This window comes from Gymnodraco acuticeps, unplaced genomic scaffold (assembly GCF_902827175.1).
Source record: "Gymnodraco acuticeps unplaced genomic scaffold, fGymAcu1.1, whole genome shotgun sequence".
Taxonomy (NCBI): Eukaryota; Metazoa; Chordata; class Actinopteri; order Perciformes; family Bathydraconidae; genus Gymnodraco; species Gymnodraco acuticeps.
In genome coordinates this window covers 38,897-110,625 of record NW_022991064.1, presented here as the reverse complement: position 1 = coordinate 110,625, position 71,729 = coordinate 38,897, and the positions used below count along the sequence as shown (strand labels likewise).

Sequence of the window (71,729 nt, the reverse complement as noted above, 5' to 3'; positions counted from 1 at the left end):
CTTTGAATTGGAATAGATACAAAAATAATCATCCTCCCACTCGGAGTGAAAATTATATATTTTGGGCTTTTTTGCTTCTGCCATAATTGCGGTCTTGTGTGTGTGCGGACTGTCACTCCTAGCGAAATAGTGCCCACTGCTCACCAGCCACGCTCCGACACATGGGGTCACGCTGGCCAATCACAAAGCTTTGATGCGTTCAAGTGCATTATTCTGGCACGGGAAGATTATGTTATAGGACATTAACGATAAAACAGAATGTTGTTGTTCTATTTTTAGACACATCTCGCGATCGACTGGGAATCTCCTCGCGATCGACCGGTCGATCGCGATCGACTGGTTGGGCACCGCTGGTCTAGAAAAAGGTAAATGTGTGCATTGTATTATAAAGTTGTGTATATTTACAGACTGTTGCAAAAACAAAGAAGCTTGTACTAAAAGAGCTTTACAACACAATTAAAGATGTTTGGAGTTTTATTTTAGTTCTTAATTTTATTTTTTTGTCTAAGAGATGCTGATCTGAAACCGTTGTTACATACAGTTACGGCATTTCCTGTTTCTGCCGGAGAGGGGAGGCCGTCCCAAAGCTTGCCGCTGTATTTACTCCCTCCATCTGACAGGAGGGAGCCTCGTTGAGCTGCGAGTGTCACTCCACTGAGTTCGCTCCGTCACGGAGGGGGAGTGTGTAGGGCGTGGTTTGGGATTGGTCCGAAGCCTCGCTGCCCGTCGATACCACGTGATGTTTGCTTCAGATAGCTAAAGATTGGTTGAACCACTGACACTTCACAGTTTTACAACACTCGAGCTCAGACCCTCACTTATATAAAGGACGGAACATGACATATGTATAAATAAATGTATGAATAAAAACATTAATACAATAAATAGGGAGGCTGTGGCGCAGTGGACTGTGCGTTGGAGTTCGGATCAGGGGAGCACAGGTGCAAACCCCACTGCAGTCAGCATGTCGTTTTGTCCATGGGCAAGACACTTCACCCCAAATTGCTCCTGTGGGGATTGTCCACAGTATTGAGTATGTAGGCCTACGTCGCTTTGGATAAAAGCGTCTAACAACAAGTAACATCATAGGCGGCGCGTGAGGCTCAGGTTTGGGAAGGCTAAATAACTTTTTTTTTCATCTTACGCTGCCCGCCTCCGGCGTCGATAGAAAAGAGATCAACTCAGTGAAAGCACCGCCTGCTGACCGATCAGAGCTCAGTGTGCGGAGTTTAAATCTATCAAGTCATATTACAGGAGAAAGGAAATGCAGTTTAAACTGCCGTATGCAGAGAAGACGCCGACGTGTCGCACTTATCATTCATATCACACTGACATCACATCATCGCTCAGATAATCGATCTCACATCGATATCACAATATTTCCTTATCTGAGTCAGCTTCTCGAGCCGTATCTGGCCGTGCAACACTTAGTTACATTGTCACATATACTGTATGCAGACGTATTATTTTAAGCAACACATTAAGTTGACGAAACACTCAACTCAAATGTAATAAAGTCAGATCCCCTCGTGTTTTAGATGGGGCAGTATCATAAAACTGTTGTACGCTTTCAAACACTCGGTAGTTTATTTTGTAACGAGTTGTTCTGTATTCTCCTTGCAGGTGCAACTAGTGGCTTGCATCCTGGATTATATGTTTAAGTCATCATGGATGTTTAAAGTTCATATTTGTCTAATATTAGTTTACTTTTCATTAATGAAGTATGATGTTGCGCTGTCAGTACACTTGTCCCTGTTTGTGATTGGTCAAATGTAGCTAACCCCGCCCCTTTCACGTGAACGCGCTCTCAGCTGGAGAGAGAAACCCTGGCTTGATTTACCGAGTTGATAACCAGCGCCGTAGGACCGTTTAGTGAGATCGCGTTTGTTAGGGTTAGTTAAGATAACTCAAGCATATCCAGGGTCTGTTGAACTGGCTTCGTGGTACAGGGCACAGGTGGCAGCATAGCAGCGCTAATGTCAAAGACATTATATTTGTATTTTACCAGGATGCAGTAACACAAATATTTGGGAAGGCTTAGCCTTCCCTAGCCTACAGCACCCGCCGCCCCTGAGTAACATGTAATGTAAATAAACAAGGCAATACATAAATAGATACATACATAAATGTAAAGATACATGTGGAAATAAATACATGAATAAATAAGATAGTAAATAAATACAGAAAATACAGACATTTTGTATATATATTTCATGTTTTTTATTGTATTCTTTATCGTAATTTCTGTATAATTATTTTTAATGTATTTACTTAACAACATTTTGTGTTATTTTTTATGTAATTATTACAATTTTGTATTTCTTTTTTTTATTATAATATTATAATTTTGTATTATTATATATTTGTTAATTTTGTATCTAAATCAACTCAACAGTGATCGACACATTGAACACCACTTTTGATAAACTTAATTTAATTTTCTCTTCAAAATATTTTACAATGACAAGAGCAGAAAGTCGTACAAAAGTGAGAGAGGTCTTCTTCTGACCCGGGACACATGTTTAATTTGCAGCTCTGATCCAGGACTATTTCATTAGTTTAGCAGCTTATGAAATTCATCACAGGAAGAATCAGATCTCAGTGAAGGGGAGCAGATCTTATTACTGAGTGACAAGTAGGAAAAACGAATTTACTGGATAAAAGAGCAAGCTGTGTCTCAAGTCCAAACTGCTTATTTATCGGTGAAGAAATCTAGAAATTAACTTTATTCCTAAATCCATACTTCAGGTGTATTTTAAGCAGAACATCTGAGTTTCAGGAGATAGTGAAAGCAGTACGGTGTCGTGGATCAGAGCTGTTCAAATGTTGAGGTTTACTTTTTGTCCCAAAAGAAGACCGTTTCATTTCCTAAAAATGTGTTAACCATTTGATTAATTTGATTTGTTAACCAGCTACACACATTCACAAACAGTTGGCAAACGAAAGACAGTTAGCACGAGCACACCAACAGTATTAACCTGTAAATATAAATTACATCTTCCCATGGATGATGTGAACCAAACCAGGAAGTCAAATTAAATCCATCACAGCAAATTTAAACAGAGTCAAATGTACCCCCTAAGCCCCGCCCCCCCCCCCCCCCCCCCCCCCCCACACACGCTGTACAGTATTTACACATGTGCAAAGGAATTTAATACAACCAAACATCTCTTAAAACCCAAGATCGACCTCTTGTTTGGCAAAAAAAAAGAAGCTACTTTGCAGGAAGCTTAGTCTCTTAATGTGGCAGGAAAAGACTCCATTACCCATCATCCTTTGCTTTGCTTTGAGCAGCAAAACACATTCTTGAATTGTCCAAAGCATCATGGATGTCCTGCAGGAAAAATAATTTGATTTTAAATACTGATCCATGACAAACACAACTTCTGCGTTTGCAAAATCAACGAGGTCGAGTTTCAGGAAATAAGGCAAATCTCAACCGCAATCACGACAGGAAGTGAAACAAAAAAAGGCGGGAGAATTGTAGGCGCTGTAGCAGATACATATTGGCAATAGTCAACGTTTACGAGTAATCAGTCAGCTGTTTTTCATCCTGGGGGATACATGTATTTGATAGGTTGCGCCCATGTGTAAAATGTGTTGTAATAACAGTGTAATATGGTGGTACTATTAATGTTGCATGGGTCTTATAACGGTGTAACATGGGTGTCATACGGGTTCAATGACTATGTGTAATAGGGGTGTAATAAGGGTTTTTAACAGTGTAGCATGGGTGTGATAACAGTGTAATTACAATGTAATATGGTGGTAATATTGGTGTTGCATGGGTCTTATAACGGTGTAACATGGGTGTAATACGGTTGTATTATGGTGTAACATGGGTTCAATGACAATATGTCATAGGGGTGTAATAAGGGTCTGTAACAGTGTAGCATGGGTGTAATACAGTCCAAAGTAAATGAGATAATATCAATATATTGAATGCCCATTTAAGGGTTAAGTTATCCTAAGTAATCCTCCAAAGATGTCCGAGTTGCTGCTCATTCACAGTCCCTTTAAGTCCATTTTGTTCTCCATCAGTTTGGGATCAGAGACTAGTTTTTGAAAAGGCGGCTGTAAAATGTGTTAAAAAGTGCACTCATTATTTATGACCTGAAAGCCCCAAAAAAAATGCTGCAACAACTTAATAGGCTTAAAAAAAGAGCCTGTGGAAGCATGCAGAAAGGGATTACTGTGAGAGCCAGTGACACAGTGAGAGGAGATCAAGTTCAACACAACAGTATTATGTTCCCGATATAAGAGAGCGTCTGGCTCATGGAGGATTGTTGCTGGTGTCGTCTCCCTGAAGGGGAGGCACTGCATGCATAAGTAGACCGTTGGCTGACGTTCGTAACCAAAAAGCCATTATCACGCTGCCTCACATCTTCTGAGTGATATATAACGCAGCAGGAAGTTCACAAGGAATACATATAAACGTGAAAAGTGCTTTCCGTGACATTCACTCCATCTTTTTGTCCAGCTCTAAATGGCTGTGAATATTCATGTCACAACTTCAGATCATTACATCTTCATGCATGGATTTGTTTGCCATGAGTTTTGAACAGAGGCTCTATAGTAGTGTTCTTGGTTTTGACTTAAAGAAAGGATCATTCTGGTTCATTACAACTTTGGTTTTCTTTAGGGGACATTTTTTCTATTGCATTCGGGGGAAAGGCGATGAGTATTGTTGTTAACGAGCCAAAAGACGACTTAAAACAAGCCTTTTTTTGTAAGGAAAATTGACTTCAAAGCTACATTTAGTAGGCTGTGGTGGTACTGCATATCATTTAAATTAGATTATTATTTATCTATTTTTCAGACTGTTTTATTTTTATTCTGACTTTCCTGTAAATTCTTCAGGGGAAAATAACATCTCAATACACAGAATATAAATCAGGCATTACTACATAGCTAAAGCTAAGCAAATCTGCAGTTGTCATTTCATCAAGCAAAATTGACAAGAACCTACTGAAAGAGGCAATTTTAGTTTACAATCGAGGTTAAAAAGTTAAATATATTTAAGTCGTAAATCTGCCACCGCTATCACTGAACTACATTCATGTCATAGGAAACATTTGTTATAATAACAGGCACAGCAATAATACCTAAAAGCGGGCAGTAACACCGTCAGAGGGACAATGGCCTGGACTTTTAAAGTTGTAATAAACCATCATTACTTCCTCATTAACTGGGTCTAATTCAAATGAAGGGTTTAAGACTCCGTATAAATAAAGGTGACGGTTGTTTTACATTCTTGTGTGGGCGTTATCTGCGAACTGTTGACTTATCTAGAAGTCTGTAATGAGCAGAGAGGAGGAATGCAACCATAAGCATGCTGCTGCTCAATAACTGATAGACCGTGCCCCACCTAAAAGAAAAGAACAAAGCAGCACGATTAAAAAGGTAAGAAATCAACTTCAACCACTAAATATCAGTATTTTTCCCTCCTAAGATGTTCGTCTACAAATACCATCATGCAGTTAGTTATTGTTACCTGAGCATTTGATGCCAAACACAGAATAGGATCGGATGTTTGTATGTATGTATGTATGCTGGTGGTCATGTACCAGTTCTGTCAAAGCCTTTCATTAAACACATGAGGTGATTGTGTTTTAATAAAAAGCGGTGCAGGGATGATGGATTTTTGTAAGCTGACCCTGAAGGCATCATCTCCCTGGTTCTCTCAACAAAAAGCCAATAGGATTTCTCCATTGGATTTTAGGTTATTGCAGAAAGTAAGCTCTGTATAAACTCTACAGCCGACATAAGATATGGTTTCTGAAGTGCTATAAAGGAAGTACAGCACGGTCACATGACTTCACGTCAACACCGCTAAGCTAAAAGTGGCTAACGTTAGGCTATAAAGGAAGTACAGCACGGTCACATGACTTCACGTCAACACCGCTAAGCTAAAAGTGGCTAACGTTAGGCTATAAAGGAAGTACAGCACGGTCACATGACTTCACGTCACCACCGCTAAGCTAAAAGTGGCTAACGTTAGGCTATAAAGGAAGTACAGCACGGTCACATGACTTCACGTCAACACCGCTAAGCTAAAAGTGGCTAACGTTAGGCTATAAAGGAAGTAAAGCATGGTCACATGACTTCACGTCACCACCGCTAAGCTAAAGGTGGCCTTTGGATGAATGTACGCTGTAATGATCACAGGATAATGTCTCATATTGCATTTAGTCACAATTAGCACCGAGGGGCAGGATGGTATTTGTAGACTGTCTTCTCTAATTGAGTTTCGGGACTTCTTGCTCATTTCGCTCTTCCAGCAGCTCGAGGAGGAAGTGGAAGCTGTGATGTGATTAGCCTGAGACTCAGCCGCCATTAGAAGCAGAAGCAGCGAACCCGAATATAAAGTCACAGCGAGAGGAGGACCGCATGTGCTCAGACAGTGGAGGAAGCCATGAAACAAATATGGAGGTAGATTTGTCTCAATATTATGATGAAGTGTGAACAGAGCAGCAATCTGTGAGGACAACCCCTTCCACAAACGCTAAATTAAGCTTGTAAACTATTTGGCAAATTTACAAACAAATTCCACAAATCTGTGAATGGATCAAATGTACAGGTTTTTTTGAATTTTTATAACACTTTTTGGGCATTTGTGAATATTTTAACGCATCTTAAGTCTTTAAAAATGTTAGTTTTTTCCGTATTTTTGATATTTCACGAGTTCATATTGTGATTTTGATCAAATGTCCGATATTGTGCAGGTTTTCCAAGTTTTCCTAAGAAATATAGGAAGTCTTCTTTACACTAAGGCTCCAAATAGATATATCTTTTGTAACTGTCATCCAAATGTCAACACCTTTTAGTTCAAAGAGAGTATCCTTAAAAAAGACTGGACTTAAAACTAGAAGTGTCGTTTTTTGTCTTCTACATTTCAAAATGAGCTCATGTACGTTTTTAGGTCAGTTTCGTATTTTCTATTTCTTTGAGTTAAAGAATATTCTTTCGCATTTGTGGAAGCTGTTTTACATTTACAGTTTACCCATTACACCCAGATTGTCGATCTGTTCCCTCAACAGACAAATCCACCTCCATACCCAAACAACTAATTATTGTTCCCTTGTTCCAATAAAACCAATAATCCCCGGGTTTGAGATCCAGATTTTTCTCCCGTGCATCGTCACGTGTCCCAGTCCAGCTCTCTGCAGGCGATGCGCACCAGCCGGAGCTCCAGCTCGAAGGCGTCCGGTCGCTCCTGAGGATTCGCCGACAGCATGTCCCTGATCAGCTGCTTCATGTGTGTGTTCATGCTCTTCTTCCTGGCCGGGATCAGCAGCTCCATCTTGGGGTTCTCCAGCAGCGCCTCGCCAAGCGGAATGATCTCCGACCCCTGCTGAACGTAAGTCCCTAACAGCTCCTTCTGCGTCTCCACGTCCACGAAGGTGATACGCTCCACCATCGCCCAGATGATGATGCCCAGAGCGAAGATATCCGCTTTCGCCGTGTAGTGTCCCTCCCACACCTCGGGCGCCATGTAGAAGTCCGTGCCGCACGCCGTGGACAGGAAGCACTTGTTGACGCTGGCCGGCTCCTCGGGGTTCAACCCGGACGTGGAGCACACTTTGCTCAGCCCGAAGTCGGCCACTTTGAGCGTGGGTTCGCTGTTCCCAGCCGGCGTACAGGCCTGCGAGATGAGGATGTTGTCGGGCTTGAGGTCGCGGTGGATGATCTGGTTTCGGTGCAGGAAGGCGAGCGCGCTGCCCAGCTGCAGCATGAAGCTGGTGTTGGTCTTGCGGCTGGGTTTGCGCGACAGCAGGTAGGCGTTCATGTCGCCGCCGTCGCAGAAGTCCATGACGAACCACAGGTAGTAGGCGCAGCACGGGTCGTAGGTGATCTCGCCCTTCAGAGACGTCTCCACCAGCTGCAGGAGGAAGAGGAGCATTAGTGAGGGGCTAAAATAGAATGGTGAACGGTATTATCACGACGTTTTTCAAGCTTTCCTGAGATTTACATTTTACATTCTGTACATAGTTGACTTACTTCTGCATTTTTACATCCACCATTGTGTGTTTCGCGCTATTTTATGTCTTTTTTCATTTACGTCTTAAAGGTAGGGTAGGTAAGAATGGAGAAACCAGCTCGAGTGCGCTAGAATTTGAAAGTACGCAGCCGAAAAAAATCTGCCCCTTCCTTCAGACTTCCTTACAGAGCCCCTCCTCCAACACACACGAACTGGATGATTGGTCGTGCTTTTTACAGCGCCACGGCTTCCACAGATGACATGCACATTATGTATTTATTGTCAAAGCATTTCATGTATTCATTGCTATCGGGATGTTCAGAGCATTCCATGGAATATAACAAGTGTTTCTGAAGTGAATTACCTACCCCACCGTTAAGCATCATGCATGTTGCATCTGGGAATTTAGATTTGTATTGCCCAGCATAGGAGAGTAAAGCCTTTTCAAAAACACTGAATTTGAAATAAAGGAAATGTATTTTACACTTGGGCTGCACAATTGCAATGACAACCTATAATGCAATCAGGGGAACTTCACTTAAAAATGCAAATATCCAAATATTTCCTTTCCTTGTTTTACATTAATCAAGCCGCAACCACACACTGCAAAAAGATTGTACTTTACAGAAACTAACCACCATCGCTGTAAATTACATTTGTGCTGTCCTGATATATTAGGTTTCCCAGGTATCGCACGATAAATAAAGGAGGCATTGTTTAGATCAGGCTTGAAAACACAGCCATAGAAACAATGAACAATTTAAATGTGGAGTATATTAAAAGGTTGAAGTGGCAGAGTAAATAAAATAAGTAAAAATGCTTAAATGGAAAATAAAATAGAAGTGCTTTAAAGGCGGGGTAGGTAATTCACTTCAGAAACACTTGTTATATTCCATGGAATGCTCTTAACATCCCGATAGCAATGAATACATGAAATGCTTTGACAATAAATACATTAAAACATGTCATCAGTTGAAGCCGTGGCGCTGTAAAAAGCACGACCAATCATCTGAGCCGGCTAAAGTAACTGGATGGCCTACCTGCCTGTCAGCCTTCCATCTGTGCACAGACTTATCTCGTGCCCTCATTGGTCATGTGCGCGTTCGTGTGTGTTGGAGGAGGGGCTCTGTGAGGAAGTGGCAGATTTTTTCCGATTGTGTATTTTCAAATTCTAGCGCACTCGAGCTGGTTTCTCCATTCTTACCTACCCTACCTTTAAGTAGTTGAAATGTCAGTATAACAATATGAGACATACGGTAATGAGAGCAAGGCAGTAGCGAAGTTGAAATGTCAGTAAATGAAGAAGTGCCAGAGAAGGTGTGAGAACAGTAAATAGTTGAAGTCTCTGCAACAGAATTTAAAATATCAGCTCAAGAGTAAAAATGTCTTCAAGTGTCATTTTGGCTTCACCACACATTCAGTCCTTTGTTCTAAAGTGTTTACAGGCAACACAAACGCTCCGAGTGTGTGTAGTAGAATATTCCTTGCTGTAAACAAATGGCTGTGGGTTGTTTGACAAGCCAGAGAACCAACAAAAAGAAAAGCCCCACAGCCGGTGCGCTCAGATAATTATTCCCCATTATCATTTGTTCTTCTGGTACATAACAGAGCAATACAAAAAAGAGAGAGAGCTGGAATAAAAGGAGGATTCTGGGAAAGTGTCCAATGCTAGCGCTGCAGAAAAACCCAAAGAGTGGCCGGACAATAGCTCCCCCCCCCCCTCCCTGAAAACCTGCTAACATAGTCATGTGACTGAGGGGGCACTGAGGCCAGAGACAACACAGCTCCAACCAGAAAATAATCTCAACGTTCATGGTACTTACACGTTTTGTCCAGCTGGATAATCTCCACATATTGACACCACTTTATGATTTCTGAAGTAAAAAGCTAACGTTGGGCTATAAAGGAACTACAGCACGGTCACATGACTTCACCTCACCACCGCTAAGCTAAGGTGGCTAATGTAACTCTATTTTAAGACAGATTTTCGTGTTAACCACAGACCGGATTGCCTCCTAACTCATCTACACCCCGAACCCAAACCCAGCCTCCTCACCTCCAGGTAGAGCGGGGAGCTGTTCCCGTGGTTCATCCTCTGGGCGAGCTGGTCCCTCTGCAGGATGCACTCCTCCAGGTGGATGACGTTGGGGTGCTGGCTCTGGATGCTGCTCAGCGCCCAGAACTCACGCAGGGCCAGCTCCACATTCTCCGGAGAGTGGCAGCGGATCTTCTTCACCGCCACCCGGAACCCCGAGCGCTTCACCACCGCCTCATAAACCACGCCGTAGCTGCCACGCCCCACCTCCTGGATCAACTCGTACTTCGGCTGGCTGCTGACCATCCTAGTCCTCACTGTGTGGACGGAAAACACATGAGGCATAGGCTTCCAAATTCCTCTTGAAGCCATATTTTTGTTATTGTTGCATACTGTATGTTTTCATGTTCCCGCCCATTTAAAGGTCCCCTATTATACTGTTTTTCATCAATATATAATAGGTCTCAGATATATACAGAACCTGTCTCTGATTGGCTGAAACACCAAAAAAATCATTGCAGCATTACCCATAATCCCCTCTGTTTCAGCCCTGTTTCCAAAGTGCTGATTCTCTGTCTGTTACTTTAGATGAAAATAAGGAGCCCCTCCCCACGCCCCTCTGAGAGACATTTGGTTAGAAAGAACTCAATGGTGCTCTAGGAGGAGATTCAGGTGATAAGGGGGGGGGGGGGGGTTACCTTGGTTGGTGATTGGCTAATGGTTACACAAGACAAAACATCGTTATGACATCATAAAGTGGCCAAAATCTGATCAGCTCATTTTCAGACAGGTTTTTATTAGGGCTGTCAAGTTAACGCGTTAATAACGCGTTAACGCAAAAAAAAAATAACGCCACTAATTATTTTAACGCGATTAACGCATGTGTATTTTTTTTCCTCGGTCGCCCCGTAGTTTCAGAGCGCATCGAGTTTAAAATACCATCTACAAGCTGATGCTGACAGCCCCGCTCCTGCCGCCCGCTTGCGGCAGACCACACTTCCACGCTCACCGGCAGGCACCGACTGGCCATCGGGAGGACCGGGAGGGTGTGTGTATGTGTGGCTCGAGCGAGCGAGAGAGAGACCTTACGTGCATTGTTGTTAGCATCTGGTGCTAGCTAGCTGCGCTAACGGATATGGAGCTGTTTAAATGAAAACAGAGGAGCGACATTTCGCCGCAACTGCGCCGAGCACTTGACTTTATGCAGGAAGCCAGACAGTGGGACATTGTACGAGAAGTCAGCACACACACACACACACACACACACACACACACACACACACACACACACACACACACACACACACACACACACACACACACACACACACACACACACACACACACACACACACACACACACACACACACACACACACACACACACACACACACACCTCTAAGGTACATTTAGAACAGATAAAAAAATGTGCGATTAACTATTTTAATCGACAGACAGCCCTAGTTTTTATAGAAATGGATCAGGACAAAAAGAGAGAGAATCTTTGTTCCTGAAACTTTCAGAGTCTCTTTCCACAGAGGGGACACATGTTGATGTAGAAGAGACATGAAGAAGAGGGGACACATGTTGATGTAGAAGAGACATGAGGAAGAGGGGACACATGTTGATGTAGAAGAGACATGAAGAAGAGGGGACACATGTTGATGTAGAAGAGACATGAAGAAGAGGGGACACATGTTGATGAAGAAGAGACATGAGGAAGAGGGGACACATGTTGATGTAGAAGAGACATGAAGAAGAGGGGACACATGTTGATGTAGAAGAGACATGAAGAAGAGGGGACACATGTTGATGTAGAAGAGACATGAAGAAGAGGGGACACATGTTGATGGAGAAGAGACATGAAGAAGAGGGGACACATGTTGATGTAGAAGAGACATGAAGAAGAGGGGACACATGTTGATGTAGAAGAGACATGAAGAAGAGGGGACACATGTTGATGTAGAAGAGACATGAAGAAGAGGGGACACATGTTGATGTAGAAGAGACATGAAGAAGAGGGGACACATGTTGATGTAGAAGAGACAAGAAGAAGAGGGGACACATGTTGATGTAGAAGAGACATGAAGAAGAGGGGACACATGTTGATGTAGAAGAGACATGAAGAAGTCGATTTTGCATAATAGGTGACCTTTAAGATGATAAATCCAAATTATTCTGTGTTTCTCTCACAGATTTAATGGTTTGTAAACAAAGACATTGGGATGAAAGTGATTTACGTCAAATTATTTCTTGTTACATTTTCTGTATGGTTTGCTAGACTCATTTCCCTGGGGACACTAACTGGTATGACATTAATTACTCCCTTATGGATGCGTTGATGCGGCAACATTCAATGTAATAAAAGTAAAATGTTTATTTTAGAAGAGTAAGCAAAAAATGAAGTTTAGCTTTTTTCAAAACACTGCCAGAGTTCAAGCTCTCTCCAACACCTGTACCTGCTATTCACTGAACACATGTATCATTAAACTCGATTTTTAATGTGATAAACTTGACACTGACTTTATTTACAAAAAAAATCAGAAGTATAAAATAAAAAATCAGAAAAATAATTTTAGCTAACATGCTAACGAGCTAATTAGACATGCACCTTGCTAATTGGCTAACAGGCCTGTCTGCTAACGTCCTGTTGTTAATTAGCCTCACGTTAGCAGCTAACAAAGAGTCCATCTCCCAAGAGCAACACCAGACAAAGACACAGCCACACAATCAAACACCAAAACAAGCCCATTATTACATTAAATGTACAAACATGATTATTGTCCAGTGTGTGTGTGTGTGTATGTGTATGTGTGTGTGTGTAAACACAACTGCAACTGGAACACACACACACACACACACACGGGACAACAGTGTGAATTTAGAGGAGAAAGCAGCTGATAGTTGTGATTTTTTAGGGTCTCGAGACTCTCTTACCTTTGCCTCTGGTCTCAGGTTCATTTGTTGTGCTCTTCTCTCTCCCTGGAAGCCATTACCGCTGCACACGTTCCGCTGCTGAGAAATGCAGCGGTTGAGAGCCTAGAGGAGACTTCCGGTTACACATTCCAAAATAAAGGTTGGGGAAGAAAGAAGAACAAAACATTCTGAGGTGCAGAATTTAAAGACATATTGACATATTGATATTTGTATATATTGCCAAATCTATGTTACTAATGTCATATTCCAATAATACTTGCACTATTTTATTTATACTCTGTTCCTTATTCCATTATTTTTATTGTTCGTTTTTATTTGTTTTATTGTTTTAACTATTTTTTATAGTTATGTTGCATTGTTGAAGGAGCAGGTACTTAAGGTAGATGCTGTGCATATGACAATAAAACCTTTGAATCTTGATCTTGGTTGGGATATAAATCAGAATCAGAATTCCTTTATCGTCCCGCATAGGGGAAATTAAACACTAGGGCATGCACATAATATTTCAAATAGAAACCATAAAAAGTTATTATGTTAGAAAAGTCTCCCTTGTCACCGGTTTGAGCTTCAATCTCAGGATCCATGTATTTATTATCCTCTCAAGAATAGAAGTAGTCATCATCACATACAGAGCATTTGGTACAACTAGTTCCTGAACAGTGTCCTTCACATGCTACCACTACAATTACTTATACTACTACCACCACTACAACCACCACCACTACTACTACTACTACTACTACTACTCCAACTTATACCATACACCACTACTACTCATACAACTATTACTACTATTAGTAATACAACTACTACTACTGTTGGAAACATATCACTCGTCACCGGCTTGAGCTTCAATCTCAGGATCCATGTATTTGTGATCCTCTCCAGAATGGAAGTAGTCATCACATACAGAGCATCAAGTAGTTCCTGAACAGTGTCCTCCACATGCTGATATCCAAGAGAGGGAGTTACTCAGTCACAAGATGGAGGAATAGAAAGAAGTATTCAATGTTTACTTCAGATTAGCTCCACGTCAGAAATGAGCATGCTTGTCATATGTCTATCTCCATAGAGGCTGAATCATCATGTTAATCACATAGCTATCATATGCCTAAAACAGTCCTGATGCTCTTCGAGGTAATCACACATCCTGTCATGTTCACAGCTACAGTTGGGATACCTTTGTTATCATGTTACTCTGATGTTGGAAGAGCACATTCAGTATTGTCCAATGCTTCAGTCATTTTTCAGTTGTGGTAATTAGGTTTGAAATATGAGAGTTTTAGACCATACGTTGATAACAGTCCTCTTTCTACCCGAATGATATTCTATAAACTCAAAATATTATTCTATGCATGCTAGTTATTCAAACAGACACATATCTATAATGTTTACACTTTCATTGATGATTTATTTCCCCCAAAGGTTAAGGTTATTGGTCTTTTATGTTGAAGGGAAAGTAACAACACTTCCGGTTAAGTCTAATTATGGCTAGCTTTACGACGTTTTCAACAAAAAGGCAGTCAGCACAATGCGGACGCCCACTGTCACTAACAGGAGTGGACAGAAAAATAAGAACACCTGCACATATCTAATCATCTAAACATGCCATTGTTGAATACAAATGAAGTTGACATTTCTGTTGAGATAGTAGACAGTATCCAAACAATTTATTGAACGATAGCAATCACAGTATCATACAAAACCAATATAATATTATTTATCTGATTATCTGTGTGTCCATTTTTCTGAAAACGACACAAAGACGTCATTGAATGCAGCAATTTGGCCTGAAACTCCTCCATTGGACTCCTTTGTTTACTCCGGGAACACAGACATCATTATGTAAAACTTGTGCTCCTATTGGCTAGTGCTCCAAAACATTGTTCGTGATAGGCTAAGGGTCGGTACTCTAAGCTGGTTGACTAATCACAACAGAGCCGGCCAGCTAACCAATCAGAGCAGACTGGGCTCTGGTTTCAGACAGAGGGTGAAAAGAGGTGCTTTTTGAACATTAAAGCATGGAGACATGTCACAGACACTAAATACTGATATGAACCGGAGTATCAGCAGGAGAGGTACTTTGCAATATGAAGTTCTCTTATAGGTTCTTCAAAGACACACATATATTATTTTTACGAGTTGTCTTTACTCTTCTCAGTGAAGTGTCTTGCTTTATGTAAATGTATATGTCTTGCCTGTATATGTGACTGTGTGATTGTCTTGGCTGAACCCCCACAGAGATTGACTGTTTCCCTCAGAAGAAATACTCATTCTGAATTATTGAAGTGTTGGAGTGATAATTGTGATAATTGTGTGTGTATGTTGTCTTTTTCATTGTGTTGTCACAAATATGAATTCCCTAAATGTAATTAGCTCAATTACTAACTTTTCCCTTATTAACAGAGCACTACACATTTTAAGATTATAATTCAGTTTTTTGTTAATTCTGCCTTTCTGAGCATTGCACTCTCTTTTCCCTCTGCGTTCACAACACTGTCGTCACCTCAATGACTCGAAGCTCTCGAGAACAGAGAGCAGCGATCCCCTCCTAATGCAGAAAGGTCATTTTCGATGATTCCTAATGTGTTCTTTCTTTTTTTATTCTTGAATCACAGTTGCAGTGGATGAATGGAGAACTGTAAGGATTACATTAGTTGTCACTGTACTTAAACATGGTTACATTTTTTAACACTCCTCGATCAATACTTAATTTGAAATATGGACTTTCTTTATTAATTCATGCTGATAAAAACAAGGTAAATCACATTTGCTGCTTTCACATATTAAAGCGGATACAAGCGGCCGAGATGGGTTTTCTCCGCAGGGTGGCTGGCGTCTCCCTTAGGGATAAGATGAGAAGTGCAGTCATCCGGGAGGGACTCGGAGTTGAACCGCTCCTCCTTCGCGTCGAAAGGAGCCAGTTGAGGTGGTTCGGGCACCTAGTTAGGATGCCACCTGGGCGCCTCCCTATGGAGGTGTTCCAGGCACGTCCAGCTGGGAAGAGACCAAGGGGTAGACCTAGGACCAGGTGGAGGGATTATATCTCTTCGCTGGCCTGGGAGCGCCTTGGGATCCCCCATTCAGAGCTGGTTGATGTGGCCAGGGAAAGGAATGTTTGGGGCTCTCTGCTGGAACTGCTACCTCCGCGACCCGACCACGGATAAGTGGGAGACGATGGCTGTATATATTAAAGCAGAGCAGTATGTTTTACACAGCAGTCTTTCACATTCTCACAGATGTTCATATTGGCATCAATGTAATTCTTTTTTTAAATACGTCAATGTAATATCATTCTTATGTGGTTGAAGGTGGTACTCAATGTGAGCTCTCACCAACACTACAATGACTGCTTGAGCAGCATCGAGCGAAGTGTGCTGGGCGTTCATGAATATGTGCAGCAGGCAAAGGTCAACATCCCAAAATGCAAAAAGTTCAAAAAGACTGGCAAACGGGTGAGATTGAAAATGCATATTCAACGAACTGACTAATTATTTCCTTTCTCTCTTTATGCTTCCCCTTCTCTCTACTTCTCATTCTCACCCACTATTCCTCCCTCCCCTCCATCTGTATCCATTCCTCTTCCTCTTCCTGCCTCCTCATCTGGCTCTCTCTTTCTTCTTCCTATCTGCATGTCTTCCACACCTCTTAACTAACCTCTCTTAGGGGGAAATGATAGACCGCATAGAGTACAATGTGGAGCACTTATGGCGCGTTTCCACTGCAGCGGGTAGCTCGCTTTAAGCGTGCCGAGCCGTGCGGGGCCCGTTTTTGGTTGCGTTTCCACTTGGCCTAGTTTTGGCCCGGGGCTACTTTTTCACCTTTTTTCTGCCCCGACTAAATCGTGGTTCTAGGGCCAGGAACAACCAGGCTGAGTCGGGCTGAGTATGCTAAACTAGAGAGAGAATCGCTGGCAAGGGGGCTACAACTACAACAAGATGAACATATTTGACCGTGATTTAATTGTAATACACGTTTCAAAATGATGCCGAAGTAACAATATACTGATACCGGTTAGTAAAAACCATGAATTAATGCTTTGACAAGTCTGCAGACAGACGGCAGGTGAAAAACCCTTTAAAATGCGTGTTTTCTAAATGGAGCTTGGCTAAACTAACGCAGTATATGCTCCGACCGTCTACACTCACAACAACGGCCTATACAGACATAAATAAACCAGCGACTGTATTCGCCATGACACAGGCAGTCTGTGGTTTGTACTTGTTTAACTTTTGTCTAGTTTCTGAACAGATATGAGGAGCAGTGAGCTCTGAGTGCTAAGATTTAACGGCTGTGTTGTTTTTCTGGGGCTCTCATTGAAGATGACGTCACGGCTCCGCCTACACTGCGTTACTATAGTAACTACCCCAGTTCCTAAACTGTGGAAGCGCAGCATTAAAGTGAGCCGGGCCTGATAAGGCCTAACCAAACCGAGCGAGGCCGAGCGAGGCCTGCAGTGGAAATGCGCCATTAGTAGACTATGTGGAGAGGGCAGTAGCCTATCAGACACTAAGAAGGTGGTTAAATACCAGAGTAACGCCTGGAGGGTGAGTCTCATATACTACGAAACATTGCATGTGCACAGACATGCTATCACACGAATAAATCACTTCTGATCGTTCCTTGTTGGCAGAGTGTAACTGTGGACCGAGTTTGCGCGTGTGTTCTGCATGGTGAGCATTGGTGTCGTGAGTGTATTGTAGACTTTCTACAGCAGTGATTTCAAACCAGGGATATGTGTTCCTCAGGGGATGTAGCTGCAGTTTCCAAGGTGTAACCTATATCTAAAAACAAACAAACACAACTGAAAAACCACTTTCTGCTGAGAGTGTGTGAAATCTGATAAGCAGCAGGATGAGCTAAATAAATAGCTTAAAGAAGGGATGCCGTTTTTGAATGTCCAACATGAACCTCCTTGCCATGTGTTGTGCTCTTAATACATACAAAAAAACTAAAAACACATTAATACATTTTTCACTTTGGTTTTGCAAGGATATTACATTTATTCTACTGTGTTTCAGAGGTGCCGATAAGTGGATATAGTGAAGCTTGGATAGAGGCAGGGTAGCTGTTGATCACAGGGTGTAGATGAAGGGATATCAAGCTCCTCTCAATGTGCTGTAGGGACAGCAGACAAAAACGACTTTGAACGACTTGGCCACTTTTCATAAAAAGGGTTATTTACTCCTGACTTCATTTCAACAACCTGCACCACAGTGGAACAACTCTGCCACCTCTTGGTTTGTATCTACAACAGCGCTCATAAGTAGAGGCATTTCATACATAGCATCAACCTTATTTACAAAAGGGTCATCTAATAATGACATCCCCACTCATAGTTAACAACTATATTTTTCTTTCTTTGCCTACTATATACATATAGTAGGCAAAGAGTAGTATATTTGGTGTTGTACAGGCAAAAAGATGGACCACTAATCTGCAGTGTTTTCAGAGCCACGTTATCTATATTGATTTGTATTTGACCCTCTCTCTCTGATGTCCTCTACCTCCCTTAAACAGCTCTGCATGGTTTAGTTCACTGTAAAGTAGAGTTTATTTTCTATTGCAAAGGGGAAGGACGACGTGTTCAATATTTTGCTTGTAGAATTGTCACACTGCCAAGTATCTCTTATGAAAGTAATGTTAACTTCACTCATCTGGCCTAACCAGTTTTGTTACCACATGCTCTATTTTTGTGTGTGAGTGCGTGCATTGGAAAGAGGACATGTTCATTCGTAGTTTCATGTTGGAAAGTAGTGTGAGTTGTGGGAACAGGAGCGTTTGATATTAACCACCTGTGTCTTTGGTTTGTATCAGTGTAAACAGATTCTCTAACACTGCCAGTATGTTCAAATAAACTGTTCAAAGTCCGATTTGGATTGGTAATTCTGTTCTGTAAGTGGCAAACCCTTTCTTTTTATAAACCACAAGCTTATACAGAACATATCCTTCTGTCAAGCTACTTTCTTTTTACGAGTGAACATGGTGCGTCAGTGAAAGCATGAACTTAAAGTAGCCCTGTTAAAGACTCTCATGACAAGCACAGACATGTTGCCTACTCAACGTGTTGCCTTTGTGGTATTGTAATGACATCATTTTGTTTAATATGACTTTCTTTTTCATTTTAAGGTAAAGTTTGTCTGAAAAATCCCATACAGAGTTTGTGCATTGATTTTACAAAGACATGATGTTCAGGTATTTAAAATGGAAATTATTGTATTTTTAAAAACCGTTTCATAACTGTGGCATTTCTGATCAGTCATAAGTCGCGGTTTCAGATTTATGAAATGTTTCATAGCTGTTGTGTTTATCTGGTGTAAACTATAATGTGTGGACGTTTGGTGGGCCTGTAAGTGTAGATTAAATAATCATCATGATCAGAGTCAATGTTGTCACATGTTATTCATCTGGTTTCTCATTTTAGCCGAACCCAAACACAGCCTGCAGGCTTTATAATTCTGAGGTTTGTTACTGGATGTTGTCTTTAGGGAGGAAGGCTCTTGTGTTGTCTGTTTAAGGGATGGTGTGAAACCATCTGTGGTATGCGTTGATGTTAAACAGCCAGGTCCATCTACAACTGGTGAGGAAATCAATCAATCAATCAATCAATCAATCAATGTTTATTTATATAGCCCAATATCACAAATGTTACATTTGTCTCAGTGGACTTTACAGTTTGTACAAAATATCAGTATGACAATACGACACCCTCTGTCCTTAGACCCTCACATCGTACAAGGAAAAACTTCCGGAGAAAACCCACAGTTTAAAGGGAAAAATGGGAGAAACCTCAAGGAGAGCAACAGAGGAGGGATCCCTCTCCCAGGACGGACAGACGTGCAATAGATGCCGTGTGTAAATTGAAAAGATAATACATTTGCAACATAGGTAGTCCAAATGTTTGGAAATGCATGTGTGTATAATAGGAAGATGAATCCACGAGGATATCCATCCAGGACCTATGATCCAGGACCACAGCCACGACTCAAGATCCAGGGCTCGCGATCCAGGACAGAGGAGCGCAGGATCATCCATGACTCCGGATCCCGGCGTATATAGACACCAAAAAGAAAGACATTTGGGGAAGCTGGGTTAATCGGAACATGAGAGTACACAGGTATAGACAGAGAGAGAAGGAAGAAGTAAGATGTCCCCCGACAAACTAAGCCTATATCAGCAAAACTAGGGGCTGGATCTAATCAGCCCTAACTATAAGCTTTATCAAAAAGGAAGGTCTTAAGCGCACTCTTAAAAACGGATAGGGTGTCTGCCGCCCGAACACAAACTGGAAGCTGATTCCACAAATGTGGAGCTTGATAAGAAAAGGAAACATTGATTGATGCTATAAAACACCTGAAAACTCACAGAGACAATAAAGGAAATTAAAACATAGAAAGTCCTGTACCTTTGTGTGTGATTCTTTCAGCAAACAGAAATCTTGGTCCCCATTTAAAAAAGAGAAAAGATTGTAACTTTTTTTTGAATTATTTTCGTTGCAATTTTTTTGGGATTATTCCTTTTTTTTAAGTTTCAAATATTATTGTATTATTATTTAAATAAGTAAAAATCGTGGCTGTGCGTGTCGCTGTGTTCCTGCCTAATGCTCACCTTATTACTTCTTTGATGGCACCCAGAGGGTTGTTCACATCCACCTGGATTCACGATGCATTTTCCAATATGTGGACTATCTATATTATACATTAAGCATACAGACAGACCACTTTGTAATTATGGTGCAGTTTCCATGTTTTGATTTTAGTCTCAAAATTATCCAACTAACTGAATAAGAAGCAATAAGATATGAACACAAGAGTTCTTAAGAAAATACTGAAAAACTAATAAGGACTTCAAATGTGGTGATCCAGATAAAATATAAATTCTGTTTAAATTGCCATGTTATATCTGAATTAAATGGGGTGAGTTTGTATGAAGAATAAGTAGATTGCTCCCTCTAGTGGTGCACTTGAATACAGTCACCATCATCACTACACGACACAACTCTTTGGACAGAGTAGATATTGAAAAGCTTTACATGCTCGTTTATTGTATTGTTTTTTATTTCAAGTGACGCTACCAGTGTATTTTACGGAGATGTCAACTTTGTGTATATTAAAAACTGACAATTTAACATTAAATGAAGAAACAAGCATTACAAATATTTTATTAAAACTTAATTTTCATTTACAAAATCACTGAATACGATCCGTTATCAAAAATGTTTACCTTTGAATATGTGAAAGATGAGTTTGTCACTGGAGCGAGATGCTTGTTGTAACCCTTCATACCACTGTAGCAGGAACACATTTTGTATCCAATGACATGATTTAAATATTGGTTTACTCACACAGAATCAAAAAACAGCTACAATTAAAAATAACTAAATACAAAAATAAAACAAATAAATAAAATACAACAAAGGCGGAACTTGTTATCTGGATTTTGTGAACATTGTTTTATCCTCTCAACCTGCTGTCGCAGCCTCTGTACCCGGCTCTCACCTGATGTATGACTACAGAAAAGATAAATCCTCTCATGAAAATCTGTGATACAAAAAGTGGTGGTCAACGTCCCAGTGACTTCCTCAAAGAGGGCCACCGATCCGTGGTCATAGTCTACAAACACCACGACTTTCCCATGTGTCGTTATCCAAAAGACTTGGACTGGCACTCGCTGTAGACTCGTAAAGTCTTTCAGAGATCCCACCCTTATGACCCAGTTTCCATCCTTGGGGTTGAACACCTTTACCCCTTGCATCGACTCTCCCTCCACCGCTGGGTCCTCGCTGGAGCCCCCTTCAGCCTGAACCTCACAGTAGCATCTCCATTCAGGAAGGACCCCAACTCTGCCAAAACTGTTGACTTGGTGGTCTTGAATCCACCAAGTCTGAGGATCTTGAGTCTGATGTATCACTATATTGTTTTCCATAGCCTCAGCTTTGCCTTGACTCTTGTTCTTGTTCTTCTGAGCTCTCTTTCCACGCTTATGCTTCATTTGCTGTACTTCCGCCTTCTTCTTCCTCCCTATCTGCGCCCTCTTCTCTACATATGCTTCCTCCAAAGGTACTGTATCGTGAGCGCTGTGTTCTGTACACAGGACGCACACACATGTCTGGTCATTCCTGCAGAAGCGCTCAAGCATCCTGTTGTGTTTCTTGCATATTTGGTCCTCCAGGTTATGCACAGGATTAGTCAGCGTGTGCCTCTTTAAAGCTGCAACTCTTAGATGAGGCTCGAGGTGTGTCTCACAGAAAGATGTTAAGCAAACCAAACAGGTCTTAGAGGCTTTTGACTGGTTGTCTTCAGGGCAGCAGTCACATGGCACCTCTCCTTGCTTCACAGGGCAAGCATTTTCCGCTTTTGCTTGAAGTTTCTTGAAATGTTCCACAACCTCCCTGAATCCAGTGTTGACCCGAAGTTTGAGATCTTTGGGGAACTTCTCGTTGCACAGTGGACACTTACACGGATCTCTGCCCTCCCAGTGCCTGGTGATACAGGCCTTGCAGAAGTTGTGTCCACATGGAATAGAGACAGGCTGGGTGAAAAACTCCAGACAGATGGAGCACTGGAACTGATCCGCAGTAAGGAATGTGCTGGCCGTGGCCATATCTAATGGAGAAGAGACAGTTACAAGTTGAGAAACACCCTTTGTTTCGACTCCCAAGTTGAACTGGTGTGAGCCATTTAATGAGCAACAGGTGCAATGTTCACTGTTGATAGCAATGAATGCTCAGAAAATGATTATACTTCACCTTCTTGCAAGCTCTGCTCTGCTGTCTGTCTTTGGACGAGCTGAACTGTGTTTACCAGTTGTTGAGTTTCTACTTCTCAATAAATGATGCATTGGAACTCCTCCTCCTCCTCCTCTGACTCACACTCCACCTATCTGCTCTTCGTGCATGACATTAACCCCGTAATGGCATGACATGAGATATGATTTTGAGCTTTTTTCTGATTAAGCTCATAAGAAACACTATTACTACCTCATGGTCTCACTTCAGTCCACAAGTGACAAGTGTGTAAGTATAACAGTGATTATACTTAATAACACGATAACAACTCAAAACCCAATGATCACTAATGGTAAACTCAAACACTAAAAATTGTTGTTTTATCTTGATCAACTTACTTAGTGAGAAATTGTTTGCAAAGATTTCACTCTTCAAGGGTTAACATGAGGAATTGTAATTCCTGGGCACTGAATTCATATGAATCACTACACAAATATCCTCTCCTGCTGAAACTGCTGTTAACTTTCTGTTGCCTTTTAAATAGAGTGGAAAGAACTAACTCTAACTCTCACTTGTTGTTTTTTGTTGTTGTTTTGTTTCTTTCCGTTAACCATCAAGTGGGAAATAAGTATTTTTTGTGTTTCTCTTAGTATCCTAAGATATTGTTGTTGGCTGTGAACAAAAAAAATATTATGAAGGGCAGACCATCTATTTCTATTTATTTAGTTTTTTTAGAAAGAGGCAGGTCATATAAGATTTGTTTCTTCTCCCTGCTCCTTTTCGCTCAATGGTGTGTTTGTAGAGACATGTTTTGTAGGCAATTATTGTACATTGGGTTTTGCGGAACAAATCAAAATGAAATGAAATAAATCAACAACTTCATCTGATTACCTTTGTGCCTGTCTTAAATGTATTAAAAAAGTATATATTCTAAGATTTAACTTGTTTTATTTTAACAGGAATATGTCATGTACGTTTTTTTGTTGTTACAATGTGATAATGTAAAGTGTGAATCCAGCATAGGACGTAAGTAGCTTTCCTGTGCCCCGATATTTTCTTCAAGGCCTGTTTTCACTTAATGTGCATACTGTCTCTAAGACCTCATAGCTTTCTCAGAAAACGAAACTCATTTCAGGACGTCTCACGATGCCAGCAGCAGCATGACCCGGTCGCTGCCAAACCTGCAGAGTCCGGAAGTCCTAGTATTGGGTTTCCTAATGTGAGACTCAAATCTACACATGGTTTACAGGAAGTGTTGTGGGGCATTCCTCTTTCTGTCTGATCTATTCAATTGTGTTATGTCTCATGTTCATTCCACCAAAACATTGTGGGCGTCATTGGTGAATTGCTTTATTTACACTAACTTTAATAAAAGAAAAAAACCGCCTTGTTTTGATTGATATAATTCATCTTCAGTGTAATGGCTTTGTATATTTCAGGAATGTTTTTCAGCCAGTAAGGAAGGTGGAATTGATAATGGAACTGCCTTTCATTCAAAGAGCTCTTTGATTCAAGGCTCACTATGAAAATATAAGAGGGTGTTGAGAATATGTACTTAAGTAGTGTACTTGAGTACAATTTGAATGTATATTGTTGACAGTTCTGCTGTGTAAGTAGGACGGATGGCGCAGTGGTCTGTGCGTTTGATCATCAGATCAAGGGGGCGTTGGGGAACTGCAGTTCGAAACCCGCTCCCGCCCCACTGCGTCAGGCCGTTGTGTCCTTGGGCAAGACACTTCACCCAAATTTGCTCCTGTGGGTATTGTCCACAGTAGATGACCATTACATATATGTTCTGTATGTGTAATGTGTATTTGTAAAGCGCTTTGAGAGTCTTTGGTAAAGCGCTATAATAAATATACCTGACCTTTGCCTCACCTACCTCTATTAAGCTTACCATTGATACAAATATGCTAAATTAGCTGTGAATGGAAAGGATGTATGTTTCCTTCTTTGATGTTTCAGGCATATGAAACCAGGCATGTGAAACTAGATAGAACAAAACACTAAAACATTTTAGATAAATAAAAGCGTAAAAGTTCCAGCTATCATTCTAGAAAGGCGCTTGTGGATTTTGACACCTTGAGAACGGTTACAGCGGGTATGAAGACAATGAGGCACAGGATGCAGGCGGCCTACGCACAGATTCAAATCAACTTCCTGGGCCAGCGAATCGTAGCGACAAGCTGCCCTTATTTGTCTCTGTTCATTCTAAAGTCATGACATTGACAATGTGTTCTGCTTTCATGACAAATGTTCATATTCCCACTCTTTAAAATTACATATCATTACTATAAGTTTGTATTTGTTTAATTTTTAAACCTTACATTTTTTAATATTCAATCATTAAAAGTTGAACAGTTGTGACCTCCTTCTGACTCAAAGAGAGAAAGGGGGATGACCCATGATGAAGAGAGGGAGGAGGAAGAAGACTATAAAGAAGAATGGAGAAGAAGAAACGGGAGGTCTTGGGCTTGGGGGAGCTTGGAGGTCTTGGGCTTGGGGGAGCTTGGAGGTCTTGGGCTTGGGGGAGCTTGGAGGTCTTGGGCTTGGGGGAGCTTGGAGGTCTTGAGCTTGGGGGAGCTTGGAGGTCTTGGGGGCTCTTGGAGGTCTTGAGCTTGGGGGCTCTTGGAGGTCTTGAGCTTGGGGGAGCTTGGAGGTCTTGGGGGCTCTTGGAGGTCTTGAGCTTGGGGGAGCTTGGAGGTCTTGAGCTTGGGAGAGCTTGGAGGTCTTGGGCTTGGGGGAGCTTGGAGGTCTTGGGGGCTCTTGGAGGTCTTGAGCTTGGGGGCTCTTGGATGTCTTGGGGGCTCTTGGAGGCTTCTTGGGGGAAGTTTTCTGAGGCCCAAGCCCTGGGCCCTGGGCTTGGGCTCTTTTAGACGGCTGGAGAAGATTTGACTTGAGAACCTGTTGCCATTGTATTTTGACTTGGTGTCTTTATTATTTTTAAGGATTCTTTTTAATCCTCAATTTTTGTTAAAACCTTAATAAATCCGGTTTGTACTTTGTACACTTCGACCCAAACTCCTGGTCTCTCTCTCGTGGTATCTGAAGATATCTGCTTGGTCTTAGAGTGAGGTAAGAATACCCTTCCTTGGAAAAGGCTGACATTAGTTGATAATTTGGATTTAAATTGTTTAAGGGGAATATGACATATGCTCTGCTGATGTGGTAATATCACTGCTGTGACATTGATGCTTGACTCTGGCTGTGTTTGATATTACATTTGCATTGTTTTGATTGATATATTTGGGGATCAAGAGAGGGTGGGGTTAGGGACTGTGGGTTCAGAATCTGCCCTAATTACCAGGGAGTCTCCCATTAACAGAGGGATTCTCCTCCAGGGGCAGTTTTGATACTGCTCTGGGGTTCTACCAGCCCACCAACACCTACTACACCACACACACTGTTTTGCTATCCTAAAGCGGTCGGACATTCGAGGCCAGAGTGCCTAAAATAGGGATACGACGGGCAGCGTGGTGTTAGAGGCCACGTTGTTTAAACTCCCCCCTAAACAGATTACGTTGATCTTGCGTGTAGATTCTGGGGGGTTTTGAATTCCTAAAAAGATTGGACGGCCGTTGACCGGAGCCTTATCAGCACCGGAGTTCGGTATCGGAGACGGCCTATGTATTAACAATTTTGTTGTATCGAAGTTAGATTCCTTTTCAATATATAAATAGAGGGTGAGAGGAGAGAGGAAGGAATTAATGGAGTGCAACTGCAAACAAGTAAACATTGTGGTAAATAATGCAGACATAATAAGCTTTGCAAGTAATCCTTATGAAGAAGGAAAGTCGCTCAATGTTTCAAACTAAAATGTTCGAGAGAAACCATCCATCCATCCATCTTCTCCCGCTTATCCGTGGTCGGGTCGCGGGGGTAGCAGTTCCAGCAGAGAGCCCCAAGCGTTCCTTTCCCTGGCGACATCAACCAGCTCTGACTGGGGGATCCCAAGGCGCTCCCAGGCCAGCGAAGAGATATAATCCCTCCACCTGGTCCTAGGACTACCCCTTGGTCTCCTCCCAGCTGGACGTGCCTGGAACACCTCCGGCGCCCAGGTGGCATCCTAACTAGGTGCCCAAACCACCTCAACTGGCTCCTTTCGACGCGAAGGAGGAGCGGCTCAACTCCGAGTCCCTCCCTGATGACTGAACTTCTCACCTTATCCCTAAGGGAGACGCCAGCCACCCTGCGGAGAAAACCCATCTCGGCCGCTTCTATCCGCGAGAGAAAACATAGAATGTAAACAGAACATTTTATGTTAGATTTCTCTTCAGGGCACCTTTACATTTGAAACGGTGTAATAATATGGAGGTGTATAAATTGAGAAATTCCACCTCACCTCTGAAAACTGACATCTCCTGTAGGTTGCAGTGCTATTGAGCAAATCACCATTTTAATTGCTCCATAGCCGGTCCATAGACTGACATCACAAACCCCATGTGTGGTTCTGTGTTTGTGTGTAACCATGAGTCTCTGCAGCTGCTCCCTGTTGTATTGAACACAGAGTCACTGCCTGAGGAATACAGAAAGATTCATTAACAATCATTTAAATACCATCACCTTTAATTAGATTTGCATTCTTTGTTTGTTTGGTTGTTTGCTTTGAAGGTCATTACCACAACAAAAAATGTATATGTTATCCGATAGCTAATTTCCATATAAAAGTACAAATCAATTGTAGTTTCTACACCTCATTAAGCCAGCGTATTCTTATGTTTCAGTCAGTCTTTCTCAAAATAAATCCTCTTTTTGGTGCAGCTCAGTAGGCCTAATGATTGTAGTATAAAGGGTGGGCAATACAGACGCTTATATAATGCACAGCATTCGTGGCTGCTATATATTCCAGTGATTATACAACTTGAATAATTGCACACACACATCCGAATAGAAACGATGAGTTCTTTAGAAAGAAAAAATCTAATCGGTAAAAAGAGGTGATTCAGAGGTTTTGTCATGAAGTTTTGCTGTACATAATATATATTTTTAACACAGCCTATTTCAATCCTTATGCTGTCTTGAAATGATATAATAACTATACGCTCTGGTTTTTTGTATCGGAACCAGGCTTCATGATATCTTCCACAACAGATAAACACTACAAAACTGATTTTGAAAATGTTTGCCAAGTCTGAAGGTCTCTAAAAAAAAATTGTATAATTTGGTGTTGGGGTCTGAGGAGACCCAGCAGAATTGTTTTGGGTGACTCGAGGTCAAATTTGGCCCAATCAAGATTCATCTTTGACTTTAGACACCCCTCCCCCCTTCATTATCTGTTACAATAATTTTTCGCACCATGGTCTCTACCCTCCCTCTGCCCCCCTCCCCCCACGGGAACTCAACCTTTCTCAAAGAACATGTGCACTAACACTTGAACCTGAACTCACACATGCACGAGTGCAATATGTGGTGTAATGTGTTTGGGGCCATAACATTAAATTACAACAGGATTGTACGGTTTGAATGCATTATAAGTTAGTTATAATGTAGTTAAAACAATATGGGATGATAGTCATTTTTTCTGTGTGTTTTGGACTGAGATAAATCATGGGTCAAAATGTAACCGCGTAACAGCTTTTAAACACAACATAAAAAAAAACTAAAATGCTTTTAAATAACTTATAAAGTGTGTTGGGCAGTTACGTAAAGACAGTCAGTTTTGTTAGTATAATTTCCAAATATCAAGACATATTTGGGTTATGGTTGCAGAGTTAAATAGAATGATATTTTTTTCTTTGTATGACGAATATAACAATACTCACAGCGACATTAATCGAAATAATAAAAGTGACGCACATTACTGATCCTCATCAGTGTAGATTAGAACTATGTGTGCAAAAGTAAATAACACTAAATAAATATCTCAGAGCATTTATATATTTGTATGTGGTTGTCCTTATTGTAATTGGTACAAATGAGCCTTGTATCTTTGAGTTGACCATTGGAGCTTTGTTTAAGTTTGACAGTTGTCCCAGGACAGCATCACAGAGTGCCACCAGTAGGTGTCGTAGGTACATTGATAATAGCTCAAAGTGACACGGCTGGTTACTTAAAGCAGCCGAAGACCATGCTGTTTTAATGGATATGTTATGGATCTAAGTGCTGTTACATTCAAAAGCTGTAACTTCTATGTACTTGAAGTTTTCATTGAACCCCCCAGCAGCATGATCTACAGATCCGTAGCTTTTGTCTCCATCTCCTATAAACCTGTCAGTCACTCACAGATCTTGAACCAGAGTCATCGCCACTCAGCGTCTGCAGGCATTGTGGTGTTGTAAATGTATTATCTTTTAATTTAAACACAACATCTATTGCATGTCTGTCCGTCCTGCAGGGATCCTCCTCTGTTGATCTCACTGAGGTTTCTTACATTTCCCCCATTAACTGGGGGGTTTCTTTTGGGGTGTTTCCTTGTCTGATGTGAGGGTCCAAGGACAGAGGGTGTCGTATTCATATTCTGCACAAACTGTAAAGTCCACTGAGACTAATTTAAAATGTGTGATATTGGGCTTTTTTTACTCATGCATCATTTAATAAATGTTTTGTATAATTTAGTTTCATTAACAAAAGAAGCAATACAAACTGGGGAAATGTTGAGAAAGCGACCTTTTTGCTAAAAATAATCAAATAATTAAAATCAATTTCTAATCTAAACAATCTTCCTTGTGGGCTTCCGATGACGTCATGACGCACGACGTCAACAAAGGGGACGACGCAGCCGTGTCGTGCAAAGGGGAGGGCCCTCAGCGTTCAGTGTTTTTATTTATTTCTTTGTTTCATGTGTGCATAAAACAACAACAATGGTGGATAATTGAATACGTGGAGATTCACGAGGATGAGCGAATGACATTTCCACTTCCAGTTTACCACACCGATAGAGAATCAACAGGGGGAGGATGAAGCGGCGCAATGCGGACTGCAGCAAACTCCGACGGCCGGTAAAACGGAACCGAATCACCGAGGGTATTTATAGCAGGTACAAAAAAAGGGACTGGAGGGACCTTATTGTGTAACAATGGTGCCTCTGTGCATATGTAAAGACGGGGCTATGCTACATGCAGATTGAAGAAGCAGGGGTCTGTTGGAGCTGCACACCGAGCTATAGGGACATGCAGCCGCTTATTGTTAGAATTACAGGCCTTGTGTGCTATTTCGTACATGATGTGTCTCTGGTGTGCAGGTTAAATTCAAACGTAAGGTGGACGTAGGGTTTAAATAATGCATTGTGACAAATTCTGCTCAATGGAAATAAGTGCAGCTAAATAAAGATAGCATGCACTTGTGATTAAAAAAAAAACCAGCTTGAGATGACAGCAGCTCTCATCTGGGCTTTGTCTGGCAGATGTGAACACGTCAAGGCATTATTAACCACCAAAAATAATGAAGTCTAACTGGAATATGCACATGTAATTTAAGGTATATGTTGCATTAAAATAGCATGTGTCTTTTTCTATGGATTGATTGATGGCAAGCCAGAGATAGAAACCAGCTGTGGTCTCAGCAACATGTCCAGACATGACACTGTACTCTATCCATACATCTCAACCCTTGTCGTTTTGACTTGTTAAGCTCTATTTACCAGTCTTGTTCACTGTTGCTCTGTTGAAACGACATTACTTGCTTTTAATCTAGTAGGAACTCGAGGAAACACTATCTGCAATCACCCTTGTAGATCTTATAAACATAGCGCTGTTGTATAAACCTGATGATACAATCTAAATCCACAGTACATCCTGTTTAGTCTCCCCTCTTTATCCTCTCTCTTGTGTCCTTGGTTTCAACATTTCCCTCCATCTTTCCTTGTCTCCTGTCCACAGTACGTTCCTGTACCTGAAGTTCCTGGTGGTGTGGGTGTTAGTTCTGCTGGCTGACTTTGTGCTGGAGTTCAGGTTTGAGTACCTGTGGCCTTTCTGGCTTTTTATCCGAAGTGTCTACGACTCCTTCAGATATCAGGGACTGGTAAGAGCTTGTTTATGTGACCCTGACCCCCCTCTATAAGTGGCATTAACCTGTTATTATCCAAGCTGGAGGTAGAATGGAGCACATTTAGGTAGATTGAAAACAGAGGTTGAATACAATGCACCTTTTGAAATGATCTTGTTTCTTTCTCCCACACCTAGGCGTTCTCTGTGTTCTTTGTATGTGTGGCGTTTACGTCAGACATCATCTGCCTCCTCTTCATCCCCGTCCAATGGCTGTTTTTCGCTGCCAGCACCTACGTATGGGTCCAGTATGTCTGGCACACAGGTGAGTCTTACATTTTCTGTGGGCTCTGTATACCTCTGCCAGCCAAACGGCAACGTTCACCTCACATGAACCTCACAGCTGCCAAATGTCTTGAGACTGAAGTGACTCTGGTTTCTTACTTTTCTGCAGAAAGAGGAGTCTGTCTACCCACGGTATCGCTGTGGATCCTGTTTGTGTACATTGAAGCTGCCATTCGCTTCAAAGATCTGAAGAACTTCCACGTAGACCTGTGTCGACCCTTTGCTGCTCACTGGTAAACCTCATATTAGAGTTGGTTGTCAAATTTCTATATGTTTTTTTATAATGCCCATGATAAATATAAGGGTTATTGTAGGTATGCATACGAAGGCCATTGTAGGTTAAAAATGATTAATGCGTGGCAGGGGAATCATGTATTTTGAGAGAAGAACAAGACATTTGGGCTTTAAAGCAATAAAACTTACAAATGGTGTTGAGAAGAATGATGGAAATTGTGATACAATAGCAGATGCTTCAATATGTAATTCCTACACATATAACAATGTGCTTATATTAATATTCATCTTTGTATTTCTCCTCACCTCCCAGTATCGGCTACCCAGTGGTGACGCTGGGCTTCGGCTTCAAAAGCTACGTCAGCTACAAGATGCGACTGAGGAAACAGAAGGAGGTTCAGAAAGAGAACGAGTTCTACATGCAGCTCCTCCTGCAGGCTCTACCGCCGGAGCAACAGATGCTCCAGAGACAGGAGAGGGAGGCAGAGGAGGGTGAGAGACACACACACACACACACACACACACACACACACACATACATACACATACACATACACACACACACATACCATGTATACATCACTTCAGGGGAAATTACATTTACTTACATGCATTTCCTGGAGACTTATCCTAACCTTAACCAACACATGCCTAACCCTTACCCTAAACCTAACCAAGTCTTCACCCTAAAATTAATGATTCCCCTCATGGGGACCTCCATTATGTCCCCATAATGGATGCGAGTCCCCACACGTGACTGTAAACTGATTTAGGTCCCCACAAGTATAGTATGCTAGACCACACACACACACACACACACACGCACACACACAACTTATCACAATACAGACAGTAGAAATGGTCCATGGATGTTGTGCTGTCAGAAGTAAACCTCATGCATATGGAGCAAGGATTTCAGGGGTTATCTGTCGGCACGTAATACGGTGGTTGGTCTGCTTTGCTTCCAAACAACAAACACATAAATCCAGACCTAGACTTACCTTCTCAGGCAGTCTTAGAGTAGATATTTTCTCTGGACTAGAGAGCTTTTTGTAAAATGTTTTAGTTTATGTAAAGCCGGTAAGTATTGCTGTAACATCCTGCTGGAATACAAATGTCTGTAAGGATGTTCTCACCCTGAAACAGGCCATCATTCAATCAAGTTTATGTTCAAATATGCTCCCAATGTCAATGAAATGATATTGATATTGTTACAGCAAAGTGTATATATAAGTGTAGCTATGTAGAATGAAGTGTGCTATATAACAGTAGTACAATTATTATTGCACATAGTGACGTAAAGATTCTTGCAAAAGCAATGGATGGACTCACTAGAAGTAGCAGCCAGTAGGAGCGTTAACGTTTTGATGTGTCTTCTAACACTCCCTTTATCTGCTCTCCTCCAGCTGCGTTAGCTAAAGGGATCACAGAGGTAGAACCAGCAGTCGTTTCCCAAAACGGATCGGCTCCAGCAAAGAAAAGCCCCTCAGTGCCGTTACCAGAACTGGAGTACCGGGAAAAAGGAAAAGACAGTACAGCGAAAGAGGGTAAAAAACAAAACTCAGTGGGAATCAATAACAACAGTATTGTACACGCACTGGACTCCAAAGTACAGGAGACAGAGTACATAGAGAACTACGCCGGGGCAAAGAGACTGAATAACGACCTGGCGGGAGACAGCACACACACCGAAACCAACACACACTCTGCTTCTAAAGAGGAAATGGGAAGCACGGGGAAGAACTGCAAAAACGCCAGCGGAGGCGGGGGAAACATTTCCAACTCGTCGCCACGGAATCACAGTTCTTCAAATGGCAGCGTGCCGTCAGGTTCCTCGGCCAATAAGAACGAGAAGAAGCAGAAGGGGGCGGGGAAAGGGCAGAAGGACCTGGTGGAGAACTGCATCCCCAACAACCAGCTGGGCAAGCCCGACGCCCTCGTACGGTAAGACACAGAATAGCAATATATGAGACTAAATCATATATTTTCCTGGTTTAAAAAGCTCCATTACAGTCACAGGTGGAATGTAACAAATGCACAAGATACCTGTACTTGAGTATTTCCATTTTATACAACTAAATACTTCTACTACACTAGAATTTGGAAGCCAATGTTGTATTTTTTACTCTCCTACATGTATCTGACAACTTAGTTGCTGGTAACTTTGCAGACTCAGAATATTAAATATTAAATCTAATATCCAGAGGTAGTATACAAAGTCATTAAGATTAGCTCCACATTACCAGCTGTGATAGACACATTAATGCATTAATACTAATGAGTACTTTTTTACCATTGATAACAGTAATGCCTTTTTATTTAATTACCAGAGCTTGTTTAATATTTGCCTTCATCCACTTAGTCAATAACTCCACATTGCTGAGGGTTATTTATCAAATGCTCATTGCGTAAATATATTTGGGAAGGCAACCCAATTTTTCTTCACATCGCCTAGCCTTAAAATGTCTCTTGTACCATTTCAAGTAGCCATTCTTCTTTTCATTTACATCTTGTTGCAGGTGTTTGAAGATATGTTGTCATCAAAAATCTGTTTAACTGTCTGTAACACTTTCTCTATCACTTGTCCTCATGATTGATAAGATACAAGCCAATACACCTTACTTACAGAACTGTAATATTCATCCTATACTTGTCGAGGTATCTTTGCCTTTTCATGACCTTGTGACCCTTCTCCTTCCTGAAAGGCTGGAGCAGGATGTGAAGCGTCTGAAGGCGGATCTTCAGGCCAACAGGCAGCTGGAGTCGGACCTGCGCAGTCAGGTGTCCTCTCTGAGCAGTCAGGACCGCGGCCTGCGCTCCGAACTGGGCCAGCTGCGGCAGGACAACGAGCTGCTGCAGAACAAGTGGGTGCACGTCGGTTTACTCACCTCCATCTGACAACAAGATTCAAGGCTCCTCCAACAGTGCAACACAATAAATAGATACAATAGTGCAAGTAAATACAATAAAACAGAAGTAGTGCCATAAGAGTCAAGTGATAAATAATTTGTAAGTTGCAAACAGGTGAATGTTATGGATGTTCTTAGTTCAGGTGTTTAACAGCCTTAAGGCCTGTGGGATGAAACTGTCCCTGAGTCTGAGCCCCCCTCAGTTCTTCTACAATTAATACCATCTTATGACAGCGCATTGAGATAAGCAGCGGGTTAGTTGAAGGGATAGTTTAGGTCAGTGATTCTCAAATGGGGGTACGCGGACCCCTGGGGGTACGTTGGGGTACTGCAGGGGGTACGTGAGATTAAAAAAAAAAAAAAAAAGTTCATTAAAAAAATAATCTTAGTAAAATAAGTTAAATAGAAAACACAATTTTACATAAAACATTCCTAGAACCACCAAGGGGGTCCTCATATAAACATGTCAAATGTGTGTATTGTATTTTATAGTTTTTCACAATAACATATTACTTAAATTGAAAAACTCCTTGGAAAAATATGTTTTATAAAAGTGTCATGTTATTTCTTCTCATGCATAAAGTGAAAATATCCTTAGTTTGTTGTAATGCATACCACGAAGGAGTTAATACATCACACACTGAGGGAACATCACTATATTGTAATTATTTATATAGGCTTTTTCGATCAAAAATGTTCGGGATCGGTCAGGGGGTACTTGGCTGAGAAAATGTTTCAAAGGGGGTACATTACTGAAAAAACTTTGAGAAGCGCTGGTTTAGGTTATCGAAGGGGACTTTCCATGAGGTACTCAGTCAGTGGAAGCCCTCAAGTTAATAGAAACAGACCGTTTGGAGCCACCAGACCCCATTAACAAAAACTGAAATGTTACTTCAGAGAACACGGGAGAAAGCTGGTCTTCTTCTGCCTGAACCGTTTAGTGAGTTATTGTGTGACTTTACTTGGTGTTTTACGGGGTGAGTCTGGGTTCATTAACCCTTGTGTTGTGTTCAAAAGCTGTTACCGTTCATGGTGTTCGCGGGTCAATTTTGACCCATGATTTATCTCAGTCCAAAACACTCACAAAAAATGACTATCATCCAAAATTGTTTTAAGTACATCATAACTAACTTATAATGCATTCAAACCGTACAATCCTGTTGTTATTTAATGTTATGGCCCCAAAACACATTACACCACATATTGCACTCGTGCTTGTGTGAGTTCAGGTTCAAGTGTTAGCGCACATGTTCTTTGAGAAAGGTGGAGTTCCCGTGGGGGGAGGGGGGCAGAGGGAGGGGAGACCAGGTGCATGTTGCGAAACAATTATTGTAACAGTTAATGAAGGGGGAGGGGCGTCTAAAGTCAAAGATGAATCTTGATTGGGCCAAATTTGACCTCGAGTCACCCAAAACAATTCTACCGGGTCTCCCCAGACCCCAACACCAAATGATACACTTTTTTTTTTAGAGACCTTCAGACTTGGCAAAAATTGTCAACCAGTTTTGTAGTGTTTATATATCTGCTGTGGAGGATATCATGAAGCCTTGTTCCGAAACAAAAAACTAGTTATTATATAATTTTAACTTGAAACGGATCACGGGAGACCCCAACACAACATAAGGGTTAAAGAAAGTGGTAGACTGGAAAATCCTAGGTAAAATGACAGTGTTTGTCAAAGGAGTCTTGTGCGTTTTGCAAGTGGATAGATCATCCTCCCACAGCTAATTCTGGCAATAGTTGTATTTGAAAACAAGTGAAACAGTAGGAATGTCTTTTGAGGAAAGGCTGTTCAGGTTTTCAGAACATAACTATATGAACTTACTACTGAACTGAAGACTGGGATTTAAATGGTATTGACTCATTGATCTTTATCTCAGTGACAAGCCTCGGTACACAAACATTGCTTTCTCAAAGGTGTTACTTATCAGTGAACAAACATGAAGGTTAAACCCTTTAAATCTTAGGTGTATTTACAAAAAGACGGATACAGTTCCATCAATTATAAGAGTGTTATATTGTCTAAAGAAACGACCAAAATACTTCATATTTGACTGTTTCTCTCCGTTCTTCAGGCTCCACAGTGCCGTCCAGGCCAAGCAGAAGGACAAGCAGACCATCTCTCAGCTGGAGAAGAGGCTGAAGGCGGAGCAGGAGGCTCGCGCCCTCGCCGAGAAACAGCTGGCCGAGGAGAGGAAGAGGAAGAAGATGGAGGACGCCACAGCTGCCAGAGCCGTAGCTCTAGCTGCTGCCACCAGGTACTCTCAGTCAAAAGAGTCGATCTGTTAATGTCAAGACAGGACGTGAAAGATCAGCTGGCTCTGGTGCTGTGTCTCAATTCGATGTACTAACATTTTATATTTTGAGTGCAAAAGTGCGTCCCATGGCAAGTATGTCACTAGGAGAACATGGATACTGATGTTGATGTTGCTACGAAACGAAACATTCGCGATAATCCGATGAGGTTATCAGAGCATTAGACAATTAAAAGTTAGCCCGCTTTTTGAAGTACAACTACACTTTTGTCTAAAAGAAGCCACTGTTGATTTAATAGGGTTGATTGAGCAGTCTGTCATTTCCACCTCAAACTATACCATTGCCTCTGTAGCTAACAGCAGAGATCGTCAGTTCCTGTGAGAGCACAGCAGCCTTGTGAGATTTGCTACAGGTCGAAAATCATGCTCTGCATTAGTCTTCCCAGTGCCCGACATGGCAGTGTGCTAAGCAGAGTATTCAAATTGAGACACAGCATTTTAAAAACCTTGCCTTTCCCACTATCAAAGTGCTGTTGTTCTCCACTGGCCAACAGAGTGGAGTCCACTGATTCTCTGCGAGGCCACATCAGAGAGCTGGAGATGGAGTGCAAGAAGCTCAGCATGGACCTGAAGCTGAAGGAGGAGCAGATCCGGGACCTGGAGGGCAAGTGTCAGGTGAGAGGAAAAACACCACTCTGGTATCTGGTTCTGATAAGATGAAGCTCAGGGTTAATGAGGGGCTGCTTCCTAGGTCCTTGAGAAGATTGTATAATACATGATCTGAATTCTGGGACTCTAACTGGGAATAAGCTCTCTGACCAAGCTGTTCTAGGATTTGTAATCAATGACTGTGGTCACTTTACTCAAATGATATGCCATTTGAGTAAAGTGATCACATATACAGACCCTGTGGCTTCTGATTGCTTCAACCATTTACCGCAGCTTTGTTTGGAAATAAGACACTTGTTTAGTCGCTTATAATAATTTTTGCATGACTGTAAAATACACACAGAACATGTTTTGTCCTCCCAATGCAAATTCTCTTTCCTCTCCTGTTATTATTACAAGGACCATGCATACAAATACATTACTCTCAGAAAAGAGAAGCGATGAATTATGCCAGATTTGAGCTAATAGCTCATTTCCATCCGTCACATGCAGGAGCTGAGGAAGTATAAAGAGAACGAGAAGGACACGGAGGTCTTGATGTCGGCGCTGTCAGCCATGCAGGACAAGACGCAGCACCTGGAGAACAGTCTGAGCGCTGAGACCAGGATCAAGCTGGACCTGTTCTCTGCCCTGGGGGACGCCAAGAGGCAGCTGGAGATCGCACAAGGTAGGTGTTAGCAGAGGGAATCCTTCCTGGCATTTGGGAAACGAAGAGTGGAACAGGCGAGCAAGTGTGCAGGTGTGCGTCATACGAGAGGCCCTGCCTTACATTTTCCATCACAGATTTGGGGAAATTGGTCCGTGCGCAAAGCATTGTCGGGATTTTAAGACCGCGGAGTCTACACATGTGCAGCCTCGAAATTTCTCGCTACGAAGTACGCCGGGCTCGGTAGAATTCCAAGTATGCCGGACATTGGAACAGTCCTTCGGCGGCACTCGATGACGTAGCATGCTTGAAATAGTGGCTCTGGAGCAGCTTTACTCGACATTGAGAAACACCCATGGAGTGTGGACTACTCCTTGGAGAGGTCCCAGTTCACCTCCTGCCCTGCCGTGGTGCCCTTGAGCAAGGCACCGAACACCCCCCCACTCCCATAGCTCCCCGGGCGCTGTGCAATAGCTGCCCACTGCTCCTAGTACTAGACTCCTGGCACTATGGGTGTGCTCTGCATGTGTGACCATTAAAGAGGGTTTCATCCCTCCCAATATTATTATTAATATTAACAGGTTCAGGAGGGGTAGTTAATCGATCGCAGGTGGCGTGGTGCTCGCGGACGGATACAAAAAGATTAAACCTAAATGGGTCTCGAAATATACTTTGGCGGACGTTAATGTACCTGGGCAGGCCCCGCCCAAGTAAAGTCTATGTGTATTGATGTTATGTAGAAGTCATATTTGTCAGTGTAGGAAAACCTCACTTTTTAGGCAAGGTATGTGATCTTAAATCAGGGGTGTCCAAACTTTTTTTTACAGAGGGCCACATACAGAAAAATATGCGAAGGGCTGGGCCGCTCACTAGAGGTATACTGCCTCATAAGTTCAGTTATAAGTTAGCAAAATCAATCAAATGTAGGTAAATGATGTTTAATCAGCCTAAATCACAGCTAAAGTGTTTCAATTATTTTGTGAGCAGCACTTTCCTTAAAACAGAAGCCTTAGATTGCTTATCATAAGTAAACATTTAGGGTTTATTTCAAGCTTGTTATGAAAATAAGTTATGGGCTTTTTTTCTTATCAACTTAGATTTGTTAGAAAACGTTTCAACTTTAATTGACTCTATTTGAAAAGTGGGCTTATTAACACGTGATTTTTACTGTGTAATATCTGTTTTCATCTATATTTAAGAAGTACAATACAAGAGGGCCATACTCCATTATACTTTTTTAACTCCGACACCCCTGTCTTAAAGCTTTTGGGGATTAGATTTCTAGAGCAACGGTCCCCTTGCTCTTCTCTCAACGCTGTGATACAAACGTCCTTGTCTCCTTTGTCCTCCAGGCCAGATCCACAAGAGGGAGCAGGAGATCGCCGAGCTGAAGCAGAAGATAGCGGAGGTGATGGCGGTGATGCCGAGCCTCTCCTACTCCTCGGACAGCAACAACATGAGCCCCGTCACCCCCCACTACTCCTCCAAGTTCATGGACAATAGTCCCTCCTCCCTGGACCCCAACGCCTCAGTCTACCAGCCCCTCAAGAAGTGACTCTGACAGAACTTTGTCCTCTTTTGGGTTTATTTCTGAGTTGACCAGCCCCTGACAGTTTTTGCACTCTGATGTTACCACACGGCGCACACAAGCCCTCCAGACATCCTTTGTTTTTTGTTGGATTATTATTTCGAGAGGGTTGTGAACGATATTTTCTGTGGTGAGTTTGGGGATTTAACCATTTAGACTGTTATCTGTTTTGAAGGGGGAGAAAGGAACACTATTGTTAGCCAAATGTTTACTGATGGGCCGTCGTTTCATCTTCTTTTGGTGTCAGAATATCCCCCCCCCCATACATATCTTCTTTAATATTAAACTGACACACAGGGGTTTTCATTTTAAAAAACAATTGGATTTTCCTAAAGTGTTGCCCAGCGAGAGATACATGAATGTAAAGCTATTCATGTTTGTCCACCACCGTTATCTAAAATCAGTGATTGTATTGTTTTAGTTACGGCAATGTACATTTTCTTCTAAAAATTGTGATATTGAAACGTTTGCTGTGTTCTTCAGGTATTCCAATACAATTTATCCTCTGGAATAGTACCAGGATGATCAGTTAGTGGACGAAGCAGATGATATCATGTCCTCAAAATGAAATAAATCAGGCTACCGTAGATTCGACCTGGCACTGCCAAAATATCCACCCGTTTGCTGCAGACAACCTTTCCTTTCCTTCTGGACCAAATTAGACCCCGTTAGGCCATATCGTTCTCACACGTCAATGATGTCGAAGGTAACTGCTTTTACCGTTATTTGCAGATTTTTACAGTGCCTTCTCTTTTTTAAGATGCAAAAACGACATAATCCTGGGATCTAAAAGCATCATTTCTCTATCTAGCTCTGATTCGCCTGGTTTCCATTCAAGATTTCTGATCCTGTCAATTCAGTATTCAAAGGTTAAAACAATGAGACACAGTTTCTTTCCAACACAGACTTAAAAGGGAAAACAAAACGTTGGATATGGCACATGTAATTTCAGTGACGCAGTCTTGGTACGCCAAACAACCACCAAACTGATTGTCTATGCCGAGAGTTGGCATTTAGTTGTTTACAACGATGTACATTACTTATTAAATGAGGAATGTTTGTTTCATTTCAAGTGCCAAGTGTTGATGTTCAGTTTCCATCCATACTCGATGTAGCTAGCATAATGTTTGCAGAACGGTGCTGTTATTTCTTTGTCATTATTGGGATGGTGTTGTGTTTACGAAGCTCTGGGCTGAAGTGTTCAGTCGGACTGATTGTGTTTTCCACATGTTTATTTATTTGTTCCAGATTTTTCTTCACCTCCTTGATATTTCCCATCATTCAGTTGAGTTCCTATATTTTTCTACCAGGAAGGATTCTGTGAATGTGTTGTGTTGGGAAAAGGTTTCCCCCCCCGAACCATTTGACCATGTTGTGCTGTCATGTTGCCTACCTGGGGGAAAAAAAAGTATTATTTGTGGATCGCTCTGGTGTTGTGAATTCAGTTCTCGAAGTTGCTTTTATAGGTTTGTGGAATGAAAAGAAGGTTTGAAGAAAAAAAAAAAGTGCTTTGTTTTATCTTTTTTGTCATTGTTCCACCATGTTTGTTTTCTTTACTCAAAGTGATGGTGGCTGTGTCACTCTGTTCACTTTGACCATCACTATTAAAGAAAGTCTTGCTGGTGGCAATGCAAGCTGTTCAGTATGTGAACGTGTGTCTTATTTCACTTTTTATAACATTTGCAAGATTCAGAGGTGGAAGTAGTACTCAGATCTTGTTGAGTAAAAGTATAAGTACTCAGATCTTGTTGAGTAAAAGTAGAAGTACCAGAGTGTAGGAATTCAAAATGTTACTCAAGTAAGAGTACAGAAGTATTATCATCAAAATATAGTGAAAGTAGCGACAGTAAAAGTAGTCGTTGTGCAGTTTGGTCCATTTCAGAATAATATATATATGTTTTATAATGATTGATCATGAAAGTGTTCTCAAAGCTGGTGAAGGTGCAGCTAGTCTGAATGACTTTGTATACTGCTTGTGAATTTACTCCAGGTGGAACTAAAGTCTGATTTAACACTTGGTTATATTTCACATCATTCATCCACATCTGTGAAGTAACTAAAGGTATTAAATACATGTAGTGGAGTAAAAGTACACCATTTACCTCTGAACTGTAGTGGAGTAGAAGTACAAAGAAGCATACATTGAAATACTCAAGTAAAGCACAAGTACTTCAGAATGGTACTTGAGTAAATGTACTTTGTTACATTACACCACTGGCAAGATACGATGCTTTTAATCAAGAGTTAACTACGAGAAAATAACATTTGGGTAAGGGTTGTCAAACAAAGACACAATAAAATGACCTTGTGAGACAGTTAGATATTAATTATAATTCACCACATTGCATCAATTCAGAATGTGTTTGTACTTTAATATAGCCAACATTTCCAGTATTCATTTCATCTCGTTGTAGCAAGGAAGTTAGATAACTACTGTTGACATCATTTATCTAAAACCATGTTGTTGCTCCAGCAGTGTTTCAAATCAGAAAAACATGTGGTTTCATGACGCCTTCAAGTGCTCCCTGTAAATACCATTACTTCGTAAGAAATACACAAACATGTGGCTTTAGGGTACATATTTTCAGCTGCTCAGTGCCAACAAAATAACGCAATACAAGCCCTATTCAGAAAAAATGGCATCTGAAGCTTTAAGACAGAACATAGAAACACATTTAAACAAATAAATAACAGGAAATGTTTTTATTTATTTATTAATGATGTAGCTGTACTGGCTGCCAACAACTAAAAATACAAAATCTCAAAAAGTATGCTGCATTCAGGTGCAATAAAAAACAGATTCCTGATATAATTGTCAACAAATTGGATGCAATAGCAAGTTGCCCAAACGCTTAAACACACTATGAAGGAACTAAGCCAGTATATTTGAAGTTTTCAAGACTTATCCGAGCAGCGTTATTCCACAAACACATGTAATATGACTATACATTTTGTCTTCTTAGTAAGTGTTAATGTTGATGTAAAGCACTTCGAATTGCCTCTCTCTGTGTCTAAAAATGTGCTATATAAATAAACGTACCTTACCTTACGTATAACAAACTGATAGAAAGGTATACAAATAAATAAATGAAAAAACAGATAATTACATAAGTAGATGAAAATGAATGTTTCCTGGTATTTCTTTGAAGCCGATGTCACTTTTTGTACGCGCTGAGTTCAACAATTTACCTAATGTCCCATTGAACCCAAACGCATCAGGAGTCTTCTTGTCGGGTGGGCTGGTAAACATCGGTATTTCTGACAGCACTGGAAGGCACCACAAGTCCATCCTTGCCATCAGCAATCTGCTTAAAAAGCATTTATCCTGTGAGGCTCCAGCAGCAAACTTCACCGACTCTCTGCACAACAACACGCCGACATGGATGCCCTAAAGTCGGCCGGGAGAGCCATCATCCGGAGCCCGAGTATGGCGAAACAGTCCTGGACTGCTGGCAGACACAGAAGTAAGAATTGTTGGTTGACTTCAGAGGCAAACGCAGAAATTATACACTTTTTGCTACATTTCCTCGTCTCACCGTGCTTAAATTGACTTGTGCTCGCTGCGTTGTACTTCAATTAACACAATAAGGGAAGTTCAACGTTACATTTGAGTGAACACTTTACCAAAGTTAAGCGTTTTGTGTCAAAAGTTGTGTTTTCAGTGTCTGGATGTAGCAGAAACGTTACAAAATGACGTGTTTTTAATTTGCGCTAAAACAATAGTATTTTAATTTTAGCGTTGTATTTTTCTTCTGTTTAAATTCAAATCTGTTCATTTAGGAGATTGAGTAAGCCTGTTTGTTTGCAATGCGGTTAAGCCTGTGACAGGAATTTCCACAAAATAAATGTTATTTTGAAATTAGGCAAACAAAGTAGACCACAAAATGACATACAATCCAAATATCGTGATTTTTTTAAAATTGTAAATATTCGATGTTATCTCACTCTCAATAGGATAAGTGCCTAGTGCTGCATTCATTGCCATCTTATTTAGCTGACTAAAGCACTTTTTTGGATTTGTGGATAATCCAAATCTCCCAGAATTCCTTATTTTTTCCCATCCATAGTCCCAGAGAAAGTGCAGAGGTCAAGGTCATTACTCAAACCTACAGTGAATTTGCTCAAGAGCCCTTCAGCAGGTCAGGAGCTCGCTCACTGCAACAGAACATGAAACTCTGGTGCCCATTGTAGGACTCAAGGGCCACTTTGTGAACTAAATCTCACTTGATCCTGGCTGTAAAGTTCTGTTGGTGGGGGGGACTGGGGGGCTTAAGGAGCTCCCATGCCTGTAACCAAGAGGAAAAGCCAAGAATGCTGAGAGTCAGTCAGTGCAAGGCTCCTGTTGGCTGGAGATCAAGCTGGTCTGTTTTAAATTCCATCGGGGAGGCCAATATAAAGCATATATGATCATTAGAGAGTTCAGGGGGGATTACATACATATCTCAGGATATTATACGTAACCCTAGCTCACCTGGAAGAGTTGCAATGCCTCAGGAATTTGAGATTCACTCTTGAAGACAGATATGGTCCCAGTGTATTTGTCTTTTCACGGATAAGGGTGAGATTTGTATGTACGCAGAAACCAGTGAAAACATGTAGTGTTCTGTCTAAATGTGATCCATGACACTGGAAACTCCCTGAAATATATTTACAGCAGGTTTGAACCGTGTCCCGTTTAAATGCTCCACAGTAAACAATCAGGAAATACATATCCGACAACCTATGTCGATCCCTTTTTATTATGAAGCTACACAGAATCATAGGCATATAAATCAGGGGTGCATTTACAATGATATTAATTATCGATCAAGCTTTTGGTATAAAAAGGTCAGAAAATAGTAAAACAATTTAAATTCCAGTTCCTAAAGATCCAAGGCGATGTCTTGAAATGTTTATTGACAACAAAAAAACAAAGATATTCAGTTAAAGGTCCCATGTCATGGCCATTTCTACTGATCATAATTCCATTGTTGAGGTCTACTAGAATAGATTTAAATTGTTCAATGTTCCAAACTCACATTGGTTTCTCATCCAGCATCTCTGTATAGTATGTGTATTCACTCTCTGTCCTAAACGGCTTGTTGGAGCTCCTGTCCCCCTGTCTGCGAGACAGCGAGACACAGCGAAACCCAGCCCGAAAGACACACACCCGCAGCCTGGCTGGGAGTTTGTGTGTGTGCCCAGGCTGAGTTCCGCGGTGTCTCGCTGTCTCGCAGACCCCACACCAGTGAGCCAGCTCACACTGTCTCGCTCCTCGTAGCAGCGAGCCTCGCTCTATTAGTCAAATATTATTATAGCTCTTATTTAAATCTCAAACTTAACACATGTAGGAGTTTTAAACCAGCTTGTGAAATGTTGATCTAGTTTTTAGTTTCCATGAGGTATTTCTTCCTTTTTAACCGGGCTCCGACCCTGATTATTAGTGGAATTAAAAGCTCCCTGTAAACGCAGCTAGTGACCTACTTGTTGTAAGTAGTGTAGATTACCAGGGGCCTCGTTTATAAAGCTTTGCGTAGGATTCACGTGGGACAAAGCAAATACCCACACAAATATTCCAATTTATAAAATACTGCACACGCACGTCCTACGCCGGTTTCCCTTTTTATAAATCAACTCGAAATGCGACGCAGCTTTTGCAGGCTTCACGTAACGCCCATATCTGCCTATAAATAGTCAAATAAACGGCCCGTATTAATATTCATTTTGACTGACTGCATGAAGAAGATCGCAGGAAATGACTAGGGCTGTACCCGAATATTCGTTCGTTGGAGTAGCCTACTATTCGGGTTTCAATTTCGTTATTCGGATATTCATTTTTTTTGGCAGCTGCACTGCGGCTGCCAAATAGAATTTATTGAAAACTCCAATATTAACGTAAGAGCTTGTGCCTCTTCGGGGGGTGCTAACACTTAATCTTAAACGTTATCGTTTACTTTCTCCATCTTTATAATGTAGATATGACTTTTTGTCCATTAATCTCCATCACGTTGTTTCCATAGCAACAACAACTTCCTGTCAACAGCGCTAACTCTCCTTCAAAATAAAAGCATGAAAATAGGAAGCCAAGCCAAATTACACTTAAGACATATACAACTGCAACGAAAGTAACAAACACAATGCAATATCCTTTTCAATTTCAAAGAACACAAATTGGGTTGTATACATTAACAAATAACTATAAAACAACAATACTGTAGAATAACAAAATGAATGCCGTGAATAAACCGAAATACACGTGTTGAAGCGGTTCGCTGCTGATTACTACGCCCCCCGCGCGGGCCGAATATTCGCTGTTGATTACTACCGAATATCCGGAGCCCGAAAAATGGTCTTCGGGGCAGCCCTAGAAATGACGACAGAACAGCTAAAAAAGACATCTCACACCGTGTCAGATTTTGGTTCTTTTGGGGAGGTGGAGACAAATCACATTGTTTGGTGGATGCAGTTTTTTACCAAAATAAATAAATAAAGAAGTGGTCTGAAAAAAGTTAACGACAAAAAAAATACATCTAGCCTTCCGTAGGCAGTTTGTCAGTGTGTTTGTGCCGGGGACAGGAGACCCCCCCCCCCCCCCCTCCTTGATGAGAAACTGTAAGAAATGATCGGGGAATCCCTCCGGTGTGGAGTCATGACGACTGGATCTGAATTATTTGTTTGTATTTGGTGGTTTGTGTTCCAGCTTTCGATCAGCTGTGTGCAGCGTCTCCACTGCAGCCTGTGCGTCTCAACGCAGCAACTCTATATCCACCAGTTAAAGGAAATACAACTAATGTGTTGTGTTATATCAGCTGTACAATTTACCACATGGTGTTCTTAGTTTCCACACCTCCTGTGTTTTACGAGCGACTTATCAAGTCTTGGCGAATGGCATAAAACACGATTAAAGATGATAGTATATAAACCCATGCTCGTCTACAACCTATAGAAATGCAAAACGGCGTCAATTTAAAGTAATTCTGTCCTTCTGTTTACCGCATCATTTATGAGAATACATTTGTTAACAAGAGAACATAATCGAGGGGTGATCAATAACATTTCCGTATATATTTATTTCTCCATATGTTTTTGTGAGCACGGAGGAGTCTCAAACACGCGTTTGTTAAATCATTTTAAGATTGGCTTTAATCAATTTGTGAAAATGAATTCTTCATATGTGATAAATGAGAGCTAACATTTTATTTATGGTATTATTTCCACATATTCTCTCCATATTTGAAGTGTTTGGGTCCAAACACCAAACAGATCATTGCAGCATTACCCATAATCCCCTCTGTTTCAGCCCTGTTTCCAAAGTGCTGATTCTCTGTCTGTTACTTTAGATGAAAATAAGGAGCCCCTCCCCACGCCCCTCTGAGAGACATTTGGTTACAAAGAACTCAATGGTGCTCTAGGAGGAGATTCAGGTGATAAGGGGGGGGGGGGGGGTTACCTTGGTTGCTGATTGGCTAATGGTTACACAAGACAAAACATCGTTATGACATCATAAAGTGGCCAAAATCTGATCAGCTCATTTTCAGACAGGTTTTTATAGAAATGGATCAGGACAAAAAGAGAGAGAATCTTTGTTCCTGAAACTTTCAGAGTCTCTTTCCACAGAGGGGACACATGTTGATGTAGAAGAGACATGAAGAAGAGGGGACACATGTTGATGTAGAAGAGACATGAAGAAGAGTGGACACATGTTGATGTGGAAGAGACATGAAGAAGAGGGGACACATGTTGATGCAGAGGAGACATGGAGAAGAGGGGACACATGTTGATGTAGAAGAGACATGAAGAAGTGGATTTTGCATAATAGATTACTTTTAATGGATAAGCTAAAAGTAGCTCTATAGGCCTTAGCTCTGTATTTCTGCTTACACTTTGTGAGCAGAAACCCATTCAATCCTATGGGGACTGCCCTGTATTCAAACAGAGAAAACCTCCACACTTCTCTGCTCTTATTGCCCAGCTTCTGTCGCCCTAGACGACCCTCACCGGCACCCTGCCAATCCTCCCTTCAAAATAGGGATGGATTGTATAGAAGTCTGAGAAAATGACCCTACTTTTCACCTGATTTATTAAGTTAGTAAACATTTTCCTACTGTGTTTGTGGCACAATCGCTAGTTTCAATACAGCATGATGTTAATTTGGGAAAATCCGGTCCCATTTTAGAGTTAAATAGACGATAAAGCAGGTTATACCTTGTTGTGGCTTCCTTAGGTGCTTTCACACCTGGGATTTTGCGTTCACACCTAAAAGATCTGGAACTAGAACTTTTTTTCGGGAACCTTTTCAGTCCCTGCTAGAGAGTTCCAATTTCTGATTGGCTGGGCGAATTACAAACCACGCCCTGTAAAACTCTGAAAAGTTTTGTGAAGCCGCCATTTTATTTGCTCGCATTATTAGCATTAGCCCAGCGCACCAACGGAGAGACTAACTTATGGCAACACAAAAGAAAACATGGGAGCGGTGGAGAAGAAGAGGTGTCGGCGTTCTGGCGATTTACTCGGAAGGCTTCAGGGTGGCAGTATACGCCGTGAAGTGGTTAGCGGCCTGCCAGTAAACCCAAAGCAGAAGAAGAAGTGACGTCAGTGGCTTCATTTGCGTAATCCTCCCTCAGGGAACTTACTCTGGTGTGAACACGATTTACGATAGTTCCGGAACTAAAGATTTCCGGGAGACTAAGTTCCGGGAACTATTCGTGGGAAAAGTACTTGGTGTGAAAGCGCCTCTTGCGATTGACGTTTTTTTTTAAATCATGATTTTAATTGTATCATTTCTAGTATACGGGTCACATTGTGAGTACAGATGTGGGAAGATGTATTGCTAGGCTTACTGTAAAGAAGTGGGGCTCCTCACAAATAAATTATACAAACACTTTCTCTGCAGCTGCTATGAGAGAAACAGAAAACCGTTTACTTTTTTTATTGGGTTGGCAGCTGTGAAAAAGCAAGTGACCTTTAATTTTATTTGTTGATTGTTTGTTTTGTGGAGTTAAACAAACAATCACTAGGACGAACACGTCGTAAACTTTGGTCTCATTTGGATAAAATCAACACATGAAATGCACCACTTCTCTCGAGGAGCAACACGAATGCTGCTGAAGTAAGGGAAATAAAACTAACATTACATATTTCTCTTTCTTTCAGTCTTTATTTCGAACAGATTACAAAATAACAAATGTGAAAAACAAAATACCGTATTGTTATAATACAGTATTTATCCACATTCATGGTAATATTTGTATATTCAACAAAAAAACTAAAAATGTCTTCATATTAATAATAATAATAAATCATATGTGTCCTAAAGGGAGTAGGAGGAAGCAAATGCTTATTAATTCCCACCCCTTACTTGATCAATGAGTGTCCTTTAAATCATTATGCAAGTTATTCCTACATACATTTATACATACATATATACAATAATTTCTCATCTTCAATCACCTTTCTTCATTCTCATATTTTTCCAAAAAAGTGTTTCTGTACATCCTTTTAAACTGAATTATGCTTGTGCTTTGTTTTAACTTTGTTTTAATCACCCCACAGATTGTTAAACTCATACTTCTCACAGTTGTTCTGACCTTGAGTTGTTTAAAATGTAGATTTCCTCTCAAATTATATATATATAATCTCCCTTTTGTTAAGGATAAGTTGGTTGCTCATAAGTCCATATACTAACTTAATCATGGAAGTTAGTCTTCTAGGATGTCTGCTTTGTTTATTTGTCCCATCAACAGTACAGCCTGATAACTTGAGGCTAAATTCCTCCCAAATGTTTATAATTTAGCTCCAGCTGCAGAGACTTCCAGACCAACACGCTATCTTTATTTATTTTTTCCTCCATTAGTAGAAACACACTCCCATGAATTTGGATTAACCTGATTTTTGAGCTGTGTGCGTTTTTAGATCAGCGGAGTTGAAAGAAAAGTGAAATGGTGACAGAAGTTGTTTCCTTTGTTTGTTCTAAATGTTATTTGGCTGTGAGTCCTGGAGTGCTCGTGAGTTTTAGGGCCACAGTTGGTGGTTTCCACAGTGATTCAGTGTTTGGTGTAGACGCACAAATCAGCCAGGATGTGGATTGTTGGTCAGTTGGACACTTTTGTCTCAGCACTTTGTTGTCGAGGTGTTCGAAGGCTTTGATTCATGAACGTACCCTCCTCTATTACACTTGTTCACACTAGTAGCGACAAAGCAACAAGCTAAGCTACATGTCATTTATAATGGAAGCTGGTGACAGGAAGCTACAAACTGGTGCTGTGTGACGATACAAATCAAATGTAGCTGGCCTTAACTTTTTTTCTGTGCTCCAATGGAAAAGCATCAATGTTTTTTGTTTTGTTTCACCGTCCTCTTTTCTCTCCCCTCAATACCCATTTTGTACCCAACTGTAAATCGAACAAAAAACTATTTTACCGTTAGTTTGTTCCCAGTTCTATTCTTTCTTCTTCTCTCCATTAGCATGAGCATTGGCTTTTCTTCCTAGGGTCCTCACACACACAAAACATACATAAAACAAAACCGCTCATCATGTCATGCAGTGCTGTATGAAGTGAAAAACTAAAATGGTCATCCAATTTTAACTACATTAAAAACACTTCAATGGTGACTTTACAACAACGTACCTGGTTATGTTTGTCCATTTTGTCGCTCATTGAAAATGCCATTTATTCTGTGGTTTTGTTTTATATTTCTTTCCTCCTTTATCAGTTTGTATCCTCTTGTTTCTCACACCCAGTGAGTAATCTCCCACACTAGCAGATGGTGAGGTCAGCGTGTGTTTACAGCAGGTCAGATGGGTTTTCTTGGGCTCAGTTCACACGTGCCCAGCTGTTTTCTTTGAGGTGTCACTGGGAAGATCCTATCTGTACTCTCTCTGTTTTTCTCATATTGATCTTTAAGTGCTGTCCTTCTACATTACTATAGTTCTTAAGGGTTTGGTTGAGCAGTCTGTAAAACCTGCATGAATCCTGCTTGAGTCTGCCTTATGCCCCGGCCACACGAGGACGAAAACGGTCGTTTGCGTTACTGTTCAGTGTCATATAGAGCGTTCGGCCACACGAGGACGACAGAATACGGCACTAAACCACTGCGGAAACGATAACGGGTCCCAAGGTGGATAGAACGGCATACGCAACGCTCTGGGGGGTCCAACGGCTCCGTGTGTGCGCCCTATACGATCATTTTCTGATAATGAGGCAATAGCCCCGCCTCTCCCCACCTCTGCTGCTCACCCCCGCGTCAAAGTAAACTGCACACTGAATTCAGATTATTTATCTTTCTCTCGATATGGACATAAACGCGAGTGAAGTCTTTCTGACAGGACAGAGACACCTCTCAAACTACCTAAACTAGTTATAAATATGTTTATTTTTACTGTCGGCCGGATCACTCATTACTGGATCAGCTGCTGCATGAGACAGACACTGACGCTGTCCGAAGAGAGGGAGGAAAAAGAGAGGCTCCGTGTATTTTATTATTATATTATATAGATTCGTTATTCATTTGTTTTAAAGCTCAATAAATAACAAAGAAGACCTTTGACCGGCACTTTTATGATTTTGTCGGAAGATTTAAACTTTAATACACGTTGACTGGGGAAAAACTCTGCCCGGTTCCCTCGGCCCCCACCGCGGAGAATAAACAGAAGGGCAACCATGACAACCATGCTTCTTCGCTGCTTTTGTGGAGGAAGTTACAGCGCCACGTACAGGCTCCTGCATATGTACTGCAGCTTCTCCAGCGGTTGGAGCTAAACGGAGCGGTCTCGTGTGGACAGACACTATCCGGTGAATATTGCATGTGGACGGAAGCTTTTTTGCAATTGCGTTAATCCTATGCGTTTAGCCGTTTTCGTCCTCGTGTGGCCGGGGCATTAAAGACCTGTTAAAGAATTAAGCTATTTTTGCTTAAATGGAAAGTTTTTGCGGGTAATGACGTTTGTTATTTGTTGGTTCAAGTTGTTTGATGCTGTATCGGAAGCATTTTTGCATTGGATGGCCAACAACGTCTAAAGTCTAATTTATCCGTGTGTAAGCAAGCACCTTTTTTAAAAACCTGTAAAGCCTAAACAATCCCGAGTAAGGGAATTTAATAATTCACGTCGTAAATCGTTCAAGAAAAGACGTTGTTACAAAATCAATACAAAATATACAGTATATATAATCATTGACTTTGAGATAAAGGAGAAATGCAGAAATGTTAGCTACATTTCAGATTTCAAGACTCATTTCTGCAGCACCGCCATGATCATAAGGTTCATATTTGGGGTTTTAAGTCAGATGTATTAAAAAGCTAGGTTATGACCGGCCCGTAGGCCACAACAGGAAAACAGAGAGAGACGTTCGAGGGTTCCAAAAACCACGGCACTTTTATTGTGATCGTTCCACACACAACACGGAAACGAGAGGATGGGCGAGGGGAAAGGATCACGGTGAGAGTCCTCCTGCAGCAGGCTTGGAGAGAGTCACGAAGGCCGTGTGACTCCGGGCAGCTGGGCTTAAGTAGCACCTCGGCTCCGGCCAGGTGGCCCCGGTCATGCTGATTGTCTCCTCAGCTCCACCCCCATCGCAGGACCTGCAACACACCTGCACACTCACAGGCCCCAAGCTCTGGGGCCGTCACAGTTTCTCATTACATTTGGTACAGAACAAGCATGGCTGTATCCTCTTAGTCATGTTCTGATATACATCTCTCAAGGCTTTTACAGAACAGACGGACATATGTATGCATGTTTTTAATGCAGCGTTATGAATTTCAATGAGTTGCCTCCAAAACTGTGACAATTTAAATGGAGGGTTCTTTTACAGAGTTGCATGTTTTGTTGTGTGGAGAGTTTTAAGAATGAAAGTGATTCAAATATTTCAAATATCCCTTTTTTAAAAGACTCTTCTTTCAGCTGCATTGCTCCTTCCTTTATAGGCTGTGTGAGCGCGTGTCTGCATGAGTGTGTGGTATGCACGACATCCCAGAGGAGCTGAATGCTAGGAGGATTGACTTCTAGGTAATGGGGATGTTTTCCTTGCCTTCCCTAACCCCGCTCCCCTCCCTTCTTTCTCTGAGGAAATCTCTGTAAACACAGCCAGAGGGTCAGGGCCGGCCGGCTGCATACAAAAGCTGATAAGAAATCACATGGAGATAGCAGCTGTTCCTCCACCAGCTACAGTCTTTACATTACATTACATTTAGCTGAGGCTTTTATCCAAAGCGACTTACAATAAGTCCATTCGACCAACAAGATACAACCTTGAAGAAAACAGAATCATATAAGTACATCAGGTTTCATAGAGCCAAAACATTTCAAGTGCTACTCAACTGGCTTTAGATAAGCCAGTCCTTTATTAGTGTATAAGTGCTCGTATTTACACTCCTCTATTTGAAGTGAACGTGACAGTGTGCTAACTTTAAGTCTTTGAAGGCAGGAGTTGAGAGCCTCGTGTACTTTAAAGAGCGACATATGGCCTAGTTCTGATGTGTTATGATGTGAAAAACACACGTTCCTCTTATCACATGTACGTCAGAGTCGATGTAAACTCTCTCCTAACTCCTTCCCTTTTGATTGTCAAGCCCCATAAGTTGCTTTGGAGTTATAATATTGACTTCACATAGAACCTCTGACCTAGAAACCCTGTTTTGCGTCCACTTCGGGGAAAGAGCAGATGAAATGTCTCAACTTTTAGTTCATCGGCTTTTTACATTTCGTCTGATTTGTGTTTTTCCTCGAGCTCTTTGAATGTTATTTATGTTGGAACATGAAGCGGAATGTCTCTGTGAAACTCTTAACAAATATTTGATGTTTTCAACGACACAAAAATCTGACTATCAAACGTTTTCCTGTTGATCTATTTATTGACCCACTTTTCCCTTTTAAAAAAAAAATGTTTCTTCTCTGCAGAGCTTCCAGAAAACTGGACCGACACAAGGGAGACCATTGTTGAGGGCATGACCTTTAACCTCCGTCACCTTGGCATGACACTAGTGGACCAGCCTAAAGGAGAGGAGCTGTCGGTGGCCGCAGTGAAGAGGATCGTGGCCACGGTGAGAGTCTGACGGCCTGTCCACACGGCGGCGTGCGTTGGAGCTTCAACGCAGCTTCCCATTCACTTTGAGTGGGGTGACGTCACGCTTTGCCGAACTGCATTGTGGTTCCGTCGCTTCGCTTTGCCTCCGTTGCTCGCTTCAAAAGTTGAGAACAATTCAACTTTTCAAGCTTCTACAGAAGTGTCAGCCAATTAAATCATATGCCACTACAAGCGCTAGCCAATCAAACCACGTGCTTGTGTGTCCGGGGCGGGAGATTCATGTGATTGGTTGTTGGTCGCGCTCCAGACATGCCCACCGGCAAGCTTCAACGCACGCTGCCGCGTGGACGTACCGTGAGGAACCATAACTGTTCAGGATGTCAAACAGTCACCAGGACTACTGCTTTCTTTATTAATCTTTTAAAAGCACAAGACATGCTTTGATTTCTTTATTACTTTGTTGGAACACTGTCACCGTGAAAACAACACTTTTCTGAAATGTCTTTTATTAATGAAATGGGAAATAAAATGTCATGTAATCATGTCAATCACAATTTAAAAGTTATCCACTCAAATTGTAGAATTGACAAACTTCCAAAGGAGCATATTTTTGGTTGAAATAAAGAAGTACATTTGGCAACAAACTGTACCTAAAGTTCCTGCAAATGAATGCAAGCTCCCATCTGCTGCTGTAATGTGGGATAAGAGTTTATTCTCCCATCGGATGCCATTAAAATAAGGTTAAAAAAAGACATTGCATAATTAAAAGAGCTTAGTACTTGAAGGAATAGTAATAAGTATAGATTGTTTCTAGTAATCACTTCCCTAGACGCTGTATGAGGTTTTCTATCGAATGGTGTTGAATAAATGCCTTTCAGTGCAATAAGACGGACTGGACGTGTTCTAAATCGTCCTAAAATAAGCATTATTATCAATTATCCTCCTGTGAAGTTATTTGTTTTGCATATTTGTACACTTGTTCTCAAGAAGTAGATGGATTTCTATGAATAAAGAAGTGGCTACAAGGCACGCTCCAGGCCCTATTATGCTTTCCTAAAGCGCGTAATATAAGTTTTTCTGCTTGTAAATGGTCTGAAAAGGCTTAAATCCCAAAGTTCCCACTCTTCGATTGTGGTCCTTTGTTCACTTCTGCGACATAGTGACATCACTACGTAACAATTGTGCTTTTATTGGCTACGACCAACACATTGTACGTGATGGGCTAAGCGGCGGGACATCTCTAAGCTGGTTGACCAATCACAACAGAGCCGGCCAGCTAACCAATCAGAATAGACTGGGCTCTGGTTTCAGACGGAGGGTGAGAAGAGGTGCTGCAGCACAGGCAGTATGAGAACAATACAGAGCTTTTTGAACATTAAAGCATGGAGACATGTCAGAGTGGAGACACTTAACTAAAATATGAAAATGAGCAGAATAGGGCCCCTTTAACTCGTCATCAGTCCGCACATTTTGTGGATCAGATTGGTTTTAAAGCTACTGTTTGTACTGAACACACTACCTGCTATTAAACAAAGTGTCCTCTTGTATCTGTACTAGGCTAAAGCGATGGGGAAGAAGCCTCAGAAGGTCGCTCTGAAGATCTCCCCTCAGGGAATCCTCCTGTTCGACAGCCTGTCCAATAAACAGCTGGAAAACGTCTCCATATACAGGTAGGTTAAAAACAACAGGTGCTTTTCAAATGAACGTCCAATTAACAGTGTTTTTTTTAAACAATATGTTGATTAAATGTCATTCTTTTAAACCACATAGTTACACAAACTTAGATAACAAATGTGAAAAACAGAGGCAAAGACAAGACATCATTTTAATTTTTTTTGTACATAGTCACAGCAGTTTAAGAAGTACTTTACTTTTCCTTTCCAGGGTGTTCGCGGGGTCTTAAAAAGTATTCAAAGTTGATAAATCAATTTAGCGAAAATGAAGGCTATTAAACGGCATTTTCCAAGGTTTTACATTTTGTAGCTTGTTTTCAATAAGTGTATAAATTGTCCAAAGAGGTTGTATTCTACAGTGTGCCTGAATGTAATCATTGCGTAGGTGTGTAGTGTGATTCTGTGTAGTTTATTTATGGCATCCCGTTGGGTTTGACGTCATCTGAACAGGACATGTATAGACATTTTTATTGATTGGGATAAACCCCTTGAGATGCAGCATCTCGTTTTCAAGGGGGTCCCGACAATAGCAACAACTTACAGACGTACATAAACAAAAAGACAAAATGCAAAACATGACACACAAGACAAACCACATACAGTCTGTTAAGTGAAATTCAAGCAATGCACACAATCATTACAATTTGAGACAGTCGAGCAAATCAGTTTCATCAATATCAGTTTCATTAATAACAAGTACAGACCAGTTGAAAGTGAGATAACAATGCATGTTTAAACATACCCAATGATGCAAGAGATCTGATAGCAGCAGGTAAAGTATTCCAGTCTGTTGGGGCTTTGAACATGAACGCTCTTCTGCCAATCAATGTTTTTGCAGAGGGGACAGAGAAATACATCTGAACAGAATGTCTAACTTGATGATTTGGTGAGTAAGGTACAAAATACTGCTTTAAATAAGATAGTTAAGATAAATACATTTTAAATATCGCACGCTCACTGCTTGATAGCACGAAGGTCCGTTTACGCCGGTTGATAAACAACATCGTTATGGGGAAATGCAAGTTTGCGTCCAAATGGTTGGAAGATAAGGAGGAAGGACAATCAATACTGTATATAGTCAATGTGAGGTAAAGTGTGTCGCCAAGGTAACCGGTTAGAACTGGCGATGAGGTCTTAAAATGTATGGAAAGGGTCTTAAAAGGGATTACATGTGACTTCAGGATTCCTGCATAGACCCTGCTTTCAACCAGATCGCTCTCATGGGTTCCCATTGTTACTTCTTAGCATGTTTGACACATTCCCTAACAGTTGAGTAAACGAGCCCCAACAGTGTTGCACTTCTTAAGCTTAATACACGTTCACAACCTTTTTAAATACCTTGTCATGGAGTCGATGTGTTGCACGTGTTGTGAACTCTCTGTCCTAATGTTTGCTGTTCCTCTAACCTCACAGAATATCCTACTGCACCGTGGACAAACTGAACGATAAAGTGTTTGCTTACATCGCTCAAAACACCCTCAATGGGACCCTGGAGTGCCACGCCTACCTCTGCTCCAAGAGGAAAGTGGTGAGTTGTTTGATACAGAATCGGTTTTTAGGTTTAATATATGACGAGTATAAATCAAAGTCAAAATCAGTGATTTGATCTGCATTACTTTCGTTTTAACTTCTATCTTTTTAAGAGTTGTTTTAAGGGGATTTAAACCTCTCGTCATGGTTGGGTGTGTTATCTAATCTAAGTTTACTTTGTGGTCCGTTAAAAAGACCTATAACACCCAGCATGTTCCTAACTGTGAGTGGACAGAAGCAACATGTATCCCTCTTTTCTTCAGTGCCTCTCTTACCTCATTCACACCAACGCAACTCCGGTTCAAGCTCCGTGCTAGAGCTTTTCAGGTTCAGAACCGGTTCTTCGGTTTAGCTCCGGCTCTTTTCACATCGCCCAGAGTCCGACTGGTGCTGCGTCATTGCGTCATCGTTTGCGTCATGACGTAACCGTTTGCGTGCCTGCTTCATAAAGCCAAACCGCGCGGAAACCCCTCACAGCTGACACCGACAACAACAACAATGGCCGATTGTGCTCCAGCTTCCTCTGTACCTCTTCGGAAGACCAGATTCCCAGTAGGTAGCTGGTCTCTTCAGTGGACCACTGCTGCTTGTTAAGTTTCTCCATCGTTGTGTACAAACTGGATACAACGCTGGCTTTTTGTTGTTGTTCAGGAGTTGATCCCGCCCCTGCCCCCGCCTCGACGTAAGCGTGACGTATGTGGTGCTTTTGCTCTGGCCGGACAATTTTTTGGTGCTTGAAATGAACCGGATTCCGGAGCTAAGAGGCTGCTCCGATGCGGTGTGAACAGGAAAACCCAGTGCTTTTCAAGCTCCAGCTCCGAACCGGCAGATGAGGTATCTGACACTGTAGCTCCTCTTTCTCATGGTCCATACTGAAGAGGACATCTGAGAAGTCTCGCTCTCCAAACGTCTGTCATCTTCCTGCCTGCTGGAAAACTGAAGGGCACTTTTCCTCTCATCTTACGCGCTTCCACACTCATCCCCTCCTCTCCCAGAATAACATGATACTTCCTTAATACTGCATCCTGGTTATGGAGACAGTTGTCATGTCCTCTGCTAAATCAGTCCCAGCACTGATGACTTGTATATGATTGTTGAGCGTGCTTTCCTACTAATATAAGTATAGTAAATAAAGTGTTATCAGATTGAAGTACATTCTCCATCTGTTTAATATAGCATTACCTACTGTCGATGGCGGTCAGCAAAGGTGTCATGCCACGCTCCTCTTCTTCACATCCCCCGCACACGTCTCCGAACAATGGGAGACCGAGCCTTCTGCTCATTCGCCCCGCGCCTCTGGAACTCCCTCCCAGATCAGCTGAGATCTGCCCCTTCCACCGAGGTCTTCAAAACCGGCCTTAAGACCCTCTTCTTTCGGCAGGCCTTCCAATAAACTTTGAGCATGGTACACCTGGAGTATTGCCATTTTTATCGCTATCTCCAACTTTTACTTTTGTACTCTATTTTTTTTTTTTTTTTTTTGATTTCTTATTATTATTACAATTATTTGTTTAATCTCTCAAAGTGTATCAATATCCCTTGTTGTGAAGCACTTCGAGATTTGTCTTGGCAGATGAGAAGCGCCATATAAATTAAATTTATTTATTTATTTATTTACGCTTGAGAAGTCCCCCCTCCCTTTTTTGAAGAGAGATGTTGTTGTTGTATTGAGCTTGCAATAAAAAAGGTCAACTAACAAGAACTTTTGAATAAAAAAAGGCAATTTGCACAACAAGAAAACACACCATGCAAAGTATATATGTATAAAAACATTGTCCAAAAAAAGTAAGCTGAGTAAAACGTGAGCTGAAAAGAAAAATATACACCTTCCCTACTCGTTGTAATGAACCCAAACAATGTGTTTCATAGTTTTACGTTCTCTCTCTATGGTATATGGTAGGCCTTACATGTCTAATGTTCTAATCAGGTATTTAGATTTAAGGTTAATCCCATTTTAATGCGCCATTTCTTTTACAGACCTGCCACTCTGATCCCTCTCAATTAGCTAAAATCCCATGTTTAATCAATTCAAACATCACACCTATCATTGTTCTCTGTCAGGCCATATCAAACGGAGGTTCACAGGGCTTGGTAAACACCTATAAGCCTTGGTGTGTAACAAAGTGTGTGTGTTGTGTTCCCCAGGCTCAGGCTGTGGCTCTGACGGTAGCTCAGGCCTTCACTATAGCGTTTGAACTCTGGCAGGTGGCCAAAGAAGGTAGGAGCCAAACTCACCACCCTTCAAGTTCTGGAAATCACGCACGCACGCACGCACGCACAGCTGCACTGTGTGTGTTGGAGTTGTCTTATCAGCATCTGACACTGTTTATGTTTGTACCGAGTCGGCCTTGATGATTCGAGGGCGCCGATATCTGCTTCTAGGCTGCAATCAGCACGTTTGTGTCATTTCTGTGCATCTGTTTTCTGATCTAGAGAAAGGGAAACGGGCGAAGTCTGGTTCAGCCGGAGAGGCCAGCAGCAGCTCCCACTCAGAAAGATCCAACAGCTTGGGGAGCCTGAAGGGGACAGGTACAACAAAAAAGTGTTTGACATGTTTTAACTGTTTAGCCTCTTCCCCACTGAACAAAAAACCCACCAACATCTGGCTTATGTGCATTAATGGAGAGGTTATAATGGACATTAGTTCCCGGATCAGTGTCTTGGTTGTAGTCATGGGTATTTATCAGCTCAAGATCCAATCAGCTGTGATTGAAACACAACACCCATCTGCAAACACCAATGTTCCCGCTTTATCCGGTGTGATGATATACATGCATATTAACATTTAGCAGGGATTTAAACACTCATTGTATCTTATTAAACTCTTCTTGAAGCCACCAAACTCCAGTGACAGAAACACTCCAACTAATGGGCTGTCCTTCCTTCACCTCATGTAGATGTGGCCACAGACAACCTGTTGGACTTTGAGGACAGTGTGCATGTGACGGTGGAGATCAATGGGAATATAGAGGAGGATCAGCTGGATAACCACCGGCCGTCTGAGACCAACAACAACCCCAACTTGGTAAGACCCTCCGTGTTGCACCTATTGTTGGGAAAAGATTGTCCTATAGGCCCATACCTTTGACCCAGTGTATCAGTTTGTACAATGAGCACCTCCGACCTTGGCTCTGTACTCTGTGTGTTGTCTCCCTGTTCCTGCCTGTTGGCGTCAGCTGATAGAGGTGTTGTTAGAGCCAGTATTTCGTTTTATAAGAAAGGCCACCTAATTGTGACGTCTGTAGTCAACACACCATAAAAGACTACAATTCCAACGGCACTCTAAAGAGACAGAGATGGGCAGCAACCTGCTAGAAAGACGCCGTCGAGGAACAGTTTTTAACCGTCCAATTACCCTTTAAGTTATATTACATTACATTACATGTCACTTGTTAGACGCTTTTATCCAAAGCGACTTACTGTGGGCAATCCCCACAGGAGCAATTTGGGGTGAAGTGTCTCAGGGACACAACGACATGCTGACTGCAGTGGGGTTTGAACCTGTGACCCCCTGATCCGAGCACCAACGCACTAACCCACTGCACCACAGCCTCCCTCCAGCCTTATATAAGCATGATCAAGAAAGAAATAATACCTAAGTTGTTTGTTATTTTATTTGTTGTAACCATTGCCAAGGCCTCTTTTCTTTGTTGCATGTGTAAAAGTTTGTTATTTTATTCGCATAATATCATCCAAACCATCGGAGGCCAAGCAACTCTTAAACAAGTTAAAAATGTCTGTTTTAAGGCGTCTAGTGGCTTGGTAGAAAAACAAGGAAGGAAGCCACGATGGGTGTTATGGTGCTTTGCCTGTTTTATCTTGTTATGCACAACGTTGATGATTCTCTCAGAACCAGCTAAATACATGGGTCTGGGGTAGAGATCTTCAGAATTGGTTTGGCAACTGCTGTGTCAACTCGTGGCTCAGCACTTGTCTTGTGAATTCTCCGGCCGAAGCTCCAAATAAACCGTCAGTTTGCCATCAAAGTTCCTGCTCTCCTCGTGTCTCTGAGTTTCGTCTCCATTGCTTCAGAAGTTTCCATCACACCTGGCAGGTTCATCTGTTTGAGATTAGGATCCCATGTGACTTCCACCATTTTAATTTTACATATAAACACATGGACGGTTTATGTGGTAAATGTATTATCTTTGATTCACACACACAAGGGGGGGGGAGTTTTTCTTGTACGATGTGAGGGTCTTAGGACAGAGGGTGTCATATTCTGTAAGGCAAGGCAATTTATTTGTATAGCACAATTCCTACAGTAATGCAATTCAAAGTGCTTTACAGGATCAAACACAATACATTGAGAAGAAATACAAAACACACAAAATAATGAATTAAAAGAAAGAAAACCATGTTTAACAGTTCGAAAATTAGAACATTTAAATTTGAAAAGCCATATTAAAAAGAAATGTTTTTAGACCTGATTTAAATGATTCTAAAGTGCTAGCCATTCTCAGATGTTCTGGGAGTTTGTTCCGCATTAGGAGCATAGATGCAGAAGGCTGCTTTCCCACGCTTTGATCTCACACATGGAACAGTGAGCTAGCCTGCGCCTGAAGACCTAAGGGGTCTGCTGGGTTCGTACCACTGAAGGAGGTCCTTGATATATTTGGGTCCTAGCCCGTTTAGTGCTTTATATGTGTGCATTAAAATCTTAAAGTCAATTCTCTCACTAACTGGAAGCCAATGCAGTGATCTCAGCACTGGAGTGATGTGATCTGTTTTCTCTGTCCGTGTTAAGATTCTGGCAGCAGCATTTTGAATTAGTTGGAGTTTACGGAGTGATTTTTTTGTGAGGCCTGTGAAGATGCTGTTGCAGTAGTCAAGCTTGCTAAAAACAAATGCATGGACAAGTTTTTCAAGGTCTTGCTTGGACATAAGGTCTTTAATACGCGAGATATTTTTTAGATGGTAGTAGGCTGATCTGTTGATTGCCCTGATGTGGCTGTTAAAATTGAGGTCAGAGTCTAAAATGATACCTAAGTTTCTTGCTTGACTTTTCGGTTCGAGTAATAGTGATTCCAGGTGTGCAGAGACTTTCATTCTTTCTTCTTTGGTTCCAAAAACAATTACTTCGGGTTTTTTTGTGTTGAGCTGTAAGAAATTAAGGCACATCCAGTCATGTATTTGTTTTAGACATGTGATCAATAAATCAGTCGGACCGTATTCATCTATGGAAAGTGATATGTAGATTTGGGTGTCATCTGCGTAATTATGATAAGAAATGTTGTTATTTCTAATTATTTGAGCAAGTGGCTGTACAAACTGTAAAGCCCAAATGTACAATTTGTGATATTGGGCTGTATAAATAACATTTTATTTGACTGAAATTGATTTGTGTCTTTTGATCTAGGAAAATATCTCCATCTCAAATCATACATTTGAAAAATAATGTTTGATTTTTCTGTAGAAAATGTTCCGTTTTGAGATTTGGAACCCATACAACTCAGGCCAAGTGTTACAAATGGATCTCTTGATGTCTCTTGATATCAACATATGCAGCTGAAAATAGCATGAAATCGTTCACTGGGTGAATCTTAAGTAACATTTCTCTCCTTTTTTTTCTTCCAGGAACTAGAAGATGGTTTGGATGAAGCTTTTTCCAAGTAAGATATTTCTCTCAGTAGTTGTATTATTAAGTGAAATCAATCCTAGTGAATTCTTTATGCTGTTTAGAATAAAATTACCAATCCCCAACTCTGTCTGGTTTAATCCTCAGTGTACTTTAGGTCCCTCTCTTACTGCTTAGCGTTACAGCGCCACTTAGTGCTGATTCCTGTGTACTGCAGAAAACAAATTATGACTATTAAATGAGAAATACTTTTGTAGCTTAATTTCAAACTGTCCTCAATCTATTGTGTGTTTGTGTCTCCAGCCGTGCTCTGGATAGCTATGGTTCATGTCCAGGTAAAGTTGAGCTGTTACAAGCCTTACCTAGTGAAGTAGTGCTAATTACTAACCTACCTGTAACCCATTTCATTCAATCACACACAAACCCAATATCCTAGTAATGTTAGCAATAGCTTCCTGTGGCATTTGTTTCCTTCGTGATAGAATATTTGTCAACAAATAGAGCTTAGTTCCTTGTCCCTTTTCATCTCATTTCACCAACAATTGCTCTTCTATCCTGACATCTATCTTAAAAGTCTGTTTGTGTTTCTGAAATGTTACTCCTCTAAAAACACAAGGTATTGAATGCTGTGTTGTGAAAGTATGGCAGTATCAAACATTTTATCCCACGATTCGAGAACTGAACGTCTTGGAGTAATCCTGTTGACCTCCAGACAGATTTAGCATATATTATGATAATGATGATTCAACTTATTGTCATTACGTAGTACAGGTACTATGTAACAAAACGGTTTCTCTGCATTTGACCCATCCTAGTGTTAGGAGCAGTGGGCTGCCATTATTTACGGCGCCCGGGGAACGTTGCCTTGCTCAGGGACACCTCGGTAGCACTTGGTCTTTCCGGGACTTGAACTAGTGACCTTCCAGTTGCCAAGCCAAGTCCCTATCGACTTCGCCACCACCGCCCACCATTTTCTTTGTGTGATTATTATCCCAGAGAAGATAGACGGTGTGCAGCCAAACCTAGGTATCTTAATTAAGAGAAATCTAGGCTTTAGTGGCACAATATGTCTTGGAAGCTGCTCTGGAGGAAGTATTGGAATCACAACTTGGCCCACACTTTAAGCGGAGGAACAGCAGCTATTGTAGCTTAGTGAGGTCAGGGCTGAAGTCAAAATAAAAAGTGGTAACTAAATTCAGTCATACCAACACATGCTTTTATTTGGAAAGCTTATTAACTAGCTTAAGTGATTTCATTTATTAGTATTTAGACTTTAACAGAGATTAAACCATGTCGTTGTTTTGCAAGTCACACATAAGTCAAGTGTTTGCACATCCTAAGCTATGCTATGTCATAATGCAACTCCTTGTGCCCATTTGTATAGCATTAACAATAAAAAAAATCTATGGAAATAAATTGTTATGTTGCACAAAAGTCATCGGTGTAAAAGTCCAGGTCAAGTCGCAAGTCTTGTTTGATTTTGTGAAGTCTAATATCCTCAAATGTATGTAAACGAAGCCAATTAAAGACACAACTATGAGATTCGAAACTTTCACAAGTGTGAAATATGTAAAAGTGCATATATATTCTAAAATGATTATCTAAAACAAGCAAAATGCAAATATGTTGAAGATAAACACCAGCGTTTTCATCAATATGTTATAGGTCTCAGATATATACAGAACCTGTCTCTGATTGGCTGAAACACCAAACAGATCATTGCAGCATCCCATAATCCCCTCTGTTTCAGCCCTGTTTCCAAAGTGCTGATTCTCTGTCTGTTACTTTAGATGAAAATAAGGAGCCCCTCCCCACGCCCCTCTGAGAGATATTTGGTTACAAAGAACTCAATGGTGCTCTAGGAGGAGATTCAGGTGATAAGGTGGGGGGGGGGGGTTACCTTGGTTGCTGATTGGCTAATGGTTACACAAGACAAAACATCGTTATGACATCATAAAGTGGCCAAAATCTGATCAGCTCATTTTCAGACAGGTTTTTATAGAAATGGATCAAAAAGAGAGAGAATCTTTGTTCCTGAAACTTTCAGAGTCTTTTTCCACAGAGGGGACACATGTTGATGTAGAAGAGACATGAAGAAGAGGGGACACATGTTGATGTAGAAGAGACATGAAGAAGAGGGGACACATGTTGATGTAGAAGAGACATGAAGAAGAGGGGACACATGTTGATGTAGAAGAGACATGAAGAAGAGGGGACACATGTTGATGTAGAAGAGACATGAAGAAGAGGGGACACATGTTGATGTATAAGAGACATGAAGAAGAGGGGACACATGTTGATGTAGAAGAGACATGAAGAAGAGGGGACACATGTTGATGTAGAAGAGACATGAAGAAGAGGGGACACATGTTGATGTAGAAGAGACATGGAGAAGAGGGAACACATGTTGATGTAGAAGAGACATGGAGAAGAGGGAACACATGTTGATGTAGAAGAGACATGAAGAAGAGGGGACACATGTTGATGTAGAAGAGACATGAAGAAGAGGCCTGAAGAAGAGGGGACACATGTTGATGTAGAAGAGACATGGAGAAGAGGGCACACATGTTGATGTAGAAGAGACATGAAGAAGAGGGGACACATGTTGATGTAGAAGAGACATGAAGAAGAGGGGACACATGTTGATGTAGAAGAGACATGAAGAAGAGGGGACATATGTTGATGTAGAAGAGACATGAAGAAGAGGGGACACATGGTTGATGTAGAAGAGACATGAAGAAGAGGGGACACATGTTGATGAAGAAGAGGGGACACATGTTGATGTAGAAGAGACATGAAGAAGAGGGGACACATGTTGATGTAGAAGAGACATGAAGAAGAGGGGACACATGTTGATGTAGAAGAGACATGAAGAAGAGGGGACACATGTTGATGTATAAGAGACATGAAGAAGAGGGGACACATGTTGATGTAGAAGAGACATGAAGAAGAGGGGACACATGTTGATGTAGAAGAGACATGAAGAAGAGGGGACACATGTTGATGTAGAAGAGACATGGAGAAGAGGGGAACACATGTTGATGTAGAAGAGACATGAAGAAGAGGGGACACATGTTGATGTAGAAGAGACATGAAGAAGAGGGGACACATGTTGATGTAGAAGAGACATGAAGAAGAGGGGACATATGTTGATGTAGAAGAGACATGAAGAAGAGGGGACACATGTTGATGTAGAAGAGACATGAAGAAGAGGGGACACATGTTGATGAAGAAGAGGGGACACATGTTGATGTAGAAGAGACATGAAGAAGAGGGGACACATGTTGATGAAGAAGAGACATGAAGAAGAGGGGACACATGTTGATGTAGAAGAGACATGAAGAAGAGGGGACACATGTTGATGTAGAAGAGACATGAAGAAGAGGGGACACATGTTGATGTAGAAGAGACATGAAGAAGAGGGGACACATGTTGATGTAGAAGAGACATGAAGAAGAGGGGACACATGTTGATGTAGAAGAGACATGGAGAAGAGGGAACACATGTTGATGTAGAAGAGACATGAAGAAGAGGGGACACATGTTGATGTAGAAGAGACATGAAGAAGAGGGGACACATGTTGATGTAGAAGAGACATGAAGAAGAGGGGACAGATGTTGATGTAGAAGAGACATGAACAAGTGGATTTTGCATAATAGGTGACCTTTAACAAAAGTGGAACAAAGGTCCCATATTCACTCCTTGATGTGTGTTCCTCCTCAGACTGGCAGTGTCGCGTACTAACCCCCAGGTCCTGGACATTGGGGTGACTTCCCAGGATTTGCTCAGTGAACCCGACTGGGACAGAACAAACGGAAACATTCCCAACAACCTCAGCCCATTCGGGGACGATAACTTCGGCTTCTGACGACAACACACCAGCGAGAAAGAGAGAGAGATGACAACCGAGGGGAGGAGGGGGTCTTTACGTCTTCCTGAGAACTAACAAGGCATCACTGTGTATTTAAGATAAGCCCACAGGAAGTCCATAAGGGAATAAGTGTCGAGATAAGAGTTGGTTTCTCACCTTGTCGTCTTCACATGGACAATTCTTCCCTTCTCCGTGGCACCAAAGCGATAATATCATCCTCTCTGCACACTGCAAACATCCATACAATTGTTATCACCAATCACTTCATGTCCTTTTTTGGTTGCTTTTTGGCTTTATAATCATGCATTTAGTTATAATTTATAGATTTGTAATTATTTTTCTATGGATGAAGAGTATGATTTAACTTAGTTTATATGTACAGATTCGTATCAACAGGCCTTAATAACAGCAGGACAATCAGCCACACTTCTTTCAGTAACAGTGGATGTAGTTAATGAGAGGATTTGATCTACTACTGTTGTATTTATGAACTCGTTCAACATGTTGCAGGCGGTTCTGTTGTGTTCAAGGTTATCAGATTCTCTTGTTGCCATTTAATGTGCGTTTTAATCTACCAGCGTTATACAGAAATAAAATATATATATTCATGAATAATAAATTGACTCTTTTGGTATAATTATGTAATTTTTTTACAATACATTGACGACATTCACACACTGCAGCTATTTAGAATACGAAACATATTGTTGTTGCATCACATTAGTAGTAGTAGTAGTAGTAGTAGTAGAACCTTTATTTACCCTGGAAAATCAATTAAGAACAAATTCTTATTTACAATGATGACCTGACAGGAGGCAAAGGCTTCCTGAGGGGATGGGGTTTGGGAGGAAAACAAATAAAAAGACAGACTCCGGGCACTACAGAACCCAGGAGACAACACAAACACATAGAGCAAAGATGACAGTTAAACATATACAAACAATAAAACAATATTGCTGTGGTTCAATCAGTCATTAAAATCAGCATCAGGCAAAGCAGCTACATGTGTGTACCAGGGTGTCTATAATAGTGACATTGAAGGTGTGGGGGGAGACAAAGGTTTTTGAATGACATTCCAGCTATCTGCTGCTGCAAACTGAAAGGCGGAGCGGCCAAAGGATGTTTGGGCTTTGGGGATCTTTAGCAGGATGCTTGTAGCTGACCGGGTGTTGTGCGTCGGGGGTGGGCGGAGTTGCAGTAATTGTGTGAGGTAGAAGGGGGTGAGGCCTAGGAGTGTTTTGTAAACAAACATCAGCCAGTGGATGTTGCGCCTGGTCTCAAGAGAGGGCCAGTTAGCCAGAGAGTACAGGTCACAGTGGTGTGTCCTGTAGGGGGCGTTGGTGGCGAAGCGGATGGCGGAGTGATACAGAACGTCTAAATAATCGGGAGCTCCTTTACACGCCGAGCGGTAGATGGTATCGCAGTAGTTGAACAGAGGAAGACCAGAGAGAGTTTAGCAGATGAAGTGAATGAGGAGCGATTCCTATATAGAAAGCTGAGTCTAGCTTTAACCTTGGTCTGAATTTTGGAGAGATGTTCTGAGAATGACAGATTACTGTCAATCCAAAATCCAAGGTATTTATAAGATTTCGAGGTCCCGGCCATCGGCGGTCACAATAGTGCCAGTTTGGGAGGCACCACTGCGGCCAAACCACATGATCTTGGTTTTAGTGGTGTTCAGGACTAGGCCAAGGGCAGAGAGATGTGACTGGATTCTCTGAAAACTATCCTGAAGAGTTTTCAGGACAGTATCTGGGGAAGGGCCAGCAGTGTACAGAATCGTGTCATCGGCATATAGGTGGATAGAGGAGTTGCCAACTGATTTCTCCATGTCATTTATATATATTGAGAATAGGATGGGTGCTAGGATAGCGCCTTGTGGTACTCCCTTAGAGATGGATAGGGGCTGTGTCATCAGATTGTCAGATTTTACACACTGGGTGCGCATGGACAGGTGACTTTCAAACCAGGCTATCGATTGGTTAGTGACACCAATGCATCTAAGCTTTCCCAGAAGCAGTTGGTGATCTACAGTGTCGAAGGCTTTGGCAAGATCAATGAAAATGGCAGCACAGTATTGTCTGGAGTCAAGGGCGTTGATGATATCATTTAGGACTTTGAGAGTCGCCGTCTCACACCCATGACCTGCACGGAACCCAGACTGCATGTCAGATAGTATGTTGTAAGTCTTCAGAAACCATGTTAGCTGTTTGCAAACTAACTTTTCGAACACTTTCGCTATACAGGGTAGAATGGATATTGGACGATAGCAGTTGGGGTCAGCTTGGTTTCCCCCTTTAAACAAAGGTTGTACTGAGGCTGCCTTCCAGGCAGAAGGTAGCACTGCTGTCTGTATGGACAGATTACAAAGGTGAGAGATAGCTTCTGCAATAATCGGGGCTGCAACTTTAAAAAATAAGGGGTCTAGCCCATCAAGACCTGCAGGTTTGTTGGGGTCAAGTTTGCTAAGGACCTCCAGCACATCGTTCTCACTAACTTCCTGCAGGCAGAAGCTGTGACATGGGGCTGTGCTAGAGGGGCTGCGTGGCGGAGTGTTGGTGGGGGGCTTAGGAGGCGCTATAGAGTCAAATAGGTTCCCACATTTAACAAAGTGATGGTTAAAGAGCTCTGCTATGCATTCATTACCGGTGACTACTGTGTCCTCAATAACGAGGGAGTTAGGGAGATGAGAGGATGGGGGTTTATTCTCCATCTCTTTCACTGTTTTCCAGAATGTCCTTGGATTGGATCCACAGAGGTTGAATTGATTATGGAAGTAATCAACCTTGGCTTTGCGGATAGCCTGTATAGATTTATTTCTAATTTTTCTGAATGATAGCCAATCGTAGTGGGATTTTGAGTGACGAGTCCTGCGCCAGGTGGAGTTCTTGAGGTGAAGCAGTTCAGCTAAATCTCGGTTGAGCCAAGGACTGCATCGGTTTTTTATCCTCATTTTTTTTATGGGAGCATGTTTATTTATTACCATACTAAAGGAATCATAAAAGAAAGACCATGCAGCATCGATATCAGGGATCAAGCTAATTCTGTCCCACTTGATAGCAGCCAGGTCGTATAGGAAGGCTTGTTCGTCGAAATGTTTCAGTATTCGTCTGTGAGTGGTAAGAACTGGCTGTTTAATTGTGCCGCCATTACAAATGCAGCCAATAAGACAGTGGTCACTGAGATCGCTACAGAAGACGCCAGTTTTGTACCTGTCAGGGTTATTTGTGAGGATGACAGCAAGGAGGGTGGCTTTTTCTGGATTTTTGGTGTCATACCGTGTAGGAGTAAGGATAATCTGCGAGAGATTAAGAGAGTCCCATTGTTTTTGGACCTGCGCAGGAGGGTTGAGCATGTCCCAGTTTAGATCCCCCAGTAGCACAAACTCAGAATGAGTGTGGGGTGCCATGAGGGTGCTGAGAGCAGGTAGGGTTCATGCTGGGGCAGAGGGTGGGCGATAGCAGCCAGCGACTGTCAGTGTAGAGTTATTTGCCAGTTTAATGGTTACGATAAGTAGGTCAAATTGTTTGGGGACAGATTTACTAGTGGCGATAGAACACTGGAGGTGTTGCTTTGTGAATATAACTACTCCACCAGCTTTAGATGATCTATCCTGCCTAAACACATTATAACCAGCGATGCCGATGTCAGAGTCTGGGATATTCTTCTTCAGCCAAGACTCAGTGATGACAAATACCTCCGGATTTGAGCTGTGAACAAGTACTTTTATCTGGTCAATTTTTGGCAGTAAGCTTCTAGCATTTACATGTAGAAAACCTAAAGCTTTACGAGAGCAGAAGTTAGGGAAACTCAGATCATTGTGACAAAGATTGACATCAGGGCACAGGTCAGAACTAGGGCTACATACAATAGAAGGTCCAGGATGAACATGCACATTGCCCGATATCATCAGTAGTAATACAATCAGGGCATGGCCAAGAGCTAGCAGTGAGTCACAATGCCTAGTTTGTTTTGTGCGCACAATGACAGTGGCATGTAGCGTAATCATCTTGTGTAGAGACCTCATAATCACACATGATAGTAGTGGCATGGTGTCAGAGTTTATGTTTGGCGTTAGCCCAAGGAACCTGAATATCAGCAACGAGTCATAGTCTCTGCCTACTGTATGGATACAGTTTGTTACGCAGGTGGGCAGCACTTGTTGAGATCTCCATATCAGGTTGAATAATTAAAACGACAGTTAGTTATAATCAATTATATTCTTGTATAACCCACAATGAAAATGCTTCATATTTTAGGTTTTTCTATATTTACAGTATAAACAAAACACAAGTGGTTTGTTAAATTGAGTGTAAGGCCTATAATGATTTATGCCTTACTCTCTGATAAGAGGGTAGGCAGTTTCTTCCCTCTCCTCTCACAGCAGTACACAGGGAGGGGGGCTCCGGACTTAAGGAGAAATACATTGAGGCCTCAAAAAGGTGGTTATGTCATAGCCATAGAATATGTCTGGTCATGTCCAGTCCTGTACATCAGAGGCAATGCCCCGTTTCCACACATTTGGGTATGGAGGAGGTGTCTTAGGTTTTTATATCCTGTTGTTGAGCATAAAGACACTGGCTTTTGGGAGAGAGCGAGAGAGGGGGGGTTTCCCCTGGTATACTCTCTCCGGGTAAAAGCTTTCCCAGTGAGCGTTCTCATGGATGGATTACTAACTCTGCAAGAAACAAACAACTACAAAGACACACAAAAGAAGACTAAAACGACAACAGATGCAAAACAACTCAACGCAATTCAAAGAGACTTAGAACGTCTCTACAAACTGGCACAAGACACGCAAAATGATTACAGAGACACAAAGCATCTGCAAAGAGATTCAAAACAAACAAGACAAATGACTTCTGACACAAAATAACTACAATGAGACACAACATCACTACGAGACACACAATGACTGCAAAGAGACACTAAATAACTACAATGAGACACAATATGACCTCAAAACACACAAAATAGCTGCAAAGAGACAGAACAAGAACAAAGAGACACAAAATAACTACAATGAGACAAAACATTACTGCAAGGAGACACAAAACAAGTACAATGAGACACTAAATGCCTACACAGAGACAATACTGATATGCGTAATGACTATCAATAAAATAAACAAAACAACAGCAAAAAGTGGCTCAACAACCATTAAGTGTGTGTGTGCGTGTGTGTGTGTGTGTGTGTGTGTGTGTGTGTGTGTGTGTGTGTGTGTGTGTGTGTGTGTGTGTGTGTGTGTTCTTCCTACGTAGAAGAGTTTTCTGGGCCTTTTTCCAGTCTGTGCCGCAGGGTCCCATTTTCTGATAATCTGCCCATGCATCACCCCCCCCCCCCCCCCCCCCCCCTGTAGTCACATAAAAGATTATATTCTCAATTTGCTCTGGGTTTCCTACCTGCAATGAGTTCCTGGTGTTATATGTGTTCATGATGTCCCTTGTGTATGAAATACTCTACTATACATAATACCTAATAAGACAATATTCTATTTTATTTTATTTACTTGCACTATTGTATCTGTTTTATTGTGTAGCACTGTTGCGAGGAGCCTTAACTACACTGTAGCTATGTACACATGACAACAACATCCTTGAATCCTGAATGCAGTTTGTTTCCAGCAGCAGCAGAGGGCAGACCTGCACTCTCCTGCAGAGAGAAGCCAACTGTTTGAGTATCAGATGCTGGTCACATCTTCATCTCTGGACTAAGACAGTAATTTGTCCTACTCACTGCCATTAAATGATGTGGGAACATGTCTCGTTCTTTTTAATAACCCTATCCATATCCTGCTGCGACATTCTTAGTGACAGCATAGGGCC

General features: G+C 41.6%; 4 protein-coding genes across 5 annotated transcripts; 2 read left to right on the top strand and 2 right to left on the bottom strand.

Moving 5' to 3' along the window:
• Window positions 1-3,116: 3,116 nt before the first annotated feature.
• pdik1l (PDLIM1 interacting kinase 1 like) lies at window positions 3,117-13,093 on the bottom strand. Its single transcript, XM_034236645.1, has 3 exons — window positions 12,955-13,093; window positions 10,038-10,333; window positions 3,117-7,882 (listed from the first exon to the last, which is right to left on the bottom strand). Exons 2-3 carry the CDS (start codon window positions 10,320-10,322, stop codon window positions 7,142-7,144), a joined length of 1,026 nt encoding a protein of 341 aa, XP_034092536.1. The 5' UTR covers window positions 10,323-10,333; window positions 12,955-13,093; the 3' UTR covers window positions 3,117-7,141.
• A 7,996-nt stretch (window positions 13,094-21,089) lies between these two features.
• LOC117559972 (E3 ubiquitin-protein ligase TRIM47-like) lies at window positions 21,090-22,768 on the bottom strand. The gene is made up of 2 exons (XM_034236715.1): window positions 22,703-22,768; window positions 21,090-22,559 (listed from the first exon to the last, which is right to left on the bottom strand). Exon 2 carries the CDS (start codon window positions 22,555-22,557, stop codon window positions 21,322-21,324), a length of 1,236 nt encoding a protein of 411 aa, XP_034092606.1. The 5' UTR covers window positions 22,558-22,559; window positions 22,703-22,768; the 3' UTR covers window positions 21,090-21,321.
• Window positions 22,769-29,375: 6,607 nt separating this feature from the next.
• On the top strand, window positions 29,376-40,900 carry LOC117559987 (macoilin-1-like). Its single transcript, XM_034236751.1, has 11 exons — window positions 29,376-29,657; window positions 30,499-30,640; window positions 30,802-30,928; window positions 31,058-31,181; window positions 31,496-31,674; window positions 32,589-33,126; window positions 33,888-34,046; window positions 36,167-36,349; window positions 36,901-37,021; window positions 37,508-37,682; window positions 39,014-40,900. The coding sequence occupies exons 1-11, from the start codon at window positions 29,578-29,580 to the stop codon at window positions 39,214-39,216; spliced, it is 2,031 nt and encodes a 676-aa protein (XP_034092642.1). The 5' UTR covers window positions 29,376-29,577; the 3' UTR covers window positions 39,217-40,900.
• A 1,567-nt stretch (window positions 40,901-42,467) lies between these two features.
• LOC117559958 (low density lipoprotein receptor adapter protein 1-B-like) lies at window positions 42,468-66,523 on the top strand. Of its 2 annotated transcripts, XM_034236694.1 has the most exons (10): window positions 42,468-42,713; window positions 53,126-53,268; window positions 54,810-54,922; window positions 56,339-56,453; window positions 58,601-58,673; window positions 58,889-58,984; window positions 59,353-59,480; window positions 62,033-62,067; window positions 62,337-62,368; window positions 65,757-66,523. In XM_034236694.1, exons 1-10 carry the CDS (start codon window positions 42,629-42,631, stop codon window positions 65,801-65,803), a joined length of 867 nt encoding a protein of 288 aa, XP_034092585.1. In that variant the 5' UTR covers window positions 42,468-42,628; the 3' UTR covers window positions 65,804-66,523. The 2 variants fall into 2 exon arrangements, with proteins under 2 accessions (XP_034092585.1, XP_034092584.1); XM_034236693.1 differs by lacking the exon at window positions 62,337-62,368.
• Window positions 66,524-71,729: the final 5,206 nt, after the last annotated feature.

What these genes read in the sequence shown, in the direction of transcription:
- pdik1l (XM_034236645.1), bottom strand. Translation starts at nt 10,322, where the DNA reads ATGGTCAGCAGCCAGCCGAAGTACGAGTTGATCCAGGAGGTGGGGCGT. An exon ending in GCTCCCCGCTCTACCTGGAG is followed by an intron (nt 7,883 to 10,037) that starts GTGAGGAGGCTG and finishes TTCCTCCTGCAG; the next exon opens with CTGGTGGAGACGTCTCTGAA.
- LOC117559972 (XM_034236715.1), bottom strand. Translation starts at nt 22,557, where the DNA reads ATGGCCACGGCCAGCACATTCCTTACTGCGGATCAGTTCCAGTGCTCC.
- LOC117559987 (XM_034236751.1), top strand. Translation starts at nt 29,578, where the DNA reads ATGAAGCGGCGCAATGCGGACTGCAGCAAACTCCGACGGCCGGTAAAA. An exon ending in ACCGAGGGTATTTATAGCAG is followed by an intron (nt 29,658 to 30,498) that starts GTACAAAAAAAG and finishes TCCTGTCCACAG; the next exon opens with TACGTTCCTGTACCTGAAGT. An exon ending in AAGCCCGACGCCCTCGTACG is followed by an intron (nt 33,127 to 33,887) that starts GTAAGACACAGA and finishes CCTTCCTGAAAG; the next exon opens with GCTGGAGCAGGATGTGAAGC.
- LOC117559958 (XM_034236693.1), top strand. Translation starts at nt 42,629, where the DNA reads ATGGATGCCCTAAAGTCGGCCGGGAGAGCCATCATCCGGAGCCCGAGT. An exon ending in GACTGCTGGCAGACACAGAA is followed by an intron (nt 42,714 to 53,125) that starts GTAAGAATTGTT and finishes TCTTCTCTGCAG; the next exon opens with AGCTTCCAGAAAACTGGACC. An exon ending in GGGGAGCCTGAAGGGGACAG is followed by an intron (nt 58,985 to 59,352) that starts GTACAACAAAAA and finishes CACCTCATGTAG; the next exon opens with ATGTGGCCACAGACAACCTG.